At 50.3% G+C, this 70,558-nt stretch overlaps 3 protein-coding genes across 13 annotated transcripts in view; all 3 read right to left on the bottom strand.

Moving 5' to 3' along the window:
• Positions 1-13,368: 13,368 nt before the first annotated feature.
• Positions 13,369-54,897, bottom strand: BMP8A (bone morphogenetic protein 8a). The gene is made up of 7 exons (XM_065930086.1): positions 54,564-54,897; positions 39,597-39,786; positions 39,024-39,172; positions 21,721-21,921; positions 20,912-20,991; positions 20,286-20,396; positions 13,369-16,384 (listed from the first exon to the last, which is right to left on the bottom strand). Exons 1-7 carry the CDS (start codon positions 54,895-54,897, stop codon positions 16,235-16,237), a joined length of 1,215 nt encoding a protein of 404 aa, XP_065786158.1. The 3' UTR covers positions 13,369-16,234.
• LOC136164710 (succinyl-CoA:3-ketoacid coenzyme A transferase 2, mitochondrial-like) lies at positions 34,728-36,281 on the bottom strand. The gene has a single exon (XM_065930075.1). It carries the CDS (start codon positions 36,279-36,281, stop codon positions 34,728-34,730), a length of 1,554 nt encoding a protein of 517 aa, XP_065786147.1.
• Positions 54,898-60,273: 5,376 nt separating the features above from the next.
• MACF1 (microtubule actin crosslinking factor 1) overlaps positions 60,274-70,558 on the bottom strand; it is a 332,396-nt gene continuing 322,111 nt past the window's right edge. For 7 of the 11 annotated variants that reach the window (XM_065915933.1, XM_065915908.1, XM_065915904.1 and 4 more), the window contains 4 exons: positions 65,739-65,950; positions 65,089-65,199; positions 62,495-62,624; positions 60,274-61,745 (listed from right to left, as the gene is read on the bottom strand). In XM_065915933.1, the coding sequence (XP_065772005.1) occupies positions 61,489-61,745; positions 62,495-62,624; positions 65,089-65,199; positions 65,739-65,950 (710 nt within the window). In that variant the 3' untranslated portion in view covers positions 60,274-61,488. The remainder of the gene's footprint in view (positions 61,746-62,494; positions 62,625-65,088; positions 65,200-65,738; positions 65,951-70,558) is intronic. The other 4 variants (XM_065915922.1, XM_065915912.1, XM_065915949.1 and 1 more) reach the window with 1 other exon arrangement.

Genomic DNA, 70,558 nt, shown 5'->3' on the forward strand with positions numbered 1-70,558 from the left:
ATGGCTTACCTGATGAGGTGACCTAGACCTTTATCCAAGGGGATCTGAGCCTTTCCCAGGCCATGTCTGCCCATCCAGGTTGGGCAGGGGAGTACAAGAGACCCCATGGGTCCCCTAAACATATTCTGACCTGGCTTATTGTGCAGACCTGCCTCCTAAAGACCACGGTCAAGTATCCTGCCAAGATGATGACGACTCTTCTTACTGGGTTGTCTCCTGGCACAAGGAGCCTGATCATGCAGCAGTATAGTGTGATGGGATTCTACTTGTCTCCACTAGCGAAGGTGTGCCCCCTGGAAGCCAGGATTTCTAGACCCATAGAGCCCTGAGTTTCAGGGATGGAAAGTAGGAGTGATGGTAACCAGGGCCACTCCAGCTGCTGCTTCTTGGTTCCTGGACCCCCACTTGATAATGATCACTGATTTATTGCAGTCCTTGTGGGATATCATGTCTGATACCCTAACACTGTCCTGCATAGAAACCCTTCTCCCCCTGAGCCAGAATCACGCGTTGTGTCTGTTTAGTCTCATTTAATCTGGAACTGTTCCTCTGCCTTTGTCTTTTATGACACTCACACTTTTGAAGACTCCAGGGAAGTCTGTTCCCCTGAAGAACAGAAATCTGAGTTTCTTTCCTCATGATTAGATTCAGGCTATTTTTGGCATTCTTTGCAATACCCCAGAAGTGGCATGTCTGTCCCTGTGTCACTAATGTTAGTTTTTCCATTATTGGTGAGGATTACTTGGTTAAGGTTGTGTCTGACAATTTTTCCCACTCACTAGGTACTTTTAGTCCCCTTTGTAATTGATAAGTGACTTTTAGGGGGACACTGTAAGACTTTTCACCTGGTAACTTTTAGTGTCCTTTTTATGATTCTAGATTAAGTCAATTATTATCTTGATGGTAGCTTTCTAGCTATTACACTATCTATGTTTTTAAAAAATTAGCTTTTTTACATTTATTGTAGTTTGCATTCTGCTATGTGAAAGAGTTTTCTTCCTCCCCCTTTGTTCTGTATTAGCAGCTCATGTGTTATTGTGGACTCATGAGTCTTTTTATTCAGTGTGTTCTACTCCTTTACAATTGCTCACTTGTCAGTTGCTCAGACAGTCCTAAGGCTGGCCATCAGGACCCCCCTCAAGCCTGCTTCTACATCCATCTGACACTCACCATCTTTTTTGAACATTTCCTTACTTTCTGGTATTAATATAAGAAGAGGATCTGGACTTGTGCTCTCTCTGCTCTGACCCTGGAATCAGCCATTTCTCTTCAGAAGTTCCTGTTCCTTTTAGTAGGAAATAATGATTAGAAATCAGTATCTGGATCCTGGGTAGGTACATTGCTTTGGGGTGTTGCTCACTCTAGGCCCTTTCAGCAGTAGGAAGTATATATGTGTGTATCTTTAAATTATGAATTCATACCGATACTCTAATTTCTGTTTAATACTAATATATATTTGTATCTCCTTTCTCCCACAGTCAGAGCCTTGGCTCCCAATATCAGTGTAGTCACTTATCTGTTCAATACTACAGTACAAGATAGTTTCAGAATGGTTACAGCTATACCACTACCAACAAATAATTTTTTTGCAGTTCTTTTTTTTTTAATTGGACTGTAGTTGTTTTGCAATGTTAATGTGAGTTTCTACAGTACAGCAAAGTGAATCAGCTATACGTATACATATTTCCCCTCTTTTTTGAATTTCCTTCCCGTTTAGGTCACACAGCATTGAGTAAAGTTCCCTGTGTTATACAGTACAGCGGTCCTTTTTCTTAGTCTCTAAAGAGTCCAAATACTGTGCTCAAATATCCTTAGATTCCTATTTTTCCTTCTCTGTAGTTAAGTTGTCCATTTAACTTAAGTTCTCATTTGTTTCTCTTTGCATTCTATTTTAGGGGTTCCACTCCCAGTCTTATTGATTTAGCTTTATTTTTTGAATAAACACTGACAGGCTTCAAATGTCAAAACTATACCAAGAGGTACACATGGAATGTATCACTCCCTCCCCTCTCCCTCTGCCCCTGTTCCCACCCACCTCCTATGAGTAACCAATTTCATTAGTTCCTGGTTAATCCTCCTTTTGCTTCCTTTTGCAAAAGTGAACAGATACAGAAATATTTCCTTCATTCTTCTACAACATCTAGCATATTGTATATTCTCTTTTACACTTTGCTTTTTTCACTAAACAACATATCCTGGAAATCACTCCATATCAGTCCATAGAGATCTTGTGTTCTAGTTCAAGATAGGTCACAGGGTAGACATACCATAGTTTAGTCAACAAGATTCTTTTGCATGGGCATTTAGGTTGTTTGCTTTATATTGCAGTTACAAATAATGCTACACTGTGTATATTGATTTCATACTGTTGGAGGTATATCTACCTCCAACATGAATGGAGGGTCATTCATAGAAGCAGGGTAACAGGGTGACAGGATAAATGCACAGCTCATCTTGTTAGGTATTGCCAAATTCTCCTCCAAAGTGGTGTCATTTTGTATTCCCTCCAGAAATGCATGGGATTGCCTGTTTCCCTAGCTTCACTCATAGATTATGTTTTTAAGTGTTTTTCTTTTTAATTTTTTTTTTATTAGTTGGAGGCTAATTACTTCACAACATTTCAGTGGGTTTTGTCATACATTGATATGAATCAGCCATAGATTTACACGTATTCCCCATCCCGATCCCCCCTCCCACCTCCCTCTCCACCCGACTCCTCAGGGTCCTCCCAGTGCACCAGGCCCGAGCACTCGTCTCATGCTTCCCACCTGGGCTGGTGATCTGTTTCACCATAGATAATATACATGCTGTTCTTTCAAAACATCCCACCCTCACCTTCTCCCACAGAGTTCAAAAGTCTGTTCTGTACTTTTGTGTCTCTTCTTCTGCCCTGCATATAGGGCCATCATTACCATCTTTCTAAATTCCATATATATGTGTTAGTATGCTGTAATGTTCTTTATCTTTCTGGCTTACTTCACTCTGTATAATGGGCTCCAGTTTCATCCATCTCATTAGAACTGATTCAAATGAATTCTTTTTAACGGCTGAGTAATATTCCATGGTGTATATGTACCACAGCTTCCTTATCCATTCGTCTGCTGATGGGCATCTAGGTTGCTTCCATGTCCTGGCTATTGTAAACAGTGCTGCGATGAACATTGGGGTGCACGTGTCTCTTTCAGATCTGGTTTCCTCAGTGTGTATGCCCAGAAGTGGTATTGCTGGGTCATATGGCAGTTCTATTTCCAGTTTTTTAAGAAATCTCCACACTGTTTTCCATAGTGGCTGTACTAGTTTGCATTCCCACCAACACTTTAAGAGGGTTCCCTTTTCTCCACACCCTCTCCAGCATTTATTGTTTGTAGACTTTTGGATAGCAGCCATCCTGACTGGCGTGTAATGGTAACTCATTGTGGTTTTGATTTGCATTTCTCTAATAATGAGTGATGTTGAGCATCTTGTTATTAAGTTTTTGAATGTTTGCCAGTCTGGTCGGTGAGAAACGGAGTCTCACAGTATTTTTAATTTACATTTTTCTTATTATGGTTGTAGAAGAATATCTTTTAATGTATTTAATGACTTAAAAAGTCATTTTTTGAGAATGGTTCTTTGTTATATGTCTATTTTCTATTAAGTTTATCTTTTTTTTTCCTTTTTTTTTCTTGCTATTATAAGTATTGCTGAAATGAGCATCCTCTTCACATATAATTAAATATAACTTTTTTGTTATATATTCTCTCTCTATATATAATATGTAAAATTCAAAATTTTTTATATGTTTTCTTGCATTTACGCACATATTTCTATAGGCCTGATTGATTCCTAGGTAAAAGGAAATGCCCTTACTCATCTGCCTTTTTCTAGATGACAAATTTCTGATAGTTTTACTTGTTAACTAAGAAATGACTTCAGTTTCAAAATATGCCAATGTGTTCAGCTTTAGATAGCACACACTATAGATTAGGACCTGGTGAACTTGAGGACCGAAAGGGTTTCTTGGCCTGCTTGTCTGGAAAGTATAGTGATCCCTTGTAGAGCTTTTGAAACCTTTGATTATTGGCCTTGTTACAGCATACCATCTCCAGGGTACACACTGCTGCCTCAGGGTTGACAGCGCTGCACATGTACAAAGCTAGGGGACCGAATCATAGAGGCCAGGAATTCAGATATCACTCCAGACCCTGAGCCTGCTTTGAGGCGTATTTCCATTCCAGTGAGTTCGGCTGCCGCTGCTTTGAGTACATCCCGCAGCAGAAACGTATCCTCTGCAGGCTCGTACACGTCGCTAAAGCCTCTGTGGCCCGCATGCCTATGCAGCTGGTATGGGGAATCTTTCTCTTTTTCCTTCCAATTTTTTAGAGTTCTTCATATATCAGTGATACTAGATATTCTGTGATACATATTGCCAACGAATATTTGTTGTTTGTCATTCCCAGTTTGTCATTTTTTGTTGTTTTAACTTTGCTTGTGATTTTTTTTTTACCATGCAAAAAAGTTGTTGAATTTTTTTTTTGAATTGCACTTGGATTTCGAATCATACTTGGAAAGTCTTAACTTATACAGAGGTTATAGAAGAATCCAACCTATGTTGTCCTCTGGTATTGGTAATTAACTACTTTTCTTTACAGTTAGATGTCTGACTCATTTGGAGTTTATTCTTGCAGTGAGGTAAGTTGTGACCCCAAATATTTGTTTGTTTGTCCCAGCACCATTTTGGAAAATGTCCTTTTGCTCCAACAATTTTAAGACGCCAACTCTTATGACATGCTGAATTTCTGTATGCACCTTGGTCTGTTTCTGGACTATTCCCCTCCCTTGGTCTGTTTGGTCTCTTTGTGTGCTGTCCCACTTGTAAACATTTACTTCAAATGAAGGTAATATATACTTCTTTAGATTCTGAGAGCTGGAGATTTAACTATCCAGTTAGATATTTTTAATCAGGCACCTTTTCCTTTCTCGGTCCCAGAGAATTTCCGCTGCCTGTGCGCCCCCCAGAAGGGCTTTGGCTTCAAGGGCAGCGGCTTCCACCACATCATCCCCCAGTTCATGTGCCAGGGTGGTGATTTCACCAACCACAGCGGCACCGGGGGCAAGTCCATCTACCGGAAGAAGTTTGACGATGAAAACTTTATCCTCAAACACACGGGACCAGGTGGGATCTGACTGGTGGATGAAGGTTGGTGGGCTGGGCCGGGGCAGGATGACTGCGCAGGGGAGTGACAGGCTGTGGTTCTGGTCTCCTCCAGACCCTGACCCAGGGAACAGAGGAGAGGCGTTTGGCCTGGCTGGAGCTTTAGGCTTCTGATGGGTTGTTTTTTAACTTTGACACACTCATTCTTGCCTCCTTTTATGGGAAAGAGGCATATAGCCTGGTCCTGCTGCTACAGTGGTGTGTTATTGTTTTAATTTTTTATTTTATGTAATTTCAAATTTGCAGAAACTTTACAAGAACAGAACAAGGAGCCACCACCTATAAACCTTTATATGCCTTTTATCCACATTTCCCAGTTGCTTACCACTGACATTTAGCAGTTGTTTACTGGTGACCTTTGTCCCCAACCTATTCTAGTCTGGGCTTACTAGTTGTGGCCTGTGGGTCTAGTTGCTTCATAGCATGTGGGATCTTCCCCACATCCCCTGCATTGGCCGGCAGATTCTTAACCACTGGAACATCAGGGAAGTCCATACACCTACTCTTTACTTAATGGTTCTTAACCCATTAGCCTCGTGCCCAGCTTTTAGAGGACACTTTACTATGTGCTAAAATGAAAGTCACAGTTATTATAATCTGTCCTGCCAGTACATAATTTTTTTAAGAATAGTATAACAAAAAGAAAGTATTTAGAATAAAATAGTATGCATTTCAGTATTTAGATGCTTGGACACACTGCATAGATGGACTATTTAAACATGTGCACTTCTGCCTGGAGCAGGTTGACAGCATAGACTGACTTGACACTGATGTGTTACATCTCCAGAGTCATGGTGATGTGATTTTCTGAAACAGTGACAAATCTCTTGGTAAGATTCTAAATAGGGCTTCCCAGCTGGCTCAGGGGCAAATAATCAGCGTGCCAAGCAGGAGATGGGAGTTTGATCCCTAACCCAGGAAGATCCCCTGGAGAAGAAAATGGCAACTCACTTCAGTAATCTTGCCTGGGAAATCCATGGACAAAGGAGCCTGTCAGGGTACAGTCCATGGGGTTGCAAAGAGTCAGACATGACTTGACAACTAAACAATGAAGATTCTGAACAGGAAGAAATTGAATATTCTCTCAGTTTACATGGTAGGTCCCTTTCTGAAAAAAATTTGAGGCAAACAATAAATCTTTGGATTTATTAAGTTGGCCGAAAAGTAAAATGGAGTTAGCTTCTAGGCTCAGGTCATTATAAACAGATTTTTGTCATCTGCCTGAATGCTTGTCCAGGCATTGAAAATCTAAGAGGTTTAGAATAATTCTTCATTAGGTGGAACATTGCAGGGCATCCGTGCTCCCTCAGTATTCAGTTCAGTTCAGTTCAATTGCTCAGTCATGTCCAACTCTTTGCAATCCCATGGACTGCAGCATGCCAGGCTTCCCTGTCCATCACCAACTCCCAGAGTTTATTCAAACTCATGTCCATCGAGTCGGTGATGCCATCCAACCATCTCATCCTCTATTGTCCCCTTCTCCTCCTGCCCTCAATCTTTCCCAGCATCAGGGTCTTTTCAAATGAGTCAGCTCTTCGCATCAGGTGGCCAAAGTATTGGAGTTTCAGCTTCAACAGCAGTCAACCATAACCACACCCTGAACTTTCCAAATAACCTCAAGGGGGCAGCAGTACCCTATTTAGAAGCACTGCCCTGGCCAATCCCATCCTATCCCGGAGCCTTTCCATCATGCCTGCTGAATTTATCCTGCCCCCATATAAAGTGTCCACACTGCTCTCCCCGCTGTGTCTTCCCTGGACATCCCAGCAGGGTCGCAGACCTCACGTGCCCAAGCAGCTCTTGCTTCTCACCCCGAGCGCTTCCTCCCCGTCTCCCCTGTTTTCAGTCAACACCGCCGCCATCCACCGTCTGCTTGGTCAGAAGCTTAGGACTCAGCCTTGCCCCCACTCTGTCACCTGCACGGCAGGTCCATCTGTCTTCAGTTAGCTTCCAGATCCAGCCACCGCTTTTCACCTTCTTCCACCTCCACCAGCATCCCTGAGCCCGTCTGCCTCCTTCTGCCCTGGTCTCTTCCCCTTCATGGTCTAGTCTCTGCAGGATGGTCAGAGTGGTCCTTTCTAAGCATCTCTCTCATCACATTGCTCTCCTGCTGACAACCCTCCTGTGGTCACCTCTCACTCTTGTAGGATCCGTCCTGCAGGCTGGCTGACCTGGCTCGTGGACTGTGCTGCTCACCCTCTGTGCCCCCGCTTGCAGCCTGGCTGTGCCTCAGACACCCAGAGCTCATTCCCCGCAGGATGGTGGCAGACACTGGCTCCTTTTCTGGAGCCTTCTTCCTCCAGCACCCACAGGTGTCACCCCTCACCTACTCCAGGGGTCACCCACAGGTCATCTAGCCCAGAGGCCTACCTGACTTCTCTCTCTAAAATGGGCTTTCCTATTATCTTGCTCTTTTTATTTATTAAAAAAAAGTATTTATTTATCTGGCTGCGCTGTGTCTTAGTTGCGGCACAGGGGATCTTCGATCTTCATTGCAGTGTGCAGGATCTTTAGTTGCGGCATGCAAGATCTTAGTTGCAGCATGTGGGGTCTAGTTCCCTGACCAGGAATCAAGTCCAGGCCCCCCTGCATTGGGAGCTTTGAGTCTTAGCCACTGGACTACCAGGGAAGTCCCTCCCTCTTCTTTTTAATCAGCTTCTTTTTTCTTCATGCACTGATTACCTGAAATCATATTATAAATTTACTCTTTTACTTATTTATTATCTTAATTCTCCTGAGAATGTCAGCTCCATGAGGGCAGGATTTAGTCTGTCTTATTCACCATTGTACTCTGGAACAGCATCTGACACATAGTAAACCTGCAGTAAATATTTAAATAATTAAATATTTGAAACAGATATTCACCATGCCAGTTCATTATGTGTCAGACACCCTGATCAACCCTGGCCTGAAAGTAGAATGGGACGTAGTCCCCACTTGAAGGGAGCACACCTTCTAGACGCCCAGCCACAAGGGGTGGTGTTTCTTGTCCCTCAGCCCCTGTTAAACCTGGGCCTTTTAGGCTAAACTCAGATGTCAGTTCCTCCAGAAAGCCTTCCATGATACTGTCCCCAGTGTCTGTGTGTCTGTAGGAGCTGACTGCCCTTTTTGCTCTCATTTGCTGAGCAAACGTCTCTGCCACTGGGGTTCCCTATTTCAGAGCATGATCATCTTTTTTTTTTTTAAACAGTTTTATTGAGATAGAATTCACATACTATTCAGTTCACCCATTTAAAGAATGCATTTTAGGAAAATAAATAAATAAAATATACATTTCGGGACTTCCCTGGGGGTCCAGTGGTTAAGACACCATGCTCCTAGCGTAGTGGGTGCGGGTTGATCCTTGGTTGGGGAACTAAGATCTCACATGCCATATAGTATAGCCAAAAAAATAAATAAAGTATATTTCAGTGGTTTTTAATGAATTCACCGAGTTATGCAGACATCACCACATATAATTTTAGAATATTTTCATCATCCTCTCAAAAGAAGCCCGACACTCTTTAGTAGTCCTTACCCAAGTCCTTTGTACCCCAGCCCTAGGCAAACTCTAATCTACTTTCTTCCTTTCATGGATTTGCCTATCCTGGACATTTAATATAAATAGAATCATACAATATGTAAACTTTTGTGGCTGGCTTTTTTCACTTAGCATAATGTTTTTAAAAATGTTCATCTACAATATAGTGTGCATTAGTGTGTAAGTTTTTTTTATTGTCAGTTAATATTCTACTGTATAGATATACCATGTTTATTTATTCATAAGTTGATGGACTTTTGTTTCTGTTTTTTGGCTATTTATGCTGCTGTGAACATTCACATACAAGTTTTAGTGTGGACATTTGTTTTCACTTCTCCTGGGTATATACCTAGAATTGAAATTGCTGAAATATTTGATAACTCTATTTTTAATATTGTAAGGAACTGCCAGACTATCTTCCAAAGTGGCTGCACCATTTTGCATTCCCATCAGCAGTCTCTGAGGATTCCAATTTCTTGACATCCTCACCAACATTTGTAGTTTTCATGTACTAGTTGGCCATTTGTATATATTTGGGGAAAGGTCTATTCAGATCCTATTTTTAATTGGGTCATTTGTCTTTTTATTATTGAATTATAAGGGTTCTTTAAATAGTTTGGATATAGGTTCCTTATCAGATATGTGATCTGCAAATATTTTATCTCATTCTGTGGATCATCTTTTCACTTCCTTTATGGTGTTCTTTGAAGCAAAAAAGTTTTAAATTTTGAAGAAGTCCAGTTTATCTGTTTTTTTTTGCCGGGGGTGGGTGGGAGTCACTGTACTTTTGGTATTGTATCTAACCTAAGTGTGAAGATTTACTTCCATATTTTCTTCTAAGAGTATTATGGCTTTAGCAAAGACCTAGGCTGTTGATGCATTTTGTATTAATTTTGGGGTATAGTGTGAGCAGATGGGTCCATTTTCATTCTTTTGCATGTGGACATTCAGTTGTTTCAGCACTGTTTGTTGAAAAGGCTGTTCTATTCCTGTTTAATTATCTTGGCATCCTTGTTAAAAATCAGTAGACCATAAATGTAAGGACTTATTTCTGGACTTTAATTCTGTTCCCTTCATCTATATATCTATCCTGTGCCGGTACCACACTGTTTTGTCTTCTGTAGCTCCATAGTAAAAGTGGAATTCAAGAAATGTGAGTCCTCATACTTTATTTTTCTTTTTCAAGGTTATTTGGGCTATTCTGGGGCTCTAGCGTTTACATGTGAATTTTGGGATAAGCTTATTAATTTCTATAAAAAGGCCAGCTGGGATTTTGGTACAGATTACAATGAATATGCAGAACAATTTGAGAAGTGTTACCATCTTAACAATATTAAGTCTTACAATCCATGAACATATGATGTCTTTCCATTTGTCTAGGTCTTTTTTAGTTTCTTTCAGTACTGAAAGTTTGTTCAGTAGTTATCAGGGTATGCATTTTATACTTCTTTTGAATTTATTCCTAAGTATTTTATTCTTTTTGAGGCTATTGTAAGTGAAATTTTCTTAATTTCATTTTCAAGTTATTCATTGTTAGCATATAGACATACAACTGATTTTTGTATATTAATCTTATATCCTGCAACCTTGATGAATTTGTTTACTAGTTCTGTTACTTTTCTAGTGTATTCTTTAGGGTTTTCTAAGATTATGTCATGTGTAAATAGAAACAGCTTTACATTTTCCTTTCCAATAGGATTGCTTTTTCTTTTGGTTGGGGGAGCTAATTGCCCTGGCTGGAATCTTTAGTACAATGTTGAGTAGAAGTGGCAAGGGTAGACACCTTTGTCTTATTATTTATCTTAGAGAGGAAAATATCTAGTCTTTTACTGCGTGTTTTTTTTTGTAGAACCCTTATCAGATTGAGGAGGTTCCCTTTTATTCCTGGTTTGTTGAATGTTTTTATTTTGAAAAGGTATTGGATTCTTTTCTGCATCTATTAAGATTATTATATGACTTTTGTCTTTTATTCGGTTGATCTGGCTTTTGGATAGCAAACCAACCTTGCATTCCTGAGGTGAATTAATAATTTGTGAGTGACTCTTTTCTGCTAGACTGTGGGCTCCCCCCGAACTTGGGCCAGTAACCCCAGGGTTCAATAGGTGCCTGATTATGAAGTAATAAGTATTTGCTGAATGAATTAATGAAAGCACAAACCAGGGTAAAATGATTGACACAACCATGCCGAGTACTTCATTGACTGTCAGTTGACTGGAAGACAAGGCATCCAAGACTCTGTAGGTCCCGGAGGCTGAGCCTGCCTGACTGAAAGGCTGACAGTGGTGTGCACAGACACAGTGGGCGACCACCCAGGCCCCTGGCACACAGCCCTAGGAGAGAGTGGTAGCAGGAGGCCTGGAACCTGCAGACAGAGGCCATGGCGGCGGCTGCTGCTGGGACGGGGTGTGTAGGGCTCATGGCCACTTACTCTCCACCCTCCCTGCCCTGATTTCTCCCTTTTGTTCGGCCTGCAGAGGCCCAGGGCAGCAAGGACGGGAAGCCCAAGCAGAAGGTGATCATCTCCGACTGTGGGGAGTACGTGTGAGGGGAGCTGTCCACCCGGGAACCGGCGCCCGAGGTGTCCCGTTGGCAGCGGGCAGGGCTTCGTGCTTGGCCCTTCCTCGGGGTCAGCGTGGGGCAGCGCCTCTGCAGGCACAGCCTCTGCCTCCTCCGGTCGTCCTTGGGTGTGGCCTTGGGCCCTGGGCCACCCTCCCCACTGTGGACAGCTGGGCATGGCCTTTCCAGGCCTTTGCCACCAAGGCTTCTCTGGGCCCACCTAGTGTGGATCCTGGATGTATCTTCTGGGAAAAGAAATCCTAGTTCTTACACTGCTGCCATGCAGCCACGTCCCAGGTGTTTTCAGAGCTTGCCGCTGTGACTCACCTGTCCTGTTGCAACAGACGACAGACCCCCTGTGCAGCCTCCCTCTCCTCCAGGCTGCCCGAGAAGCACCTCCTGGTCTGACCTGCAGGGCGGCAGCGCCTCCAGTCTTCTCTCTCTCACCTGCTACCAGCCAGGCCAGGTAGATGAGCCAGGCTCCAGTCCTCCCCTCACACCTGCTGGCCTTGGGCTAAGAGGCACTGTAGTCAGTCTCAGTGACCTGTTCACGCACTGTGCATTCGTTGGACCAATAGAATTATATCATGGCAGAATTCAGGGCCCTTCTTTTGCCAGGCCCTGTGCTGGGTCCTGGGAAGACATAAGAAGCCAGAGGTGGTTCTTGCCCTGTCCCTGCCCCACTTGGAAATTGAACTCTGTTGCCATGGTTTGTCGCCTGCTCTAGGCTAGCCTCTCACCCTACGCCACCTGACAGCAACTCAAATGTACCAAGGCTAAGCCGCATCAGCCCATCATTGGAAACCTCCTCCAGGGCTACTGCCTGCTCCCCTACCGCCGGCTGATGGTTGTCCGGATCGAGTCTGGATGTTCAGTAACTGCTGGGCTGAGCTCTTCCCTCAGCCTGTGTTCTCATTTTGGGTGGCGATCAGGTTGAGTTGGGAGGGCGGGGTAGCCTGCTGGCCCCTGGCCCCAGTGCCCCCAGGCCAGATCCTGCAGAGGGATAGCTGCTAGCCCTCCCCACGGCACCAGTGCTAGCCTGGCTCTCTGCTTTCACGTAGGGCTTCGTCCTCTGTGGCTGGCTGGTGCCGCTCCTATGGCTGAGACCCACTGCCGCAGGAGCCCAGCCAGGACCCTCACTTCTTAACATAGGCGCCTTCTCACTGGCGGTCAGCTGTGACTGTCAGCACAGGCAGCAGTGAGGCCAGGAGAATGCCAGCCACTTGGGGCTGGTGTAATGTCCAAGCGACAAGGGGATGTGTGTGAAGCACTCAGACTCAGCACGGTTGGCCCTGGGGATGACGTGGGCGGGGAGCAGGCTGGCCTGTGGCCCCAGCAGAGAGGACTGGTCACAAAGCCTTTGAAACAAGGGAAGGGTGGGGATGGGGTGACTTGGTCACTGTGCTTTCCTGATTGCCCTGGAGAGGGGGGACCAGCAGACTGGCCAGAAATGCTGGCTTGGGAGGAACCATCAGGTGGTGATTGCTCACGCTGTCCTGTGCAAGGGCTGCCCCAGAAACTATGCCACGGTAATCACCTGTGAGCCTTGTACAGGTGGCAGCCTGAGCCTCAGACCTGGTCCAGGTCTTCTGAGCTACTGGCCAGCCTGGTGGCCACGCCCTCGCTACCTTCCTTCCTTCCCAAAGCTGCAGGTGATAGGGTTGGGGGCCCCACGCCACCCTCAGGGGAAGGAATAGTGAGCCCTGGTTTGTGAGTAACAAAACCTAAGGCAGAAATCAAAGGATGGAAGGCTACTGCAAATTATGTTCCCAGGGAGTATTTAATAACAGAAATGTTCAAAATATGTCATCGATTGAATAATTTAGATCACCAAGCAGTGCACAGAGTATGATCCTAACTGTAAGATAACCCATGTATTATGTAAAAAGACATATGTGCCACGGAAAAATGACTGGAATTATTAACAATGGTTGTCTCCATGTGGTGACATTATGTGTTTGTACTGTTTTTTATTTTCAAGAGCATCCCCGACACATGTAATGTTTTTCAAAGTGAGAAAAGAGGGCCAAATGCTTGCTCAAGGCTTCCCAGTAAGAACAAAAACCCCAGCAAGTTTCCCCTTGAGCTGCACTTGTGAGCAGGGCCATGGGACGGTTAGGGGTGCAGCGCTGCCCTGTCCTCAGGAGAGACAGGATCAAGCTGTCACTGCCAGCAGGGACCCCCTCCACAGACGGGGGTGAGTGTGCAAGTCCACATCTCACCCCAGGAGATTACCAAATTTCTATTTTTTAAGGAAAAGCCCAGTGAGTACAGTAGCACCTCCAAGGACACATTCTGGGAGGACTGGGTTTTAACAGGAAAGCATTCAGGAGAGACCCAAATTTGCAAGTTCATTTAAAATAAGGCCACTAATAATACTGTTCATTCAGCATATGTGTGCAGAATCAGTGCCAAGTGCTCCGGACAGACCTGATCCCCACGCTGGCTCTGCCAGGGCAGAACCCGTAGCCCATTCATTCTGCAGAGAGGAAGTCACTGGCTCTGAGATACACGTGTGGTCCCATCAACACGAGGCACAGCCAGGATTTGTTGCTGGCAGGTCTGCTGGCTGCCACAGTTACCTTCTCCTGTCATTGCCTCCTTTCCTATGAAATTGTAGGGAACTTTTGGAAGCATGTCACCCACTTCCCTACATGGAGACACAAGAATAGGGCTTTGTCTGATGAGCTGATGTCTGGGCCAGGCTGGCTCTATAGTCATGAGGATGTGCACGGGGTGAGGTGGACAAACAGTGCCCTCCATGGCACGGGCCCCAGGCACCACGGCCTTTGTGCCCACCCTCCCCATCATCTTTTACTTTGCTGCCAGTGGACCTGAGTTGATCGCCCTTATTTATGCTTCTCATGTGTAGCCTTAAATGTGACCTGGACTGCCAAAGGGAACCAGGTAAATGAGATGGCCCTGGTAACTAGCCACTGCCACCTCATCAGCTTTCTGTCTTTAATTACCTCCCTTCTCTGAAGCCTTTTTCTGTTGGATTTCATTCGGTGGTCACGTGGATGGTTGAGGGTGCTAGAAGTGTCAGGAAGGCCACAACCGCTGGACTTCTGACTTTACTGCACGAGAAGGTAGTTGTGTCATGATCCTTGTGTTCCTTATGTTCCGCACCTCCGATGGGCAGGGCGGTCGCATCTTCAAAACATTCACTTCATAAATTTCGCTGGTGCCTCAAACCATACCAGGTTATGTGCTTAGGCAATGAAGAAACCTAACACTGACATCTGTCAAAAGTTTCCAAGCCTCCACTGCCCATGATGTTGCAAGGGGAGAGCTCTGAATCAGGCCCTGAAACAGCAGGCTTCAAATCCCAGGGCTGCTGGGCACTTAGACCACATCTTGGCTCTGGGAGAGGAGAGGCTCAGAGTTGTAGGTGAATTCTCTGGCCGGAAGGGCCTTTGGAGATGTGACAGTCCTATGTATGTCCTATGTCAGAGACAGGAAATCGAAGCCTGAATGGAAGGGCATTTGCCCAGACATCAGGCAGGTCAGTGACTGAGCTGAAGCCAGAATACGGGTCTACTGACATTTGTGCTGGCACGTGGTCCTCTCGTTGCCAGCCTGAGCTCAAAGCCCCAGACCAAAACGGAGATCACTGTCTTCCTGTGTCCGTGGAGGGGTCTCTTCCGGTACACTGGCTCCCAGAATCCTTCCCAGGTCCAGGTGAAGGGGCTGCTGTCCTGAAGCAGGGCCCCCTCCTCCACCCCTGCTGCGCTCCCGGAGCCCCTCCAAAGGCCACGAAGTGAACTCCCAGGGTGTCATCCTGGGCTGGGCCTGTGGGTTGGGGCGGGCCCAGGATCTGCTTTTAATGGTATTCTGGGGTTCAGGCAGTTGGGTTCTGTCTGGTCCACCAGGTAAATTACAGGCTTACCAAGTCAGAAATCAAATAAACACTCCAGGTGGCTGCTCCAAGGAGAACAGTGCTTTCCGGGAACCTCCCCACCCAGCTTGGCCTAATTGCCGCCTGTCACTCCCCTGGCACGGGGGCCTTTTCTTTGGCTCACAGACCCCAAGAAACAGGACAGGACTCCAGTGCACACAGGGTGATGCAGACTTGGGTGATCAGCCTGTTGTTACCTCTGGGTGCTGGCAGATGCCCTGTGCCTGCGTGCATTGGATCGCTCCTCAGAGCTGCAGGAGAGAAAGCAGTACAGTGGACTCAGGGCTGCTGGCTACCTGGAATCACATGCTGAGGGCCTTGAGGCCCTGTTCAGGGTCCGTGGAAGATGCTGACTGATGGCCATGGGCAAGGGGCTAAGCTGTGACATCTGGCTGTCAGCCTGGACCTCCCTGCAGCTGTGCCCTTGTTTGTGCTAAGAGTTCACTTCATGCGTATAAGTGCAAAGCACCACACAGAGAGATGGAGGGACCTGGAAATCTCCAAGGTTCATTGCTTCCCTGGGGGCCACACCTGTCCCCCAGGCAAGAGAAGGGCAGGCCCAGGGAGGAGAAGACGTTCCCACCAGGTTCACACCTAAGCAGAAGGCCCATTGTTCTTTCCCAATGTGCTAAGTGCCCACAGGCCACGTTAGGGACCACTAATACACTATACCTACAGCATGTACCCCTCTGACTGTGCTGTGCTGGTAAGGGGCAGACCCTCACCCAGACCCGTGGTGAGTGGGGCAACCCCTGTCTGCTAGCCTCAGGCTCCTGGTGCTCTCAGACCATCCTGTGTCCCAGGCAGCTGGAAAGGGCTGACCAAGGACAGGTCCTAAGATGGGACTTCTGTGCTGACCGCAGCCTGCATCAGCCACGCGGGGTTGGGTTGGACAGGCTACCACACATCCCCAGGGCAGGGGGCAGGGGGCCTGGGGAGGACCAGCCCATCGGCGGATGTGGGCAGGGGAGGGGGGCCCTCACTGCCGCCCTGCCTGAGCTGTGACGGCGCTGGGGGGTCTCCTGGTCCCCGCGCCCGCGGAGGGCCGGCCGGCGCGGGCGGGGCCTCAGTGGCAGCCGCAGGCGCGGACCACCATGTTGCGGTGCTTGCGCAGGATGACGTTGTTGCTGCTGTCGTAGTAGAGCACGGAGGTGGCGCTCAGCTTGGTGGGCGCGCAGCACGCCTTGGGGACCGCGTCCGGCCTCATCAGGTGCACCTGGCGGGGAGGGGTTGGCGGGCAGAGGCGTGAGACTCGCGGGCTCCTCCCGGGACCCCAGTCCCAGCGCCCAGCTCCTGCCGCCTGGGGCTCCGCCGCTGGCCCCTTCCCAGCTCCATCGCCCCCCGCCGCCCCCACTTCCCTCTGCCCCTCCCCCTCCCCTCTGCCCCCTCCCCCTCCCCCCACCGCAGCCCGGCCGGGCAGGTGCTGGCGTCAGCTCTGCCCCGGCCCCGCCCCCTTGACCCCCGCCCTGCCCACTGCCCCCAGGCTCAGACTGAGCACCGGGGGCTCCTGCCACAGCCCCTCCCCTTAGATGGGGCGACCCTGACCCTGCGGGTTCCCCGCACCTGTGCCAGCCCCTGCCTGGCGCCGCTGCAGCACCGCCTCCCCCTCCTCCATCCCCTCTGCCCCTCTGCAGCACCGCCTCCCCGTCCCCCATCCCCTCTGCCCCTCCGTCCCTGATCGCTTCTATAACATCCCTCATCCTGTCTTGTCCGCATGAGCCGTTTCTGGTCCATCCGCCCCTCCAGGCTGGGAGCCGGTGAAGGAAGGTCCCTGTTACACCTCTTAATGCCCAGACTTCCAGGCTCACCCTTGGGGTGTCTGACACCTTTGTTTCTCAAAGCACCTCCACCTTTGTAATAACTTCCAGGCAGGGACTGTTCTGGGTGGTTGACCGCTGGGGGCACAGGGGCTGAGTCACCTGCACAGTTGCATGGCTGAGGCTGGGGAGGGGGTTACCCTGCTACCCTCCTGCAAACAGCTCTACCCCTAAAAACAGCCTGTCTGAGGGAGCTTCCGAAGCCTCCACACAAATACTTATGCAGAGACTCGGCAGGATGAGCTGCAGTTTGTACTGGACTCCTCATCAAGGTGCCACAGGGACAGGCCCTGAAGGCACCCTCTGCCCGCGCCCCCCGCCCTCCGGCCCCGTCAGTTGGGGCCTGAGAGAAAAGGGAACCTGCTTCCATCCACCAGACCTCCCAGCCTTCATGGGAGGCTGCTGAGCGGGACCTGGATGAAGCCATCTGAAGTGCGGGGTGGCTGTCAGGCACCCTGGCCCCTGGTCCCAGGAGCCCAGCTTGGATCCAGCCTGCTGCCAGGACCGTCAGCCAGGCACCAGGCTGGCCTGAGGCCCCAGGGGGAGCTGAGGCCTCTGTGGGGAGGTCCGGCCAGACTGGGCTGTGGGGGGCTGCTCCCCAACTTCCCAGTCTCCACGTGGGGTGGCTGGGCTGGGCTTTCAAAAGAAACCAGGTGATACTGCCCGCCTGCGCCAGCCGTGAGGCTCTGCGCGGCTCGAAACCCGGGAGGGCTTGTCCTAGGTTGGGACAGCACCACAGGGGCGCAGCGGTTCCGGAAGTCCATTCTGGACGGAGCTTCCTCAGGTGATGGACAGAGAGGACGGACGGCCTTTGTTCCGTCCGCACCAAGAGACTGATCTGATATGCCTTTCCATTGACGTCACTGTAGAGCCACGTGGGAGACCAAATCGGAGGCTCTGAAACTTATTGGCTGTGCATCATTCAGGAAAAGCCATGCCTCTGTGGACCTCGGTTTTCTCCTCTGCCAAATGGGTACAATGGAGCTTTTCTCGCTTCCAGCACAAATGTATTTCAGACACATGCCTTGTGCCAGCCCTGCCCAGGTGGAAAATATAGAAATGTCTCAGATGTGGTCCCCGCTCTCATCCTCGGCAGGGGAGACAGGGGAACATTCCAGCAAACACTCAGGACCCCTGAGAGAGCACAATAGTCACAGCAGCCATCCTCGCTCTGGGAGCATGAGTGCTGGAGACCGACGCTGGCCGGGAAGGACCCAGAGACAAGGCAGCAGGGTGAGCAGGAGCTGGCCTGGCCCAGGGTAAACAAGGATGCTCCAGGGCAAAAGAGGGAGGTAGGAAAGGCAGGGAGGTGAAGGCACTGGGACGTGGGCTCGGGGACGCTGGGGAGGTGGGTAGGCCAGGGAGGGGCCCTGAGTCACAGGCCAAAGGCTCAGACTTCTCCCCAGGGACAAGGGATGCCACAGGGAGTTTCCTGGCCCAGAAGGAGGTGGTCACATTTGTGCTTTAGTGCAACCCTCTAGCTGCTGCATGGGGAAAGTGGGGGGTGAGGCTGGAGGGACCCACTTCCTCCTCTTCGGCCCCAGGACACCACAACCACCATTTCACCCCTCTCCCTCCCACCCAGGCTCCTCTTCCTCCCCAGGCCTCTCCAGGGAGGAGGCCCGTCCTCGCCCACCTCTCCCACCTCCACTGTCCCCCCAGAAAATCTCTTCTGCTCTCACGACTCAGAGACTCCAGACTTACACCCACCCCCAACTTCTCACGTAGGGCCTCACACATAGAGGGGCAGAAGCAGAACCACTGATTCCCTCCAATCCTTTCTTCAACCCAGCACCTTCGCTGCCCCCTCCTCGTCCTGGGGGAGGGTCTCACCTGGAGGCCTGGGCTCCTGCCCTCCTGCCTCCACCGTCCACTTCTCACCCCACCAGGTGCCTGGTCCTCCTGTCGGGACCGCAGCAGCTCCTCACTCCTCCCTGCCTCCTCCACCCTCGACGTCACGGGCTGTCCTCCTGCAGCTGCCAGAGATGCTTCCAGAGAGTGCCCAGATGAGGCCCTGCTTCTCTGAAACCTGCTCCACCCCTCAGTTTACTTGGGATTAAATCCACCACCTGCCACCTTAGGAGGAACCCCGGGACAGGCCCTGCCCACCCCAACATCACCTGCCTCCGTCCTCCTCCCCTCCAAGCCAGGGTCCTTGAGCCCGCCCAGCTCACCCCAGTCTTCCCTTCCTCAGGGGATCCATGGTCTTGGCTGTTCCTTTCCTCTCGTGTTCACTGACAGCCTCCCCCGAGGGCAGTCACTGCCTTGACAGCACCTAGCACAGAGCTAGCCTCCCTCCTGCTGACTGACAGCTGGGGGACTGAGGGGCGGGGCTGCTGCAGAGCCAGGGGACCAGTCCTGGGGGGGCAGTGCCGTCATCACCCATGCCCCCTCACAGGGCAGAGAGAAGCCCACACACCCTCATCACCCCTGAGATTCTGCAAGGAAGGCGGCTCCTGGGGGAGGGGGTGTCCGGCAAACCCCACGTGACCACCAGGAAAGGAGGCATCACCGGGGGTCCAAGCTGCGCTCTTAACTCACTCACTCACTCTGTGGCATCACCTTGAACAGCCTCTAACTAGAGTACCCAGGTCAGCGTTCTAGAAATAAGCCTCAGCACACACACACAAAAACCACTGCAAACACTTAGCTATAAGCAGCCTCAACCATGTTCCTACTAGAAACTTCCAGCATTTAAAGTCACCCCAGACACCAGGCCATCAGAAGCCCTAAGAGCTGTAGAAACACAAAGAGCGAGAGGGACCCGGAAGGAAAAGGAGAGGGACGGGAGGGGCAGCCGAAGCCAGAGGGCACAGGGCGCCCCTGAGTCTCCTGCGGGAAGAGAGGACAGAGCGTCCACGTGCGTCCCCCAGCCAGACCCCCGGGGCGTGTGTCCCACACAGGAGGCCGCACTCGACAGTGAACACGGTGCACGTGTGTGTCCCTGGGGCCTGTCCTGAACGTGCTGGGCCTCTGACCACCAGCAGGCAGGCCCACCCAATGGGCGTGAATGTCCCCCATGTGCACGTGGAGTGCACACGTGTGTGTGTGTGCACACCAGTCAGCAAGAGCCTGCTGCACGCTGTTCAGGTGCATGGGAGGCAGGGTCTCCACACAGAGTGGCCACACAGGGGCGGTCTCCGTCGGGCTGTGGGATTTCACTGCACGTGCAGGCAGGAAGGTCTCCATGTGAAGAAGGCTCCCTGACACAGCAGTGCCACCATCACCTCCTGGCTGCACGCCCCGCTCCCCGGGGCGAACCCCTCCCCCGGGTGTCGGGCAGGAGGGCGCGGTACTGACCAGGGACTGCAGGATGGCGTGGTTGGTGGCGTTCATGCAGGAGTCCAGCGGGAAGGAGCACTCCCCTTCACAGTAATAGGCTGAGTAGCCTTGGGGGGCGATGACCCAGTCCTGGGAGGTAATGGGAGAAGGTGAGTCCCATCCACGCGCCCTCCCAGCCCTTCATCCAGCACCTGTCACAGCGCGACTCAGGGCTGCCCCCTCCCTCCCTCAGTTTCAGGACACCTCCCGGGGTCGAGTGCCGCCCCCCCCCCCCCCCCCCCCCCCCGCCAGGCCACACATCCACCAAAGTCCCTCGGTGGGCAGAGCTGGGCACGAGCTCCGTCCCCTTCACACGCCATCGGCGCTCAGCTGCGTCCTCCCCCGCCGCCCCGGTCACAGCCCCCCAGAGGTTCTGCCCACCCTGGCCTCAGCTTTCCTGCTGCAGCTCTGACATTTTACAGCTGAGGACTCGGTCTCCATATTCATGGTTTCACAAAACAGCACTTTTCACTATCAAAGCAACACATTCTCCCTTTAGAGAACTTGGAAAACAGAGGAAAATAAAGACAATCCAAGTTCTCTGGGATGCACTTGGGGTCTCCAGGTGGGGACGGTCTTTAGGAAAGAGGAGAGTCTGCACTCACCAGCCAGCCCAGGTCCTGGAAGCTCACGTACAGCTCGTGCCGACGGCACACCTGCCGGCCGTGGGAGCCGTGGACATCGTCTGCGGGGACACGAGGGGCAAGGACTTTGCTAGGCTGCTGCTCCCAGGGCAGGGACGCCATGACGCGCACATTGGTTGAATAACAAATGGTGGGAAACTAACCCATTTGGTCTCGTGAAGCCCATGTCTGCAGCTCTGCTGGTGCCATGACCCAGTTCAAGAACTTTCGATGGCTCTCTATGGTTGCGGTCACCCCACACTCAGCCCAGCCTCCCCTGACTTTCAGCCTGTGGGGTCCTGATAATCCAGTAAAAGCCCCGGGGGCCCTCGGCCGTCCAGGGGCCCCTCCTCCTCTCCCTGGAGTCACCCCGACCTCCTCCACCTGTCCTGCCATGCCCATTCCACAGGACAAGTGGCTCCCACTGAGGCCAGGCAAAGGTTGGCTCCCGTGGAGGAAGGGCCCCTGGTGGCCTTGACCCGGCGGGGCTCGGCCTGGTGGGGTGACCTCACACACACACCTGGAGCCTGCGGGGCGCCCGGGGCAGCACAGAGGCCCATAGGGGCCCCTGGTTCTGACAGAGACCAGGGCGAGGCCTGCTGAGCCCCCGAGGCAGAGAAGGGACTCGGGCGGTGTGGGCAGCAAGGGTGGATGCTCAGAGCCCCGGAGACTGTGGGGCGTCGCTCCGCAGGGGCAGGGCAGAGGGTGTCAGGAAAGACGGCGGGGTGACCGTCGGCCTGACCGCGCTGAGGCCAGAGGGGCTCCGTCCCCGCCTCCGTCCCCAGGCTCACCGAAGATCCCCGGCAGTTTGTTCGGGGGCGGCAGCTCGTTGGTTCTTTTCGGCGGCCTCCTCTTCAGGGGCCTGACCGCTCGAGGGGCTCGGGCGGGGCCCGGGCCGGGGCTCGCCCTGAAAAAGGTGACCACGAAAGGCTGTTTGGAGCGCGGAGCCTGTCGCCCCAGCAGACCGGCCAGGCCAGGATCCACGCTGCGCCCTGAGATGGAGAGAGCAGAGAGGGGTCACTCGGGGCGGGCGCTGCGCGGGGACACAGCGGGGACCTCTCTGGGGGCGGGCCGGCAGCTCCAGGCTGAGACCTCGGGGGACCCACTGGGCCTGGGTTTCCGCCTCTGAAGCCCCGGGTCCCCAGTCCAGCCCCAGCCCTCAACCTCTCTGCAGGGGCGGCGCGGCCACGGGGTCAGGGAGGGGCCTCGCGAGCGCAGGGTCGGGATTAGTGATGACTGAGGGCGTCTCTGGTGCTAACAGCGCTTTACAGACTCCAGTCAGTTCATGTGAGGCTCTCAGCCGGTCTTCACGGTGACCCCGGACCCATCATCTCACTGAGAAACAGCTGCTCAGTGACTCCCAGAGCCCCACTGCTGGGGACTCTCAGAACCAAGGTTCCCACCTCTGTCCTGGGGCTCGAGCTCCCACTCCATCGTTTCTGGGCATCAGCGTAGGATTTACAGCCCTCACTGGGGAAGGGGCGGACTCAGTGCTTGCTCTGCTGATACCGCCCTAGAGCAGGCTGTTCCGTCCCCTGAAGCCCCCGAAGGAGACCCCAGGCTCAGCAGGTAGAGACATTTACCGGAAGTCCCAGAGTCCGGTTTCAACATGTGCATTTAATCCCAGAGCCCAAGTTCTTATCCATGTGTGTTCTTAGCCACCAGGTTTGTGGTTTAAAAAGGAGGAAAGAGAGAAAAGGCTGCGGGTAGAGACATGCTTGGGGCCTCAGTCTCAGAGCAGTGACGCTTGTAAAAGTAGAATTTTATTCCTATCAGCTTAAAGCCTGAGGATGCAGGAAAAACACACTGGTTATCCCTGGAAAAGTCGACTCCACCAATAAAACTATATTCCTATACTTCTTTGTATTCCCAATGACCTCTTGTTTTTTGTCAAAGTAAGGTAATGACTATACAAAAACTTAGAAAAAATATCACCCATAAATCCGTCCTCTACTCCAACACAACATTTTCATTTTCCTGGGATATTTTTATATGTTAATTTAAATCGTGAGCATAACAAAAGAATTCTGTATTTACTCCCAACTTTTCCAGATCAACTTTTTCTCCATTGTTAAGTCTTAACTATGAACATTTCAAATGTCTTCCCTTGTGACTCAGCTGGTAAAGAATCCACCTGCAATGCCAGAGACCCGGATTTGATGTCTGGGTTGGGAGGATCCCTTGGAGAAGGGAAAAGCTACTCACTCCAGGATTCTTGCCTGGAGAATTCCATGGGCTGTGTAGTCCATGGGGTTGCAAAGAGTCAGACACGACTGAGAGACTTTCACTACTTTCACTTTCTTGAGAAGATATAGCTTAATATTTAGATATTAGTTCATCTTTAGACATTTAGGTTATTTACTGGTTTCATCATAAAGATGAGAATATGATAGAATGTCTTCATTTCCTTTCCTTGTGGGATTTTTTAAGGAAATATAACATAGTCATGTTAAAAACAGGGACGTGACTACAGGTTATGTTTCCTAAAATACAGGACCTAGCATCTCACTTCCATGTACATTTCACCCCAGTGTTGAAATAGTGATGCATATGCAAGTATATGTATGTGTACACATGTGCACATTGATACAGCAAGCGTACACATATACACATACATAAAAATATGTGTTCCATTAGCGAATCTCATGATCCTCTACTGTATACTATAAGTCAAGGACATTGACTGCCCCAAGCACAGCCTGGCTCAAAGGTTAGTCCTTAAACATCTGTGGTTTAGCCCCAAGTCCAGGGGCCAGAGTTGACTGAACAACTAATCAACCAGAGACTAACTTTGCCCTATGACATCACCCGCCACTACATGCACTGGGATCATCATCGGAGCTGCCACTCAGGGATGACCCTGCTGAGACAGGAGCTGACACTGAAGGGGCCCAGGGAGAAGCCGTTCGGGGAGTTTGGATCACGGCAAGTGAGGGATGCAGGAGGAGCCGGCCCACGAGGAGGCGAAGCCACAAGACACACAGCAGCCCCTGTGCAGAGGGAAAGGGCCCGAGGCACCAGGAGGTGGCCAAGGAGTGACACAGGTAGGCGGACAGCTGTCGGCCACGCGGCACTGGAGTGGAGCTCCACGTCCAGCGGACATGTGGGGTGGCCTTGGCCCAGCAGCCCTCCGGGTCTGTGCATGCAGCTCCGGGCCTGTGAGTCCCTGGAGAGCCCTGTCCACGGACGGGCCAGGGAGACCTTCAGTGCCCCGAGGCTGGGCCCACTGTAGGCTTTTCTTTGTGCAACTGTCTGATATTGGGGTCTCCTGGGCGCAGAGAGGTGGGGTCACAGGGCAGGCCTGGGCTGTCCAGGTGGTGGCCCCCAGACTGCCTGACTCTGGCAGGACCCATTCGAGAAAGCAGAGTGGGAACTCCAGGAGCCTCTGGGGCTCAGAGTCCCCACTCTAGACCTGAGCTGTGAGGGTGCCGGCAGGCACGCTGTCCCTCTGCAGGGGACGAGGGTGTGTGGCCACGCCTGGAGATGGGGGCCACTGTGGCCTTCCCTCCCCCACTGCAGGCACAGATGAAGATGCTGCTCTTCTGGGCCAGGCGGGCCCCCGACACGTCCAGCCTCCTCCCATGTCTGAGTCCTCCCCATCAGAGCCCGGGTGTCATGGCAGCTCCCCTGCCCGTCCCATCCCCGGGGACTCAGCCTCCTCCGCCTGGGCCAGGCCAAGGTCGCTCCCATCCGTCCCCAAGGCCTCTTTCTGCCCTGGGTGCTACCTGACGCTCCCTGTAGCCCCTGCCCCCTTCTCAGCCTGCAGTCATGGGTGTCCACGTTGAAGGACAGTCAGGACGCCTGGGGACCCTTGGAGGGAAACCAGCTGTGACCAGGCGTGTTTTGTCCCACAGGTTGTTTCCTCACCAGGAGAACTAGGAACGCAGTGCTTTTCCTTCTTTCTACTGTTGACCAGCCCTCTCACTGCTCTGCTTCTGGAAACCTCTGCCTGTTCTGGCTGCTGCTGGAAGACCTCTCCCGACACCCAGGGCACGTCAGGTCCTCGTCTCCAGAAGCCCCGGAAGGTGCTGCACCTCCCACCCGGTGACGCCCATCCCTTGCCTGCCTGGTGACGGTCCCCTGACACCCCGTGGCTGTCCCTTCAGGGGCAGTGTCTCCATTTCAGGATCTGGGCCTCCCGCCAGGGTGAGGCTCCAGGGAGGCCTCTCCAAAAGGCCTTCCTTGACCAGCTGGAGCTTCGTGTTCTTACCCACGAGCTCCTGTGCAGCCCTGGGGCCTCACTGAGAAAACCTGAGTTCCACGGCAGGCCTGAGTTTGAACCCTAGACATACACACACACACATTTTTTTTTTCTGTTTAGTCTGTGAGACTGTGGATTCAGGATGAAGTACCTCTCCGCCCCTCTTGGGTTTCAAGGGAGTATGAACAAGAGGCTGGTTTAGGCTCCCTGACAGAGCGGAAGGGTCTAGTGTCTGATCTGGATAACACAGGAACACTATGATTTGCGATGAGAAAACCCACTGAAGTCCATCAGTCAGGTTTCGAGAACTCCTCCTACCTAAGTCACAGCCTTTGGCCACACACAGGCAGACTGTTTATTCAGAGGAGAGTTCCCTGAGGAATGTTAGCACCCACAGTCTCTCCCCCTTCAATTGCCCCTGTGACTGGTTTACTGGCCGCCTAGATGGTCTTTTTCCCTTCTAGAGACATTCATTTAGCTACAAGAAGGAGAAATGTGGGAGACAGAGGAGGTGAGGCTACAAGTGAAAGAGTGACAAAATGAAAGGCCCTAGAAAGAAAGTCAGAGGGCCAAAGGAAAAACATCTTTTATTCAGACGGCATTTCTCCTGATCACAAAAAATTCACATTTATGCAGATTTTCATGATTCTAGTAAAAGAGTGCCTTACTGTAGACTCTGGATGTTGTTCTATAACAGGGGTAGGGCAGGCACAACCTAATCAGCCCTGCTCAGCCATTGGTCGGCACTGCAGTGGGCCCCGCCCACTCCCCTTCCTCTGTATAAAAGGAGCCCAAATTCGGACTGGGAAAGATAGTCTTTTTTTCTAAAACACTAGCTTGCCATCTTCTTGGTCTGCTAGCTTTCTGATTAAAGTCGTTCTTCCTTGTCCCAACAACTTGCCTCCCAATTTATTGGCTTGACATTTGGTGAGCAGAACTAGCTTGGGCTCAGTAAAAAATTTTGGTGAGCCAGCCAGAGCCTTGATGCTTGTGGCTAGCTGGCCCCAGGTGGGGAATTTTCCAGGAAGGCCTTAAGGAGCTGCTGGGACCACTTGTCCTGAGGATCTTCCCTTCAAAATTCCCTGAAGTGGCCCTGGCTGCCCCAGTGCATGGCAATTGGAGCAAGGAACTGACATTCGGGAGCCAACAGTTTCCCTATACCGTATAAAACCATGAAGGTTTTCTCCTCTCAGCTAAGGCTTTTTCCTTTAAGGGAAAAGCCGATTTGTTCATTTGATTGGGATATCTTGTTGGAGAGGGAAATTGCTGGACTCTTCCAGTTGTGAACCAGTTCATTGGGTTTTGTTTGGCATTCATTCAGGATGGAATCTCTTTATGCTTTTGGTATTGGAATTTGCTTGTGCTTTTTTGTGTTTTGTTGTGTTTTTTTTAAATTTATTTTTTAACGTTTATTTTTAAAAGTTATTATTAACTGATTTATTTTTATTTCTGGCTGCACTGGGTCTTTGCTGCTGCACGTGGGCTTTCTCTGGTTGTGGCGGGTGGGGGTTACTCCTCGTTGTGGTACATGAGCTTCTCATTGCAATGGCTTCTCCAGTCACAGAGCACAGGCTCTAGGTGCACAGGACCCATGCCCCCTGCATTGCCAGGCTGATTCTTAGCCATTGGACCACCAAGGAAGTCCATGTTTTGTTATTCTGTAACTTATAAATATGGGAAATACAGCTGTCCCTAAGGAAAGCCCTTTGGAGTGTATCTTAAATAAATAGGTAAAAATATAGCTGTGGGCCCATGACTAAGGAAGAGATGATATTCTTCTGGAATAGGGTGTGGTCCTGGGACTTCCTTGGTGATCCAGTGGTTGGGAATCTGCCTGCCAATGCAGGGGACACAGGTTTGATCCCTGTCCAGGAAGATCCCACATGCTTTGGAGCAATGTTCATGAGCCTGCACCACAACTACTGAAGCCTGTGTGCCCTAGGGCCTGTGCCTGCAACAAAGAATAGCCCCTGCTGGCCACAACTAGAGACAGTCCATGTGCAGCAATGAAGACCCAGTGCAGCCAAAAAATAAATAAGTAAAATAAAAAAAATAGTATGCGGTCCCAGTATACATTGGGATCAGGAGAGCAATGGCCCTTGAACAGCTCACCTAATTATTATACAGCCTTGCACTAGAATTGTTCTGTGAAAAAGCATGGAGAAATGATGAGATCCTGAGGTAGAAGCATTTATGCTACTGTATCAAGAGAAGGAGAAGGCAGAGACTGCTGTATCATGGTACAGCGTCTAAAGGGAAAACCTGTTCTACAAGAGGGAGGGAAGAAAGCGAGAGTGAGGACATGTTATTTCAAAACTTTAAACCCCTCTCTGGCCAACCTAGCTCTCCCACTAGCTGAGCAGACTGCACTAGCAGTTGTTCGAGCCACCCTGCACCCACCATGCTACCAACGTGTTTACTGCCTCCTATTTCCCCTACTTATGGGGATCAATTAGAAGTTCTGTGTTAACCCCCAGTTTCCCTGATAGCTCAGTTGGTAAAGAATCCTCCTGCAATGCAGGAGACCCCGGTTCAATTCCTGGGTTGGGAAGATTCACTGGAGAAGGGATAGGCTACCCACTTCAGTATTCTAGGGCTTCCCTTGTGGCTCAGCTGGTAAAGAATCTGCCTGCAATGCAGGAGACCTGGGTTTGATCCCTGGGTTGGGAAGATCCCCTGGAGAAGGGAAAGGCTACCCATTCTGAGAAAGGCTATGCACTCCAGTATTTTGGCCTGGAGAATTCCATGGACTGTATAGTCCATGGGGTCACAAAGAGCTGGACACAACTGAGCAACTTTCACTTCACTTCATGTTAACTCCCAGGCACAGGGACCTGGTTTGGTGTAACCATTTAAGACCCAATAGGGTACCCAGTTTGGACGGGGAGCCACTTCTGAAATGGCAATTTTCCTTGTGCTGATATCCTGTAGGAGGCTTTAATGCAGATGGCCAGCCGGCTGGGTTTCTATGGATACATAAGCCATTCTCAACTTCAGATCTGTTTCACTGGAAAACCCAATAACCCTATATACTGAGACCCCTTCTATATGACTGAACTTTTCACTGCTAGCTTTGCCACTCATCATTCCTCCTGGGCAGGCATTCATACTCTTATGAATATGATGCTTGCTGGGGATGAAAGAAGGATAGTCATTGACAAGGTTAGAGAGGGAGCAAACCAGCTTCATCTAGCAGATCCAGATGGAATTCCAGAAGCAGATCTGGCAGTCCCTATTGTTGAGACCAACTGGGATCCTAATAATGGAGACATGCTGCTCCTAAAGCATTATAGGAAGTGCATCATAGTGGGTCTTTGAAAGATCAGGCAAAAGACTTAAACAAAATTCAAGAGATACACCAAAAACTCAATAAGGATCCATCAGAGTCTCTAGAAAGAATTTATCGAGCTTATAGGCACAATACTGGTACAGATCCTGAGGCCCCTGAAAATATGAGAATGGTAAATATGACCTTCATTGGGCAAAGCATCCAGATATAAGAAGAAAACTACAAAAGTCAGATGGAATCTTTGGAATGAGCCCTTCTCAACTGGTAGATATTGCTTTTAAGGTGTTCAACAACAGGGAACAAGGTCAGAGGAAGAGGATGCAAGACAGAACACAACTTTTCTGGCCACAGCGTTGGATTCCTGGAAAGCAAGTAACCGGAAGAGAAGTAAGCCAACATGGGGAGGAAACAGTGTGCTTACTGTAAGGAGGAAGGGCATAGAAGAAGGAGTGCCCTAGGCTAAAGAATAAAAAAGTAAAACGATAAAAGAAAGACAGGAGCCTTTCATATGGTAGAAAGAGAGGAACACTCTGATGATGAATGAAGAGGACTGGGGGCTCCCTTAGACGTAAGTTCCAATTTCCCTGCAGGGTCCCAGGTAACTTTGACAGTGAGGGACAAGTTGACTGACTTTCTGATTGGTAAATACCAAGATGACAGAAAACATCTCAGTCCATCCTGGTCACAAGAGTTTCTGGAAAAGTACAAAATTATTCTTTCTTACAAACTTCTAGAATGCCAGTTAGGTGACCTCATCCTGGAATACAGTTTCCTATATATGCCAGCATGTCCAATCTTTCTGGTTGAGATCTTGTTTGTAACTTAAATGCTCAAGTAAATTTTTTGTCAAAGTAGCTTGACATCAGGATCCCACCAGAGCATGCTGTAAGCTACAGATGGCGCTCATGGACACCCCAGAAAAGGTGACAGAGCTCTTCCCCACCGCTTCTGCCCTTGAGGTCTGAAAAAAGGTAAGGCTGGAAGTATGGGCTGATGGCACCCCAGGAAAGGCCAAAAATGCATGGCTAATACAAGTCCCACTAAAAAGGGACACTGGGGCACCTAATCTAAAGCAATACCCTCTGAGGCAAGAGACCCAAAAGGGAATTCAGCCAATTCTTGAAAAAATTCTTAAAACAGGACTGACTAAACATTGCAGGTTCCCGAATAACACCCCATCCTCCCAATCAAAAAGCCAAACTTGGACTTTCTGGGTGGTGCAGTGGATAAGAATCTGCTTGCCAATGCAGGGGACACGGGTTCAATCCCTGGTCCTGGAAGATTCCACATGCCGAGGAGCACCTAAGCCCGTGAGCCACAATTACTGAGCCTGAGTGCTGAAACTACTGAAGCCCATGAGCCTAGAGCCTGTGCTCCACAACAAGAGAAGTCATGGCAATGAGAAGCCCTTGCATCGCAACAAAAGAGTAGCTCCTGAGAGCTGCAACTAGAGAAAAAAGTGCAATAAGGAAGACCCAGCACAGCCAAAAATAAAGATAAATAATGCCAAACTCAACAGAGTATCACTTTGTCCAAGACTCAAGGGCTATTAATGAAATAGTTCAAGATTTGCACTCTGTGGTACCTAATCCATTGTTTTGTTTATTTGCTAGGTCATGTCCAGCTCCTTTGTAACCCCATGGACTGTAGACCACCAGGCCCCTTTGTGCATGACATTTCCTAGGCAAGAAGACTGGAGTGGGTTGCCATTTCCTTCTCCGGGGGATCTTCCTGACCCAGGGATTGAACCCATATCTCCTGTATTGGTAGGTGGATTCTTTACCACTGATCAACCTGGGAAGCCCAACCTAATCCACACACTCTGGTTAGAACTCTTCTGGGAGAAAATAACTTGTTCTCAGTTTTGGACTTGAAAGATGCCTTTTTCTGCATTCTTACTGCAGAAGAATCACAGTAGCTATTTGCTTTTGAATGGCAGGACCCAGAAACACAGAGAGTCCAATAGTATTGCCTGCCTCGAGGACTTAAGAATTCCTCACCTTGTTTGGAGATATGTTAGTGAGGGACCTGAGAAACTTAATATTGGATGAAAGACTCTTATTCCAATCTACGGGCAATATGCTTTTAGCAAGACTTACACATGATAAGTGTCTACAAAACACTATAAGAATCCTGAATTATTTGGCCCATTGTGGATACAAGCTCTCCCAGAAAAAGGCCCAAGTACATAAGCAGTAAGTCACATGTCTGAGTTTTGTTCTTTCCCATGGACAGTGAAGTATTTTGCCTGCAGGTAATCACAGGCTTGGGAACACCCAAGATTCACAGACAACTGAGGGGGTTTCTGGGAATGGCAGTGTTCTGTTGGATTTGGATCCTGAACTATGGGCTCATGGTGAAGCCCCTTTATGAAGCTTTAAAGGGACATGGTTTTGAGCCCTTTACTTCGACTACCGAGTGCAAAAGTACATAAATGGGGCCTAACGTACAAAGGACCATCCAGCGAGTCACTCAAAATTGCATGATTTGTGTGAAAAATAGCCCCAGGACTGCTGTCAGACCTCCTCAGATAGGGACTCAACACAGAGGAGCCTGCCCCTCTGAGGACTGGCAAACAGACTACTCAAATGCTTTGAGTCACAGGAAATTTCAGATGCCCACTAGCATTTGTGCACACTCTTCCAGGGTAAGCGGAGGCATATCCCACCAGGAAAGAAAAAGCCTCAGAAATGCTTAAGGTTCTCCTTAAGGAAAGTGAAAGTGTAAATTGCTCAGTTGTGTCCAACTCTGTGTGAGCCCATGGACTGTAGCCTGCCAGGCTCCTCTGTCCATGGAATTCTCCAGGCCAGAATCCTGGAGTGGGTAGCTGTTCCCTTCTCCAGGGGAATCTTCCCAACCCAGGGATCAAACCCAAGTCTCCTGCATTGCAGGCAGATTCTTTACTGTCTGAGCCACAAGGGAAGCCCTCTTTCAGGAAATAATCTCCCAATTCAGACTGCTTCACTCCCTTCCAAGTGATGATAGGCCTGCTTTTGTCTCTAGCAAAACCCAACAAGTGTCTAAGGCACTGCAAATTACTTGGAATCTACATTTATCCTGGAGAACACAATCAGCAGAAAAAACCAAGAAAATGAACCAAACATTAAAAAGGAGCATTGCTAAAATATGTGAAGAGACTAACTTAATTTGGGATACAGCCTTGCCAGTTGCCCTGCTACTAGTCAGAGTGGTTCCCAGAAGTAGGCTTAAATTAAGCCCCTCTGAAATATTGTATCATTGTGGTCATTCCAGATGTCTGCCTGGGCAGGAGAATCTATAAGTGCTCTGAAAGATCTAGCAGTTGCCAATTCTGTGAAAACTCTGGGCACTATACTAACCTCTGTTCATGAGTTTGCTTCCAGCAGGTCTGACTATCCAACTGAGGTAGCCTCGTATCCTTTCGCATCTGGAGACCAAGAGAGTTTTCTCTCCTTAAAACCCAGAGAGAATAAGGGCCTGAGCATCAGCTGATCGCAAGTGGACAGGACCACATGTGGTCCTTATCATGCACTCATCTGTCAGTTTAATTGGAGTAAAGCCATGGATTCATCTCACTTGGGTTAAGATAGCCCCATTGTCATCAGAAAATTACCCAGCTCTTGGGACTTCCCTTCTGGTCCTGTGGCTAAGACTCTATGCTCCCATTGCAGGGGGCCTGGGTTCCATCCCTGGTCAGGGAACTGGGTCCTATGTACTGCCAAATAAATATTTTCAAAAGGGAGAAAATGACCCAACTCCTGAGAGACCTAGAGAGCAACGGGTTTGTAAACCCTTAGGAGATTTAAGGTTACTCTTTGAAAAGGGTAAGTACTGAGATTAAAATTTCATGGTAGGTACTTCCCTGGTGGTCCAGTGGTTAAGAATCTGCCTTCCAATACAGGGGATGTGGGGTTGATCCTTGGGAACCTCGATCTCACATGCTGTGGGGCAAATAAGCCTGGCACGCCACAACTACTGAGCCCATGTACCATAACTAGGGAGAAACCTGTGAACCTGTGTGCCACAAGGGAAGATTCTGCAGGTCACGACAAAGATCCTACGTGCCGCCACTAAGACCCGATGCAGCCCCAAATAAATAAATATTTTCACTTTCATAGAAGGATTTCATTATGTTCAAATAGTTGTAGATAAAGAATTGTAGTGCTTACTAAAATTTTAACGAATATTCTCAAGATAAAGAATTGTAGTGCTTATTAAAATTTTAAGGAATATTCTCAACCCAAAGCTGATCAATTCCATTTTAGAATCATCCCCTCATTGCCCCTATTCAACAGGAAGTAGTCAGAAAGATCCTTACCCCTTTTTACCACAAGACTGTGAAATGGACATGGGCAGTGGGGAACAGGGGCGGGACCTCTCCCAAGACCCTCCCCTAAATGAACTACTGTCAACAAGCAACTGTTAGTGGTCCCAGTAAGTTGGCGCTGCAGTAGTCCCTTCCCCCTCCTCTGCCTAAAAGGGGCGCAAATGGGGACTGGCACAAGATGGGTTTTTTGAGACGCTGGTCTGCCACCTTTTCGGCCTGCTAGCTTTCTTATTAGAGTCATTCTTCCTTGCCCCTAAAACTTGTCTCCGGATTGGTTGATCCGTCAAGCGGTGAGCAGAGAACTTGTGCTCCGTAACGGTTTCTCCTCCATTACTTTCCCTTACATTTCAGGATCCATTTATGACAGCAGACACTTCAATGAAACCCTTACTGTGGGATCATCTCAAGCTGCAAAGAACTTAAGGTAAATATTGTAACAGAGCAGTGAGGGCAGCCCCTAACCTGCAGCCATTGCTGCTTCTCATTACTCCGCACCCTGTTACCAAGCAACGGGTCCTGCTCAGCCATTGGTCGGTGCCTCGCTCCCCCATAAGCAACCAACTGTCAGTGAGTGACCATTACTGGTCCTGTTCAGTCATTGGTCGGTGCTGTAATGGGCCCCGCCTGCTGCTGCTGCTGCTAAGTCGCTTCAGGCCGTGTCCTACTCTCTGCGACCCCATAGACGGCAGCCCACCAGGCTCCTCCGTCCCTGGGGTTCTCCAGGCAAGAACACTGGGGTGGATTGCCATTTCCTTCTCCAATGCATGCATGCATGCTAAGTCGCTTCAGTCCTGTCCGACTCTATGCAAACCCTATGGACAGCAGTCCACCAGGCTCCTCTGTCCACAGGATTCTCTAGGCAAGAATACTGGAGTGGGTTGCCATTTCCTTCTCCAATGGGCCCCGCCTACAAGCCACCAATTGTCAAGAAAGGACAGTTAGTGAGGGGATTCAGAAAACAGTGGAGTGATGGTCATGAGGTGGAGAGTGGGTAACAGGTGGATCCTGGCTTTCTCCCAGAAGCCCTCCAGCTCACCCAGGCTTGGGCCAGCAGGTGAGCTGGGGTGCCCAGGGAACAGACTGAGGGCTGTATCCTGCAGGGCTCCAGAGCCCTCACCAAAGCCATCAACTAGCCTTGGCCCAGGCCTTGAGGCAGCAGTGAACCTCTCCCCAATCCTTGTCTCTGTGGCCAGATAGCAGTGGCAGTCTGCCTGGGTCGCAGTTTGTGGGACCTGATCTCCCCCCTCTTCAGGCGGCCTGAGGAGCCTAAGAGCTGGTTGGGTTGGGTGCCTGGCTCCTTCAGTGATGATAGCTGGGCAGAGTCTGGGAACCTGGCCCTGAGGGAGCTGCCAACTGAGATCTGCCTCCTCTTAGCTAGGACTGAGACCCTGGAGGGTGAAAGTTGTGTCTTGGGACCTTTCCCTTTATTGTCAGGGCAGAGAATAACATTCATTTGGTAGAGATTTACAGGAACATCCTTACCTGACAATGACCTGACTTTAAGAGCGAAGAATCTGTCACCAAGAAATCTGCAACAACTAACCATGTACCTTCCTCACCTTGCCTATAAAAGGGCTTTGCTGAAAGTTTTCAGGGTTCTTAGGGCATAAGCCATGCATCTCTTTGCATGGCCCTGTAATAAACCTTTCTTTGTTCCAAACTCCAATGTTTTCGTACTGTTTGGCCTCACTGTGCATCAGGCGCAAGGACTTGCATTTTCAGTAACAATATCACAGACAGGGAGGAGGGTGAGGGAAACAGAGCTTTCCCAGAACTCACAGGACATACAAAGAAAAGCAGTGTCTGTTTTCCTTTCATTTTTAATTAAAGGCACATCTCTCCTGAGAGAACAAAGCCTATTCAGGGGCAGCCAGCCTGGGATGGCAGGACAAAGCCGCCAGATGCTGGTGAAATGTACAATTGTGACTGTGGCTTCCTTGGAATGCAGTCCTGGGAGGTGAAGGCAGAAGCACACACTCTGGGACCGAGGTTCACTCTTGGGCTACATTTTGACCTGCTGCATGGGTCTGAGGTTCGGGGAGACAGCAAAGGGGCTCCCCGTGCTCTTTTTGATGTCCTCCACGGTCAGGCCGTCCCAGAGCTCAATCAGGGTCAGTCCTGTCTTCTTATGCACGTCAAACACGGCTTTCTCGGTGATGATTCGGTCCACACACCGCTTCCCAGTCAGCGGCATGGTGCACTTCTCCACGATCTTGGGTTCGTTGGCCTTGTTGCAGTGCTCCATGGTGACCACCACGCGCGTCTTGGAACTGGACACCAGATCCATCGCACCCCCCATGCCTTTCACCTTCCTGCCGGGTATCATCCAGTTAGCCAGGTCACCATATTTGGAAACCTGCATGGCTCCCAGCAAGGTCAGGTTGATGTGTCCCCCCCGAATCATGGCAAATGACTCATCACTGGAGAAAAAAGAACCCCCAGGAAGAAGGGTGACTGTCTGCTTGCCCGCGTTGATGAGGTCCGCGTCCACCTCCTCTTTTAGTGGAAAGGGACCCAAGCCCAAGATCCCGTTCTCACTGTGAAGGTGCACGGTGATGTTGGGGCTGATGTAGTTGGGGGCCAGGAGAGGGATGCCGATGCCCAGATTGGCGTACATGCCGTCCTCAAATTCAAGAGCTGCCCGCTTGATGATCCGTGTCCTAATGTTATCTGAAGACTTGCATATTTCATCATCCTCTTTCCGGACAGTTAAACGCTCAATTCTTTTCTCATATTTTTCCCCCTGTATAATGCGATCCACATAAATGTTAGGAACATGGATGTCTTCTGGGGCAAAGGACCCCACGTCCACAATTTCTTCAACCTCCACCACGGAGGTTCTGGCAGCTTTGCACATGGGCACGTTGAAGTTCCTGGCGCTGGCCCTGAAGATGACATTTCCTGCCCAGTCGGCCTTCCAGCCTTTCACCAAAGCAAAATCGGCGGTGATGGCATGCTCCAACAGGTAGTGCTGCCCATGAAACTCCCTCACCTCCCTGGGCTGGCTGAGGATGGCGATGTGGCCGTCCGGTAAGTACCTGATGGGTGCGCCTCCCTCCTGGACCAAGGTCCCATAGGCCGTGGGGGTGTAGAAGGCGGGCACACCGGCGCCCCCCGCGCGGATGCGCTCGGCCAGGGTGCCCTGGGGCGTGATCTCCAGCTCCAGCTCACCTGCCAGGTACTGGTGCTCACAGAGCGAGTTCTCCCCCAGGTAGGAGCAGATGATGCGGGTGATCTGCTTGGTCCCCAGTAAAAGGCCGAGACCGAAGTTCTCCACCCCCACGTTGCTGCTGACCACGGTCAAGTCCTTCACGCGGGTCTTCAGCAGCGCCCCTATCAGGTTCTCCGGGATCCCGCAGAGCCCGAAGCCTCCGATCATGATCCTCGAGCCGTCAGTGATGTCTCCCACGGCCTTCACCGGGTCCGTGTAGAACCTGGCGCGCGCGCGGGCGCTGCAGGAGAAGCCGCACGCGCCACCTTTGGTCAACGCGCGCCCCGAGCGGCCGGCGGGGACCCCGCGCCCGAGCACCGACGCCAGGAGCCGCAGAGCCGCCATCGTCCGCTCCGCTCCAGCTCGGGCTCCGGGCCCAGCGGGGACAGGCGGGGACAGGAGGCAACCGTGCGTCCCCGCCCGCGCGTCACAGAGCAGGGGGTGCCCAGCCGTGATGCTCCCGCCAGGCTGGTTCCCGCCGCTCGGCCCGTCTCCGCGCTCCGAGGGCCCAAGGGGCAGAGCTTCCCGGGCCGCCGGGCGGGAGGCGGGACCGCCTGGATCGTCTAGAGGACCAGAGGGATCTGGGGCCTGACGCTCGGAGACCCCGAGACGACGTCCCTCCCGGGAAGCCTGGGCGCCGGCCTCCTGCCCTCGCCATCGTCTCCCTTCCTCCCAGGTGCGCTACAGCTGTCAACTCGCCCCCCCCCCCCGCCCAAAAAAAAATCCACTTCTGGGTAACGGGATTGGAATGAAAACTGATCTTTTCCAGTCCTGTGGCCACTGCTGAGTTTTCCAAATTTGCTGGCATATTGAATGCAGCACTTTCACAGGATTTCACTTTCAGGATTTGAAATAGCTCAATTGGAATTCCATCACCTCCACGAGATTTGTTCATAGTGATGCTTTCTAATGCCCACTTGACTTCGCATTCCAGGATGTCTGGCTCTAGGTGAGTGATCACACCATCGTGATTATCTGGGTCATGAAGATCTTTTTTGTACGGTTCTTCTGTGTATTCTTGCCACCTCATCTTAATACCTTCTGCTTCTGTTAGGTCCGTACCATTTCTGTCCTTTATCGAGCCCATTTTTGCATGAAATGTTCCCTTGCTATCTCTAATTTTCTTGAAGAGATCTCTAGTCTTTCCTATTCTGTTGTTTTCCTCTTCCAACCAGTCCATCCTAAAGGAGATTAGTCCTGGGTGTTCATTGGAAGGACTGATGCTGAAGCTGAAACTCCAATACTTTGGCCACCTCATGCGAAGAGTTGACTCATTGGAAAAGACCCTGATGCTGGGAGGGATTGGGGGCAGGAGGAGAAGGGGACGACAGAGGATGAGATGGTTGGATAGCATCACTGACTCTATGGACATGAGTTTGAGTGAACTCCAGGAGTTGGTGATGGACAGGGAGGCCTGGCGTGCTACGATTCATGGGGTTGCGAAGAGTCGGACACAACTGAGTGACTGAACTGAGCTGAACTGGGTCACGGGCTCCAACACCTCTGTCCCCAGCACTTCTGGTCCAGGAACGACATTTCCATGGATAGTCTAGCCAGGCCTCAACGACACCCCTGCCGAAGGAGACCTCTTGCCTTCCTGTATCAAACCTGCTCCTCCTCTGTTTTTCCCCACCTTGGGCAAAAACAAAACCAAACCTGTTAAAAAGAGCCACTGACTCAGTCCTGTCACCAACACCTCCTCCAAGCACCCTCCTCCGTTTCGCCCCTGGACAAGCACCCCCATCCCCAGCTCCCACCTCGACCCTGTGAGGCTCTGGGGCCTCTCTGACTTCGCTCTTGTCCCCCACAGTCTACTCTCCCCACTGAAGTCAGGGGACCTTTATTTTGTACATAAGATAAATGAACTTTTCATTTTATAATAGTTGGGATTCAGAGAAAATACTCTAAGATTATATAGAGTTCTCATATGCTCAGGCCCAGTTTCACCTGGCAAGTGTTAACATTTAAATGACTATGGTACCTTTTTTACAACTAATGAACCAATATTGGTTTCTTATTATTTACTAAACACCATGACTGACTCGGATTTCATTAGTTCTCCATCAGTGTCTTTTTTCTGTAGAATGTGCTTCAGTTCAGGTTGTCTGGTGGTTTTCTCATGGTGAGACTGGGGTTCTGGGTTCCGAGGATAAAGACCACGGAGGTGAAGTGTTCTCATCTTGTCAGATCAAGGGTGTCTGGGAGCTACATGAGGTGTTCATGGGAGCCCAGGTACCTGGCTGAGGGAGTGCCGCTCAGGGTCCTCCCTAAAGTTACTGCCTCAGCCTGTGCACACTTTGGAAGCAAGTCACCAAGTGTAGCCCACCCTGAAGGAGGGGAAGAGGCTACACCTCCGTGAGGGGGAGTGTCTCAGAGGGTGGTTTTATACACAGCTGAATCAGATCCTGCCATCCTCCACTGCTCTTAAAAAAATAACACTGATTTCATACTTGATATTTTGGCCACTTCTCTCAACCTCCTCACAATCACTCCCTGTCCCTCTGTGCTCCAGCCACGGCAGCCCCTTGCTGTAACTCAGACACACCAACATGGGCCCACCTTCAGCATTTCTAGTCCCATTGCCGGGATAAAAGAGGCTCTCCCCCAAACACCTGCTGAATGAATGCATGAAGGCACGAATCCTTACTTAACAGATAAGGAAACTGAGACTTGGAAAGGCAAGCAACTTGCCAAGTTGCTTAGAAGACTGCAGAGTCCAGATTCATACCCGGGCCTCTGCCTAAGAGTCTAAGGGTGTGAGCACATCCCCTCACTCTGCCCGTGACGGAAACTCCTGGGGCACAAGATAGCTCTGTAGAGTAGAAAGACTCACCCATTTCTCGGGGAGGGAAACCATGAGCTCACTCTTAGCAGCTCTAGTCTTGGTCCTGCAGGAGGAGAGGATCTCTGCCAGTAGGGGGCTTCCTGCTGTGCCACATGTGGGACCCTTCTACCTACCCACTGGGTCCCCTCGCCTGAGAAAGGCCAGCCCTCGGGGCCAAATGAGGGGGCTCCAGCTGTGACTGCTGCCAGCAGCTTCCTTGGAGGAGCCCCCAGGGGAAGGTTCGATGCTGACCCCAGTCTTACCATCATCTGTCTCCACGTAGAGGCGGAGTCCCAGGTCCTTGTTATGGTTCAAGAGCCAGCGGTCACTGGCTGCTGTCACGTCCAACACCAGCCAGCCCTCGTCCCCAGATCGGAGCGTCTGAAGATCCAAAAAGAACAAGTCAGACTCCCTGTGGACACGAAAGAACAATTAACCGAGGGCCGGCACAGCTGCCTTTGTGTTTCCAGTGCCCGCCGGGGGACCATGAGCGGGGCATCTACCCGCCTGGCTCTGGCCTGGGTGCCTTCCAGGCCTTATTTCACTGTCTACTCTACAAAGGTGTTACAGAGCCCATGCACAGATGGGGAAACTGAGGCTCAGGAGTTCAGTGACCCATCCATGGCCCCACAGCCAAGACAGCGAGGCGGGGACTTGAATCCAGGGCTGATGCTGGCCTGTCCCCATGGTGACACGAGGCCTTGGGCCAAACATCTTCTCTGAGGGTGGGCTGCCCAGGAAGCTCCCCTTCTGTCTTCTGGGAAATGCACCCCAGGCCTGGACCAGACGCTCCGACAGAGGCTTGAGCGGGTGTGTGGGGGGTGTGGGGCAGGCACCTGTTGGGCTGCTCCGGGACCACCTCGAACATGCTGACGTGGAGCGTCTGGTTGAGCGGGTGGGTGCTGGGCAGCTTGTAGATCCGGAACTCCGCGGCCGTGACGGCCTCCCCGGCCGGGATCTGAGTCAGGTCAAAGCGGAACTCCTTCCAGTGGGGCTCCTGGTGGCCCAGGGCGGGGTCGCGCTCCACTGCAAGGCAGAGCGGGGCTGGCGGTCACTCGTGGTTCGGGCTCGGGCTCCAGGGTGGGAGCCGGGGGCCTGGGCAGTCTGGGCGGGCCTGACTGCCTCCTCGAGAACAGGCTTGTCCCAGCTCTGCCTCCTGGGTGCTCAGAGGGCCCCGAGAGCCGTGTGGTGAGATGCCTGGCTCAGCGCCCGGCACGCGCGGTGCCGCAGGGCAGCGACCACGGCTGGCCCCCGAGCCCCAAACCCGGCCTGCCCCGCTCAGCATCCTGCTGGACCCACAGATGGGGTACAGGACAGGTCCCTCCTCTGGGGAGACAGATGAGACCCAAGGCTGAAAAGAGACACAGCTGAGTGCACTTGAGTGGGACGAGGGCTCCCACAGCCTGCTGGTGTCTGCATGGCAGGGGAGGGGAGATTGGTCGTGTAGCTGACTTCGGAGCTGGGCCTTGGGGGTGAGAGTGGATGTGCCGTGATGTCAAGGGAGAGGAAACCATAGCGCCAGGGACCAGCATGAGCAATGGCCGAGAGCTGAGGGACAATGGCACCAGCAGAGAAAACAGCAGCCGTGACACCCAGCAAAGGGTGAGAGGAACAAGCGGGAGAAGGAGGGGGACCTGAGGGAGATGTGGAAAGGACCAGAAGGCGGGGTAGGATGACAGCGCCCAAAGATGCTGTGTCAAGCATGGGGGAAGTTCAAGGGTCCCATGGCGTGATCTGAAGGGGCTTCCTGGAGGAGGCGACACCTGAACTGGCCTTGAAGGACAGGAAGCAGTCTTGGGAGGGCAGGCTTTCTAGGCAGAGGGGACCTCTACGCACAGGTGTGCAGAGCTGGGGCTCGGGGTGTGAGTCTGGCTGTGGCCTAAACGCGAGGGCTGGAATCCTGGCCTCGGAGCGTGGGCTGGGCTCTGCCCATGGAGGGCCAGGGTTCTGGGCAGCAGGGATTGTGGTCTGAGGGTGGAGTGGAAGCTGTGTGTGGAGGCGAGGGTAAAGCCCAGACTGCAGGGGCCCGAGGCGAGCTGGTGGCGCGGCTGCTCTCACAGTCTGGGCGGGAGACCGCAGGAGTGGAGTAAACTCCACATTTCCCCAGCTGCCGGAAATGCCCAGGACAGTATATTTAGGGCATCTCACTTTAGCCTCCTGTCACTTTCAAACACTAAAAATCTGTGTTTCCACAAAGCAGGGGCGGGAGCCGCCCTAAGCCTTCCCCTAAAACCAACACTGAGATTTTAATTACATGTTTGTGAGTCTTTTTAAAAATTCTCTCTGTGGCTACTGGACTCAGCGACCACAAGTCACCAGGCTGGTGGTGGAGGAGGATGTGGGAGCACTTCCTGTCCTCGCGGTGGGGACCTGGTCCAGGGATGGGCAAACAGCGGTGCTGGGTGGGGCCGGTGGACACACGTGTTTGGGAAGGAGATGGGCTTTTCATCCCCAGACCAGGGAGGAGGGAACAGAACCTCCATCGTCTGTCGGGGGCTGGACCCGCTGCAAATGCCCACCCATGGGCCAGGCTGTTTCGTGGGCAGCATGACACAGGTGGATTCAGGTCCTCCCACACAGGCAGGATGTGGAGGGCAGGGTTCTGGACCCTCGCCAAGTGATGCTCACCATGAAGATCACCACATGAGTCCCCTCCTCCCTACAGACACACACACACAGCTTTGGGGACAATTTCCATGGAGTAGGTAACTGCAGAGACCACCTCTGTTACGTGGCTATGGAAGCAGCCCTGATCTGCAGGATGAAATAGGTCCAGGCTGTTGGCTCTTCCAGGGAGTGACCCCAAGAATGAAAAGGGGTCGCCCAGCCATGCCCTGTGCTGGACCCCTCTCAAAGCATCCTTGAGTGTATCTGCCCCCAAGGCACAGAGGGGGCTGACAGGTGGGTCCCTGGGAACCTGTCTGCAGGCCTGACACTGGCTCACGTTGGATCCAGGACTGAGGGAACCACCACGAACCGGCCAGCTCCATGGACACCAAGCTCTGCGGTCTCCACATCCTTTGCTGACCTGGGGGCCCACATGTGCTGGGTCCAGAGAGCTCTGTTCCCCTGGAGTGACCTCAGCTCCCAGCTTCTGTGCTGTGGTTTGTGAAAGTGATGCCCACCCAACCCCCACCCCATAGTTCCCGCACAGGAAACTGCCTGCCCCAGCTATCCCAGGCAAGCATTAGCGGTGGGACATTTTTAGGAAACTGATTTTCATCAGAAATGGATAAAACTTCTGAGATGAGGCAATAAACTAAACATTACTGTCACTAGCCAAAGGAGAGCCCTCCCCCGCCCTCCACCCTGCCCCGCTTTCTTTGCTGGAACCTGTGCATGTATGGCTTTTCAGCAGTTGCTTCTGCAGATTAGGGAAGATGGTTCTCAGATGCCGGTGTTAAGGAGCAGCATTTATTGAGACTTGCATGTTCCCTATGGTAGTTCCCGGGTTGACTGCCCCTGCTCTAGCCACTAAAACGGCACTGAGGGGCGGAGATGCTCTGATCTCCAACTGGGGCTTCTGGTCCTAGCCCTGACTCTGTCAGCAACCAGGTCCTTCCTGTGGCTGGCCTCAGTGTGCGCATCTGGGAAGTGGGGGGGGAGGTCCTAGGGTCCTTTCCACACAGGGCTGTGAAAGGGCTTTGTAAAGCGCAGGGATCATGGGATGGGAGCAAAGGCCATTCCTTAGGAGGTGGGAGGGGGGTTAACCCCTAATTTCCTCACCTAACAGACATAACAAAGAACATCTTGCCAGCACCAATGGGGGTTTCATGTGTGACTCAAGAGCCATAGAAGATGAAAGATAGACATTCAGCTTTATTTTTCTAAATAAATTATGGGATGAAAGATTGTATCACATAAAAATATATCAGTGCAGTTGAAAGGCATTTGGATAGCTTCAAAGAACCTCCTTTCCACCTGCCTGACCTTTATGAAGACACTTGATCCTCTGGTTCTCAGAATCCACATCTACAAAATGACCATTTGATACAGAAATGAAATGAAAGTGTCCAAAGCCCTGTCTGCTCCTGTGGCCGCAGTTGGTTGTGGCCCGGCACATGCTTCTATCCAATTATTCAGGAGCATTTCCTTATCAGTGCACACTCATGCCCAGCCTCCACTTTCCCCTTTAACCAAGGTCTGGAATCTCCCAAAGATGCCCAGGCCAGGAGAGGCAGTCCCTCTGCCACACCAGTAGGGCCGTCCACTGCGTTCTGGCTCTGGCGTAAAGCAACACCTGGCCTTTTCTTTATGAACGTGCTGACGATTCCAGAACATCAGATCTCAAGGAAGAAAGATCACTGCACACAGTCTTCTCCCACTGTTATGCACGTGTGGAGACAGAACCCAGGAGTTCTGGCTCTCCTCTGGGCTCCTTCCACTGCAGTGGCCCTCCACCATCCAGTGCTGCAAAAACGGCATAACCTCCCCACCTCGGCGTTGACCTGGCCCTGCTTCCATCCTGCTGCAGCTGTGGGATGCTCTGTAGAAGGAATTCAGGGGAAAGGCCAAGGTCTGTATAATATGATTTCTTGGGTTTTCCCGGTAAAATTTGCTGCTGGTTGTGGAGTTGGGAAGTTCATCCCCGGGTCCCCTGGCAGATTCAGATAGGCAGCGAGGGGGACGGGTGGGGGTACTGCAGGGCAGGAGGTGGTCCCTGCTTGACCTATGTTCTGGCTTCTGGCCATCTGAGATAAGTCCTGCCAGGAATCCTGTTTCTGTGAATGTCCTGGGGTGGGACTGCTGATGTTTGAAGCAAGGTTTCTGGGTAGTAAATTATTCTTTCCATCTGCAGAATCTGGGGTAGGAATTCCTAATTTTGCATGGGGGTGGAGTGTCCCATAATTTTGCCTTTGGGCACGTGGGAGAAGACCCCTGCCTATGCTGTCTTCTCACACTCTGGAGGTTTTCTAAGAACACTCATTTTCCATAATTTTTCCCTGGGCATATCTGGGAACATTAAGTAATTCATTTACGCAACACATTTGAAAGCCGTGCTTATTGTATGCAAGTCCGTACTTTGGCACTGGGGAAACTGCAGTCAATGAGACAGGCCAGCCCCTGTGCCTGACGAGTTTACGCGCAGTGGGGAAGTCAGGTAGAAAACAGACAATCATTGTAAGCGAGGAGCCCTGTGACGGACAGCAAGAGCCAGTGAAAAGAGGGCATGTGGGGTCACTTTATGCTTTTAACTTTTATTTTGTAGTGATTTTTGATTTTGAGATTAAGAGAAAAATTGTTGCAAGAACAGTAAGAGACTTTCCATATTTTTTACCCAGCTTTCCCTAATTATAACATTTTACATAACCAAATCACAGCACCGTGTTCAAAACCAGGAAACTGATATTGGTACAATACTATTAAGTACATTATAGACTTTTCTAGAATTTTGCCAGTTTCCCACATATGTCCTTTTTCTGTTCCAGGATTCCATCCCGGATCCCACATCACACTTCCTTGTTAGGGCTCCCTGATCTGCTCTGACCTGTAACAAGTGCTAAGCCATTCTTCGTCTTTCATGCCCTTGGCATCATGAAGGTCATCGGTCAGGTATGTGGTCGACTGTCCCTCAGTTTGGGTTTATCTGATGTGTTCTTGCATTCTCATTATTAAATTGAAGTTACAGATTTTGGAGAAGAACACCATCGATATAATGTCCCCTTCTAAGCACATCAATAGAATGACATAATGTCAACATGTATTATTACTAGTGATTACAAATTCTTTGGTCAAGGTGGTATCTGTCAGGAATCTTCACTGTAAGCCATTATTTTTCTTTTGGAAATGATGAATATCTTGAGGGAGAAACACTGAGATTTGTGCTTATATCCTGTTTTTCCTCACACTTTTGCCCACTAATTTTAGTACTCACAGTGGCTCTTGCCTGTAGCAATTATTACTGTATTATCTGCAATACTGATTTTCTGTTTCCTTCTTTCCCTCTGCATTTCTTAATTGGAATTCCTTTGAAAAGAAGACTTGTCCTTCATCCCATAATTATCCATTTATTTATTTCTATCATTATGGGTTCATGCACATTTAATTTACTCTATGGGTTAGCAACTGAACCACAACAACAAATCCTAACCCATGCATAAACATATGTCTGTATTTATTTCTATTTTTCTGGATATATCTATTTTAAAAATTGAAGTTACAGTTCCGGTTCAGTGTGGGCTTACTTTAGATGTGGTATTTTGGAGAAATCTTTCAATTAAGACATTCTAAGATGAGACCAAGCACTCATGTTGCTGGCAGGCAGGCAAAATGGCATAATCCCCATGGAGGGGAATCTGGCAGCATTTAGCAAAATGATATATGTTTTGACTTAGACATCTCACTTCTTAAAAATTGTCCCAAAGGTACGATACAAAAAGATGTACATACAAGACTATTTGTTACAGCCCAATTTTGTAATGTGTAACAGAAGAACACTGGAAACAATCAAATGTTTATCAGTAGGAGATGGAATAACCGAACCATGGTACCACTTCATGATGGGGTGCTAAAGAGCTGAAAATTAGAACAAAGAGATCATCTAAATTCTGCAAGAAAGTGATCTCCAGAGGATAGTTCTATTTTAAAAAGAAATAAGGGGAACAGTACAGATAAGATGCCTTTTATCTAAGAACGTGTCAAAATACAAATATTAGGGGCTGCCCTGGTGGCACAGAGGTTAAGAAGCTGCCTGCCAAAGCAGGAGACAGGGTGAGACCCCTGATCTGGGAAGACCCCAATCCCACAGGCTGCGGAGCAACTTAGCCCGCGTGCTGTAACTATTAAGCCTGTGCTCCAGGGCCCAGGAGCCGCAGCTGCTGAGCCCACGTACCACAACTGCTGAAGCCCGTGTGCCCTAGAGCCTGTACTCCGCAACAAGAGAAGCCAGTGGCAATCAGAGGCTTGCAAACCGCAACTAGTGAGCGGCCCACACTCGCTGAAACTAGAGAAAAGCCCATGCAACAATGAAGACCCAGGGCAACCAAAAATAAATTAATAAATACATTAAAAAATGTAAATATTATAAAAATGCATACATGTCATATGTACATATATATGCAATTTTATTCTTTAAATAGAGAGATAAACTACAAACTAGTAAGTTTATTAAAAATAGTGGGAGTGGGTGAAATAGATGAAGGGGACTAAGAGGTACAATCTGCAGTTATAATAAATAAGTCATGGGGTATAATATATAGCATAAAGAATATGGTCAGTAATTTTATAATAAATTTGTATGCAGACAAAAGGTTACTAGACTTATGGTGATCACTTCATATGTATACAAATGTCAAATTTCTATTAGCATGCTTGAAACTAACACACTATTGTATGTCAACTATATTTCAATTAGGAAAAAATAAGCAGTTGGACTTCCCTGGTAGTCCAGTGCTAAAGAATCCGCTTGCCAATGCAGAGGACATGGGTTTGATCCCTGTCCAGGAAGATTCCACATCCTGAAGGGCAACTAAGGCTGTGTGCCACAGCTACTAAGCCCAGGTGCCCCAGGGCCCGTGCTCCACAAGAGAAGCCACCGCAATGTGAAGTCCCGGCACTGCAGCTAGAGAGGCGCCCCTGCTGGCTGCAGCTACAGAAAGCCGGCCAGCAGCAGTGAAGACCCAGCAGAATCAAAATTAAATAAATTAATTCATTTTTAAAAATGTAGTTACCTTTTGTGGGAGGAAGAGAACAGAGACACAGTGTACAAGGCAGGCATGGAAGCTAGGTCTCTCCACATGTCCCTTGCTTTGTAAATTTTGTAACTATTTCACATAAGTATAAAACAAAAATAATTCAAAATATAAAACCAAAAAGTAATACCCAACACTAAAATGCAAAATAGTAAACCAATGGTGGGTGTATTGAGTTGGTGGCTTAACCACACAGTGAGGAATTATTTCAAGTAATTTTCAAACAGAGTAACTTGACTGTATATCCCTAGTAGAACACCTTAAGGACAAAATTTAAAATAAATCTTAATTTTTCAGTAAGCATATTGCTATGACAATGATGTTATTCTATACCTGTTATAGAGTCGGACATGAATTAGTGACTAAACAACAGCAACAATCGTATTAATGTTGACAGGACCAACCAAATTATTCAGTGCAAGAGAAAATAGAAAAATAAAATATGAAAAAAGCATTTAAGTAAACGTCTATAATCCTAAGCTTGAATTGGAAATACTAGTTTGAGGGATAGACTGAGAGCTGGAGATTGACATGTACATGCTACTATATTTAAAATAGATAACCGGGAACTTCCCTGGTGGTCCAGTGGTTAAGACTCTGAGCTACCAATGCAGGCGGCCTGGGTTCGATCCCTGGTCAGGCAACTAGATCCCACATGCTGCAACCAGGAGCCGGTATAGCCAAGTAAATAAATATATTTAAAAAATAAATAAATAAATAAAATAGATAACCAACAATGACCTATTGTACAGCCCAGCCAATTCTGCTCAATATTCTGTAATAACCTAAAGGGGAAAAGAACTTGAAAAAGACACATGTATATATATAACTAAATCAGGTTGCTGTATAGCAGAAATTAACACATTATAAATCAATTATACTTTGATAAATTTTTTTTTTTTTTTTTTTTTATTTTTTATTTTTTTATTTTTTTTTTTTTTAATATTATTTTATTAGTTGGAGGCCAATCACTTTACAACATTTCAGTGGGTTTTGTCATACATTGACATGAATCAGCCATATAGTTACATGTATTCCCCATCCCGATCCCCCCTCCCACCTCCCTCCCCACCCGACTCCTCAGGGTCCTCCCAGTGCACCAGGCCCGAGCACCTGACTCATGTATCCCACCTGGGCTGGTGGTCCGTTTCACCATAGATAATATACATGCTGTTCTTTCAAAACATCCCACCCTCACGTTCTCCCCCAGAGTTCAAAAGTCTGTTCTGTATTTCTGTGTCTCTTTTTCTGTTTTGCATATAGGGTTATCACCACCATCTATCTAAATTCCGTATATATGTGTTAGTATACTGTAATGTTCTTTATCTTTCTGGCTTACTTCACTCTGTATAATGGGCTCCAGTTTCATCCATCTCATTAGAACTGATTCAAATGAATTCTTTTTAACGATAAATTTTTTAAAAAAGAAAATGCAATCTTCTGCCCTGTCTGACACTCTTTCCTGCCCTCAAGCCCTCCCCCAGCCCCTCAGGGCCCACGGGAGGGTCTTAAGCTTGGCTCTGCTTCGAGGCCTCCCGAGCTGGCCCGGCCCATCCTCATGGTCTCCTGGGCCTCCTTGAAGCCCTCTCCGGGGGCTGCCCCATCCCACCAAGCGTGAAGGCCATTTTCCCCTCGGTCCAGCTGTAACAGCCCCCCGCCCTCGCCTGACCCCACACCCCAGCCTGCCAGTCTCTCCCTTCCCCTGTCCCGGGGTCCCCACCCCTGGCTCATCTCTCCTCTGGGCGGTGACCCGTTTGAGGACAGAGACTGAACAGTGGGGTGGAAACGGGAGGCCTCTGCGGTCTGCTCCTCCAGCCCCCCGTGTCCCCGGGGCCCAGAGAGGGCATGTCCGGCCCCTCTCCCCAAGGGCTCCTGGTTCCCAGGACAGCGACTCAGTGTCCAGCAGTGGAGCCCCTGAACTGGGGCGTCCTGCTGGCCTGGGAGTGGCTTCCAGGTCACCTCGGGCCTCCGTCTGAAGCCACCCATGTTCTCACTTTCCTGCGGGACTCACCTCTGTTCACAGTCCGACAAGGAGGACAGGCTCCCTCGGGGCCCTGGAGGCGGACGGGCTGGGCCTGTCTGGCTGGTCCCACGGGTAACGAGGCCAAGGGGCCCTTCAGACCTAAGACAAGACCCAGTCTCTGCGGCCCCAGGTCCCGGGGGAGCCGCAGACTCCATCACCTCCTGGTTCAGGCCCCTGAAGGGCTCCCTTCCACCCAGGAATCTCAGCGCTGCCAAGAGCAGGCCCCCGCTTCATTCTGGGGCATTTTTAGTCAGTTCTCATTACTGACTTTTTCAGGACCTGTTTCCATAAATGGCTCCGTGCTCATAATTACCATCCAGACCTCAGCCGGCTTCAGAGTCCAAATTAAAAGGGGCACCCGCCCGCTGCACCACATCAAGACTGTCACGGCCAAAAATAGATCCCAGGAGATGTGAGCAAGGAGGATGTGGCTCCTCCAGGTCAACGTGGGAAAGACCCGAACTGTGGGGCTTTCCAGAAGGATGTGGTCATGGTGACACATGCCCTCTGTCCCGCGGGGAGCACGTGCCCATGAGGACTGGCCATGTGCTCCCTCCCCGAGCCTGCCTCACCCCGGGGTGGGGGTGGGGGGGCATCAGCGGGCGGGGAGGGCAGGGGGCACGTTCTTTGGTGGGAGCTGGAAAGGCCTTCGGGGCCACCCTGCATAGATGAGGAAACTGAGGCCCAGGGGGGCAGAGGATCGCTGGGCGTCAGGTTAGGGGCCCTTCAGGTTAGTGGAACTGCGGACTTGGAGCCCATGTGATATAAGTGGCCCCAGATGTGCTCTGGTGGTGATACTGGGATGGGGGGGTCACCTGTTCACAAGGTTCTTCCATCAACAGGTGCCTGAGAGCGACCTCCTGAGGCCACGGTCCTCCAGGCAGGGCCCTGCAGAGACTTGGGTCCCACGGGAGGGGAGGGTGATCCGCACAGACGGGGAGGCTGGCCCTGCTCTGTGCTCCTTCTCCTGGCTCTTGGTGCTCCCTGACCCCGGCTGCTGCTTCCCCTCAGGGTCACCAGTCTGCCCTGAGAGCTGGCCTCGGGGCGGGGGAGGGGGGAGCGGGGAGATTTGGTTGGGGGGTGGTTTGCCATGAGACTCATGTTTGGTCCCTCTTCTCAGGTTATTCATAGCTTCCTGGGGGGAGGTGGCAAAAAGACAGGTTAGAAGTGCCCCCAGATCATACAGGCAGAATCCTAAGAAATACAAGTGATCAAGGGTGAGGGTTCTGATCATGGAAGCAGTCTGTCTCCTTGGGAGGAGCGGGGTAGGAAGAGTCAGATTTATGTAAACCCCTGTCCATTCCTTTTTAGAAGAAATGGAGGTGAGTGTCCTCTATGCAGAGGGTACAATGTGAGCAAGGGCTCAGAAATGGGATGTGATACTTCAGTTCCCACATATTATTCTCCTACTGTGTAGCAGGCGTGCATCTGACCTGAGTGCATGTATCACCAATCCTACACAACCCGGGAGGTAGTCCTTATGAACCTTGTTTTAAAGGGAAGGAAATGAGGTGCAGAGACTTTAAAAGGAAGTTGTGTGATGTCTCACAGGCTCCCAAGTGGCGCTGTCAGGATGAAAATCCAGGTTTAGTATACCTGTGTACAAGGATATGTACAAGGATATTTAGACAGTTCTATGTACAACCCCAAACTGGAAACAACCCAAATGTCCCAAATAAGAATGGTTTACAATGCAAGACAACTCATTTATATTGAATAATATATACAACAGAAACATGGATGAATCTCAATAAAAATTTGTTGTGTAAAAGACCCAGAGTATGTACTATGGTTCCATTGACATGAAGTTCAAGAACAGACCAAAGGACTGGTTGGTGATAGAAATCAGAGAGTGGCTCTGCCTGAGGGGATGGGCTGGTAGGAGTAGTGTTCCCAGGGGCACTCATGCTACATGTTCCTCTGTAAACTGAATTTTGTACAGTGCGCATGCTTTATCTGTAAATCCCAAAACAATAAAGACACTTTAAAAATAGGATTCTCAGTTTACAACATACATTCAACACAGTCCAATTCAGCAGCATGCACTGTACCCTAATGACGGTCCCTGGGCCAGGGGGAGAGGCCACTTCTGTGCAGGACAAGAGCAGAAGATACACAGGCTGGAAGATGACCAGCTGTGTGGCCTCAGGAAAACTGCCTAACTTCTCTGAGCCTTTGAAAACAAAGATGTGACAGTACTTGTGAGATGAGATGAAAGGACAGACACGGAGGGTCTCGGCATGTGCTCGTCACTGGGTGTCAGCACACACAATCCCTGAGCAGCCTCCAGGGAGGGTACCGTGAGTATCTCCGTTTACAGCGGAGGAGACTGAGGTTCCGAGAGGCGGACTGGAGAGTCCAGATCACGCTGAGAGTAGGAGGCCGAGTCAAGATGCAAATTCCGAGCCCAGGTCAGAGCCCCCAGCCCAGTCCTGCCTGTCCTCACGCTGCCCGTCCCCTCCGGACGCCCAGAGGGGGTCCTTGTAGCCAGGTGACCGCCACCTTGCGGCCGATGCCCGGGTGTGCGTCTCTCCCACCAGAAGGTCAGCTCCACGAGAGGCTCTTTGCTTCGTTCCCTCTTATGTCCCAGGAGCTAGGATGGAGCCCGGCACAGAGCAAGCACCACACGACTGTTTGTTGAGTGAATTCAGGAAAATATCAAAGAATTCCGTAGTAAGGACCCAAAGTAAGTGACCCCGGGGCTCATGGGGGTGAAGGGTCACCCCTCAAGGTCAGGGGGCTGAACAGGCCCCGGGCAGGCCCCTCACCCCCACGGAGCCCTGCCTCTCCCGCATCCAAGAGCCTCAGCTCCTTCCCACCCCTCTCCTCAGCTGCCCGGGCCCACGGGAAGGAGTGAGTCCAGCTCAGGGAAGGGTCAGGACAAAGGAGAAGACGGTCCCGTCCAGTTCTGACTACACGTCAGCCTGCAGAGCCGTTTGTGCCTCAGTTTCTCAGTCTGGAGCATGGGCCCCCGCGCTCTGCAGACAGGAGGTGGGGAAGGATTCAGGAGGCACATGAGAGGTGTCTGTTCCGCCTCATTCCTCTCTCCGGAACGGCCGGGCCGGCCTGAGACACTCGGGGGCCAGCCAGTCACACCTGAGCTGGGCGGGGGGTGGGCGGTGTGCTGAGAAGGGACCAGATGAGCGGGGACGTGCAGGAACCCACGGCGGGCCCAGGAGGGCCGAGACCCTGGGTGCTGCCTCCCAGCTCAGGGTCTCCTCCCTGGAGCTCAGGCGACACCAGGGACCAGCTCTGTCCGCCCCTCGAGGTCCCCGCCCCATCTCTGTGTCCTGGCCAAGGGGAGCCAAGAGTCCCCGGGCGGGGACCGACAGGCAGGCCAGGCGGGGCCGGCTCTGACCGCAGCCCTGGCCCCCAGCACAGGCCCTGGGAGTCACAACTCGGCCCCTGAAGTGTCCGCTCGGACGGAGGCCCGACCCTGGACGGGAGCCTTTGAGAGGCCCAGGCCCCCGGGTCCTACGGGCGCTGCTGAGGGTCAAGGCCCAGCAAGCCCCGGGCCTGGCCTCTCAGGAGCCATGAGGCCGGCGAAGGGAGCTGGAGGCCACACGTGTGGGAGCCTCGGTGTGGGCGCTGACGCCACAGCGACTCTGCTGTTGGACTCCACGGTGGTTCAGGGCCCGCCGACCTTCAGGGGCCCGGGGCCGGGGCCTCCAAAGCAGGAAACAACGCTGGTAGGTGCCTAATCCCCACATCAGCCCACGTAATTACCAGTTAAACTGCTCCCACTGAAGGAGTTTTACTAGTGCAATTAGTACATCAGAATAAAGAAGGCCCTCTGACAGCTGGCTGGACCTGCCCACACACCAGGCTTCCCCTGAACAAAGATCGGCTTGTTAATCCACAGCGTCACAGGCCTTAGATCTCCATGAAACATGCAGAGGTGGCGTGGGAAGAAACTGGAATTTGGAATCCTTAGCCTCAGTGATGTCATGGATGTGCTGTGTGACCCTGGGTTGGTTATTTAACCTCTCTGAGCCCACAGAATGAGGTTGGTAAAACAGCTTCACAAGTTGCTACATTTATAGGCCTATGGTACTTCAAGTCTTCCTTTTTATGAAAAAACTGGTAGGAACACCTTTGGCTGGCTTTAAAAATCTTGTTTCTGGGTCTCGTGTGTCTATAGACGGGTGGGATATTTCCATATATCTACACCAAGGCTGAGCAGCAGCTGGGAGAGACCGCGGTCAGCACTCACCAGGGCTGGTTTCCCCTAAAAGGGGGCTGATTTTCTGTCCCTCCCCCTCTATCAACCTATCTCACAACAACTCAGAGGACAGACCACGAGGAGCCCCATTTTACAAGGGGAGATCTGAGGCTCAGAGAGGGCAGGGGCTTCCCCAGGACCACAGCAGAGGCAGGAGGGGAGCCGGGTCCTCCTGAGCTCGGGGTGCTGCTCACTCACGGCAGCAGCGCCCACCAGGGCCGTGTACCCCTTGCCCCGGGGGTGCTGGGGAAGAGGGACCTGGCTAGGAGGTGACTCACGCAGATGGAGGGCTCCCGTGGGGGCATTCTCAGGGGGACTGTATCCACAGCTCTTCTTGGTCCTGTGCCCGGAGTCAGCCTGTCCCCAGCACAGAGCTCCAGCCTCAGTTCCACATATGGATGCCTCTGTCCCCAGCTCCCCACCCTGTCCATCTCTAACCACGAAGGTGGCATCTAGAATCCACCAGCCCAAGTCCTGAGCCTGGCACAGGGCTCTCAGCAGAGGTTAACGGCTGCCTCCTGCAGCTCGCTCTCCCACCTGAACCCATCACTAGGTCTGGTTTGAGGTGACAGGCCTCCCAGATTGTCCCCTCTTCTTGCCCTACCATAGGAAGCAAATGGCTGAAGACGCACAAAATCTGCTGTCACTCTGAGCCCTGGTTCCCTCTGCCGAAACCCCTCTGACAGCTCTTTCCACCATGAAAGCCTGCCCTCCTCACACAGAACTGTCACCTCCTTGAGCCCGGGATGGAGACCAAACAACACGGGGCTTTCTGGCTCGGCCACACAGAGGTCACGTTGTCCTGAGCAAGACGGCGCCTCTCTGAGCCTCACTGTCCTCATCCAGGAGATGGGGATGAATATCATGTCTGCCGACAGGGTTGCTGGGAGGGTTACAAGGTGAAGGGAGGCTGGTGTTCCTGGCCAGGGGCCTGTCCCCGCTCTGGGTCCCACGGCTCTTCCCACCTGGGCCTGATCTACGGTCCTTGGTCCCCAGGTCTAACCTGGTGTCTGCCGCAGCCCAGACCACCGCCCCTCACTGGCCTCAGGGAACAAAGCAGATGGGAGACCTATGTTCATGAATGTAGATTAAAGAGCGTTTAGTTATGGAAAAGGTGATCTTTGAGAACTCCAAGGGTAAATGGTTTCACGATTTGGAGTATAATTTCTGCAGAGAGGAAAAGCTGAGCTTTGCCTGGGAGAACAAAGGGAGTCCAAACTGCCCAAGGGGTCATTCACTGGGCCTGGACACTCAGTCCTGACGAGTCAAGTCCCAGACGTGGGCCAGGGTGACAAGCCCACAGTCTCTGCCCCACTGAGCTCAGTCCATGCCTCCTCTCCCCTGCCCCCACCCCTAGGTGGCCCAGGGAAGAGGCTGCTCAGTGAGGACTCAGGACATCTGGGTCCTCACCTCAACCCTGTGCTTTGATGCCGTGACAGGGTTTTCACGGTGACCTTTATCCTGCTCTTCACACCGCCCTTATCACAGGGACAGCATCACGGCCTCTGCTTACTCATCCGTCTCGCCAGGACCAGACTGTCTTCCTGGCACTACCCGGGTCCACCCGACACTACACGCTCTTACGTCGGGGTGTCTGGGGGCGGGTGAAGGTACACGCCTCTGGGACTCACATTCCTCGTCCGTCCCTGTCGGTCCAGCAGGTCACCGACCCCCACATCCCTGAGCCGGGCAGGTTTTCCTCCCGCAGGTCCTTGTCCACGACAAGGTGACTGCCCGCCCCCAGCAGGCGCTCCCCCTGCGCGAGGTGGCGCACACGCCCCAGCCGCTCGCGCGCAGCCCCCGTGGGGCCATTCAGCTCGCTGCCTTCTCCCGGGGTCGCCGCCGCCCGCCCGGGACCCGCGCTCACCCATGTTGACGAAGCTCATGACCAGGTCTGCGCGGCCCAGGCGCCGCTCGGGGACCCCGCCGTCCTCGTCGTCGTCGCTGGCCACGGCGCGGTACAGGTCGAGCATGAAGAGCGGCGCGGACGCCGGCAGCAGGGCGGCGGGGGGCGCGCGGGGCCGGGGCCGGCCGGGCAGCCCGAGCACCGCCAGGATCTCGCGCTGCAGGTCGCGGCGCTCGCGCGGGCCCAGGCGGCGCTGCGGGCAGCCGAGAGGGGGGCGCGGACCGGGGACGCCGCCGCCGCTCAGCGCGCAGAGCGCCAGGCCCAGCAGCCAGAGCGGCCCGGGGCGCGCGGCCATGGCGGGACGCGGCGGCCTCACCGCGCGCGCATCCGCTCCCAGCGGGGCCCGGGTCGGGGCCGCCCCGACGGCGAGCGGCGGGCCTGGCTTGGGGCCGGCGGGACGGGGCGTGGGTCGCCCGCGAACGCGGCGCGGTCCCTAGAGCTCCCGGACCGTCGGCTGCGGCCGCACCGCCTCGGGCAGGGGCTCCTCCGGGAACCAGGGACGGTCGGCTAGTCTGTCCGTTCCGCTGCGCCCGACAGTCCGGTTGCTGCCAAGGCCGCTCAGCTTAGAGGCGCAGGGAGAGCGGCCGTCGGGTTCGGGGAGGTGCGGGCAGCGTCTGTACCTCTCCAAGGGGCCCCGGCCGCCTCTCTCGGTCCAGCTGGGAGCCGTCGGGTCCCGCCCCTCGGACCCGACCAATGGGGGTGCGGGGGCGGGGACAAGGCTCTGGAAAGGGGCTCTGTATGGCTGGTGGTGGGGACTTGAGATACAACTGGGTGTAGATGATCCGGCGAGAAATTCGCAGTGGTGCTGTCGGGGACCCAGCTGTCGTCCTGGACTCCCCTCCCTCGCTGGTTGCGCTGTCGGGCGGGCGCGGGGCCTGGGCCTGGGAACCCAGGGTAGAATCGCGGTCGGGGAGATCAGACCCTGCGCTCCCGCGGAGGCGTGTCCTTCCTTGATCGCTCTGCCGGAGCCGGATCCCAGCTCTTCGTCTGGCCCGCGAAGTGACCCGGCAGCCCTGCCTGGTGCGTTGGGGTGTCGCCGTAGGACCCGAAACGTCTCAGTCGGGTCTAGAAGTGAAGGGGGTTCGCGGGTACCAGCCAAGTCTAGAGAGTGGGTCGCATCCCTCTAGCAGCAGCATCCAGGCCCGAGTTTCCCGTCACTGTAGCTGCTGACCTGCCTCCCGGCGTCTTCCCCTCAGTCCCCTTGCGTGAGCCTTTGGGAGCTCCTTCCCAGACATCTGACACCCGTTGGATCACTGCTCCTGGCGCGCCCACCCACCTGGCTCCGGCGCGCTCTCGGTCGGCGCCTCCGACCGGCCGCCCCAGCAGCTCCAGCAGCCGCGCTGTTATCGCCAGGTTTGCTGTGAGCCCTTTGGACCCCGGTGCGGGTCCAGCCGCGCGCGGGATATGCCTCCGCGGGTTAAGGAGCTCTGACGTCCTTCCTGCTATTTTGCGCATCTTTATTGTCATGGCCCTCAGCGGTTTGAGACAGGGCTCCTCATGAAACTCCTCGATTGACTAGCTCCGCATAGTTCAGTCGGTAAAGAATCTTCCTGCAATGCAGGAGACCTGGGTTTGATACCTGGGTCGGGAAGATACCCTGCAGAAGGAAATGGCAACGCACTCCAGTATTCTTGCCTGGAGAATCCCATGGACAGAGCAGCCTGGCAGGCTACAGTCCATGGGGTCCCAAGAGTTGTACACCACATAGAGACTAAACCACCACCACCATTCTGCCGAGACCCTTCCCTAGGTGCTAATCCCACCTCGTTTATTCATTTATGGTTAAGAAGCTGCGCTGGGAGGAAAGTGAAGTCAGTCATGTCTGACTCTGCGACCCCACGAACTGTATAGCTCGCCAGTCTCCTCCGTCCATGGGATTTTCCAGACAAGAGTGCTGGAGTGGATTGCCATTTCCTTCTCCAGAGGATCTTCTCGACGCAGGGATCAAACCCGGGTCTCCCGCATTACAGGCAGACGCTTTACCGTCTGAGCCACCAGGGACGAAGAGACATGTAAATTGAGCTTCGAAGACCGGAATGAATTGGTTAGGAGTGCAGTGTTTCAAGGTAGAAGCAAAAGCTTGTGTGAAGGCCATGACTCCAAAGAGCATAACGATAGCAGATGAGTTAGCATTGTTCGTGTACCAGCCATGTTCTGTGTCATTTCTTTCCTGATCATACCTTGTTATAGGGGAGTTGCACCCCCCATTCCCCACCTCTCTTAACAGATGAGGAGAGAGAGGCACCCAGGGGCTAAGGGACTTCCCTCAAGTCACACAGCAGTGGAGCTGGGGTGGGGTAGGTGAGCACGTGAGTGAGCTGTTCAGAGAAGCCTGGAGAGCCTGGGGGGCAAGTGGGCAGGTGAGGACTCTGGATAGCAGATGGTTATGGCGCCCCAATGTGGGTTCAAGATAAAACTTCAAAATATATGTATGATTTATTTTATCCAATGAAATTCAGATTTCCCCACGATCACTGCAAACTTAAAAATATATCAAATCTTAAATCCAGTCACTTGCTGGTGTCTTAAGTCCATGCCTAGTTTTCCTTTTACCCAACATGTAAATCTCTACAAGACTGCTAAACCCGGTAAGAATGCTTCAGACTAGCCATTCAAAGTGCCCAGGACCTGACCAGAGGCTGGATGCAGAGGGGACTACGGATTGGAGGGAGCATGGAGTCAGGACCTACAGCTGAAGACAGGTACAGTAATGCGAGGGGTCAAGACAACAATGATCCTTTAATAGAGATGGGATGGAGGGCTATTAGGGTGAATCCATTGGTGACTCCGCATGCAGAGGCAGGGGACAGAGTTGAGGGTATCCCTTTGTCAGACTTAGTCAGGGTCTATGAAATCTGCCCTCTTCCTTGTCCCTATGTTCCTGGGCTTCCCTCTGCATTTCCTCTTTGAGTCCATACGTCACTGGGGGCCTCAGATCTAGCCTGTAATTCTCCCATTGTGTACTGTATAATACTGGCCTCCCAGCAAGACTGCAAGCAGCCCCAGTGCTGGTCTGATTCTTGTAATAGAAATTATCTCCATTTAGGATGAGTGGAGATGGCTGTGCTCTTGAAACGGTGGCCTCACATTCCCATAAACCACTGGGTGCTGATCTGTGCCCTGAGCCAGAGATGAAGATGCCCAGCTTCTGGCCCTCCAGTGGCCCTCAGGGCTCACGAGTGAAGTCTTTTTGAAGGCAGAATGGAGGCTGTTCTCTGACAGAGGGGCCAGCAAAGTGTCTGGAAGGGCAGAAAAACTGGGGACAGGTGATCTGTGAGTGGCATCTTGGAACTCCTGAACTTGAGGGGAACTGACATGGGGAAGGTTTCTTGGAGAGTTCAGTTCAGTTCAACTCAGTTGTGTCCAACTCTCTGTGACCCCATGGACTGTAGCATGCCAGGCCTCCTTGTCTATCACCAACTCTCAGAGTCTACTCAAACTCATGTCCATTGAGTCGGTGATGCCATCCAACCATCTCATCCTCTGTCGTCCCCTTTTCTTCCCGCCTTCAATCTTCCCCAGCATCAGGGTCTTTTCCAATGAGTCAGTTCTTCACATCGGGTGGCCAAAGTATTGGAGTTTCAGCTTTAGCATCAGTCCTCCCAATGAATATTCAGGACTGATTTCATTTAGGATGGACTGGTTGGATCTCCTTGCAGTCCAAGGGACTCTCAAGAGTCTTCTCCAACACCACAGTTCAAAAGCATCAATTCCTCGGTGCTCAGATTTCTTTATGGCCAACTCTCAAATCCATACATGACCACTGGAAAAACCGTAGCCTTGACTAGATGGACCTTTGTTGTCAAAGTAATGTCTCTGCTTTTTAATATGCTGTCTAGGTTGGTCACAACTTTTTTTTCCAGGGAGCAACTGTCTTAATTTCATGGCTGTGGTCACCATCTGCAGTGATTTTGGAGCCCCCCAAAATAAAGTCTTTCACTGTTTCCATTGTTTCCCCATCTATCTGCCATGAAGTGATGGGACCGAATGCCATGATCTTAGTTTTCTGAATGTTGAGTTTTAAGCCAAGCTTTTCACTCTTTCACTTTCATCAAAAGGCTCTTTCGTTCTTCTTCACTTTCTGCCATAAGGGTCATCTGCCTATTTGAGGTTATTGATATTTCTCCCGGCAATCTTGATTCCAGCTTGTGCTTCATCCAGTCCAACATTTCTCGTGATGTACTCTGCATATAAGTTAAATAAGCAGGGTGACAATACTCATTTTCTGATTTGGAACCAGCCTGTTGTTCCATGTCGAGTCGGGTCAAACAAGGGCCTCCCTAGCCACTTGGCAACTTTGTGATCTTGCGCAAGTCACTGAACCTCTCTCAGGCTGTCCCTCATCTAAAAGTGAGGCTCATGATTGCAGGATTATGATGTGAATTATGTAAGAATGTACATAGAGCCTTAGCAGAGCTGGCACACAGCAAGCACTCAATACATGTTAGCTATTGTTATTCAAGGCTCTAGAACCTGCCCTCTATCTTAGCAGACACCAAGTCTGCATTACTTGTTCAGCACTTGTGTCACAGAACTGCAGATTTAACCCCTTTCCTGTCATCCCTAAATTTCCCACATGGTCTTGCACACAGGTGTTTATTGAATGGAAATGCACTTTCTGCAGATTGCACCCTGGCTGAACTTTGTTGCAAAGACTGAGGGAAACCCTGAACTCCTTGGTAAGAAAAACAGTGACTGTGGTCCAGATTCTGAGAAAATGGAGATCAAGCTTCTTCCAGTATGCTTCTGCAGCTAGGAAGTCTAGAGGGGTAAGCAGATTTTGAGTGAAAAGACCTTCTTACAAAATTCCAACAGCCTGAAGTTAAACTCGATTCCAAAGAGAACAGAGTAAGTAAGCTCTTGCTTCAGAATCCGTCAGGCTGCACATCCCTTTTAATTTGGATGTTTGGCCTCAAACAGTTCCGGCAATCATGTGTCCTTCTTATCGAATTCCCGTATCACAAGGGGAGTGTGACCCAATGAGCAAGGATGCAGTTGGCTGAGGATGAATCCCTCTTACCTCTCAAGTTCTCTAGTTATTTCCTAGTCTAATTCCTGTGTCAGAATTATGTAATATTTGGCTGTTCTAATTATTATAAAGCCAACCAGGGGCTGAAGGGAAAAGAACTGGCAGGCTTGGATAGGGAGCCAGGACTAGATTCAAGGTCCAATTCCGCTGTTTATCTATTATGTGATCTCGGGAAAATTACTTTCTTCTCATTTACTTTCCCATTTGTTTCTCTGTCTATACAACAAAGGAGCTAGATTTGATGATCACTTTTGTTTCTACCTCTGAAATCCTATTTATTCTACCATTTAACCAGAAATTTCAGCATACTGTGGGAAACTGGCCCATATTCTGAAACTCTAAGGCCTATGATTTCTACAACAGAAATCTTACATACTGGTTATTTGTTTAATGATCTAAGTGGGGTAGATAGCCCTACAGATTTACATTAACAACTGTCTGAGTATTTCTTTGTCCCCTTGTTAAATGAAATTAATGAGAATAAGATATACAAGAAAAAAATTATTAACGAGCTCCATAATTTATCCAAGATATCTGGATTTGAATAATACACTGAAGTAGCCAAAACACAATCATTCCCCAGAGTAATATGTTATATATAAGGTAATGGTTGAGAAAAAAAAAGGCAGGAAATACAAAATATTTGTTACTGCAAGCAATTTTAATACAAAAGTGTGTCTTGTTTTTAAACAGTTCATTGGTAGAGCTTCAGTTTCTGCCTCAATTAAAACCAATTGAGATAATCACACAGCAACATGGTCGGAGCTGAAGAGGAACAGCAGCTAAAAATCAGGAGCTCCAGACAGCCCCTCTTCATGGTCACTTGGTCAGTTGACTTTATTACGCACAAAAAAAAGACGGAGGAAGCAAACGGGACTTGTTAACAAGTGTGCTGGTGAACTCCTTTAAAGGACGAGCGAGTGTTTGTTTTACGTCCACATTTTCAGAATAGGCTCGTGGAATTCATTCCTCAGTTTGTGGGAAGTTGATTGGCCATTTTAAATAAATAGCAAAAAATGCAGATAAACAAAGTGTAATTCACGATGCCACCAGGGAGTCTCCCTTTGCTGACAGCCTGGGTCCCAGTGAGCACAGGAGTTATTAGTGGCCAGGTTGGATTGGAAGTTATGAACCAGGACTCTTAAAAACCCCAATGTTCTGACGTTTTCTGAACAGTTACGTTTACCCCTGAATTCTAGCAGCTATTTGTCCTTTAAACACCCAGTACTGAAACAGTATTCAAAGACAGTATTGCAATGAACTCCTTTTGCTGTATCATGTGCAAACATTACCTAGATGAGGTTCCCTCTCTTCAGCTAAAATCACACAACATTAAAAACAATGGAAAAAGCAATCAGAAGTGCCCTCCCCTCAGTTCTCACTAATTGAGGTGTCTGTGATTTACAAAAAAAAGAGTTCCTAAACACTGCAGGATTCTTATTTTTTTAATATAATTTATCTTGCTGAGACAGCAAGTCAAGTTTATAAAGAAGATGCATTTAGGAATAATCCTAAAAGATAAAGCAGGTTTACAACCCTGCACCGCGCAGAAACCCTATTTAGAGGCTTTTTTTTTTTTTTTAATACACATTTGCATCTTGACCTTTTTGCTTGTTCTCAAATATTTCATTTCTGGGCCCCATCCATTACAGGGTTACCAGGAGGCAAATTTTATCTACATAAATATTCACATGAAAATAGTAACTTACAAAAAGAAAAAAAAAATAAGGCAGCTTCATAACACAATTATTCTTTTACACTTTTAACAATATAACTTCTCCCATTCAGAATAAATATACACCCAATGCATGGAGCAGGATTCAAAGTGGAGAGAGGCTTGGGGGTGCTTGTACAGTGTTATCGCTTGGGGCCCGGAGTCCTGGGGGAGGCAGTGGTGGTCTTCTTGGACATGGTGGGGATTTTAGAAGGCTTGTTGAGCCCCCTCCTGGAGCTGCCCTGGCCCCCTGCGGCACTGCTCTCCGAAGTGTCTGAACACGCAGACTGTGTCTCTAAAAGGTCGAAGTCAGAAGCATCGCTTCCTCGACGGCTGCTGGCTCGACTCCCGGCCCGACTCCCAGCTCGACTCCCAGGGCGACTGGCTGACTTTTTAGGGTCTGGAATTTAAGAATAAAGTGGCAGATTTAATAAAGACAGCACTGGTGGGTGGGCGGAGGGCATGGTGGTGGTGGTGTGGAAAACAAGAGAACCAGAGGCCAGGGTTCTGACCCTAATACCACCTGATGTGCTGAGTGACCTTGGGCAAACCAGAGTCTTTCTGAACCTCGGTTCTCTCACCTACACAGAAGCTGCCGAAGCCTTTTCTGACTTTGTGCTTCTACCTGAGAAGCGTCCTGAGGACCAGAAAGTAGCTTCTCTCAGCAGCACTGTTGCGTCACACGCCCCCATGGCGGAGTGGAGCGGGTCTGCCCTGGGGCCTCGGCTCGGAGGAGAGAGCCACACGGACTAAGAACCGGGGGAGGAGGGCCGGCAAAGAGAGCAGCAAGTGGAAGCCAAAGCCCTGGGTTCCCAGGAGGAACGTCCACAGGTGAGCAGACGTGATCCTCCCCTGACTCTCAGCTCCCAGCAGACATAAATACGGTGTGTTAGGGAAGCCCTTGCCCCTCTTCCATTCTCCCCCGTACAATCGTTTCTGATGACGAACGGGTGCTGTGGCTTTGGCTGTGGGAGCGCCTGCTCCTGCGAGGCAAGGTTTGAGCCAGCTGTCCTCTGGGCACAGCACCTGTGTTTCTCTCCTTCTCTGCTCCTCAGAGAGGAGGTTAGCGCTGCGGAGAGGCTGCTGTTGCTCCTGGCCATGCCCCCTTGCCCTTATCCCCAGTGGAGAAGTGCTGGGGCAGGTCCTTACCTGCCCGATTGGTTTTGGCACCCGTGGACGCTGGGGAAGAACTATTGCTAGTATCGCCAGCAAGCGATGTTCGACTTGAATGAAAGGCGGGTGTGGGTCGTTTCAACTTGCTGCCTGTTGATGGAATAACCTTAAAAAAACAAAAAGGTCATATTTACTTGGTGAAATCGTTGACAGAAATTCCACTTTACAAGGTTTACTCAAGCCCTCCTCATTTCTAAAAAACTGAAAAGCTAGTTAAAAGTCCAGGAAAACAATGATTTATTTTGAAAGTATGCTAGGTCATGAATTTTGAGCATTTCCAAAATAAAGCCTTCATGTGCCAACTAAAGGTTTTAAAATGTCTTCCAATGCCTTTTATCTTACTGATAAATTTCTACTAGGAAAAAAAATCCTCAAATGCTAAGATTACAGTAGTCAAAACAAACAGAAATATGACAAATGAGTAAAGGTAAGAAATCCAAACACTCCAAAGTATCAAAGTTTTGGGGTTAGAACTGTGACATATGAGTTCTAACCCCAAACTCTTAACATGGAGATCCAAATATTACTCTAGTTCCTATTACGAAGATGCAGTAAACTCAGTGAAGTAGATCTATTTCTTCGCTGGTAGAATGAAGATTAAATTACTTGACCTGAGCAAATGAACAATTAGGAGAAGCACGTGAGAGTGGGGCTGTGATACGAGGAACAAGGCTCTGAGCGGCCTGGGACCAGAAGGGCCTGGGTCTGGACTTGACATAAACTGGCACGTGTGCCTTCCCTTCTCGCCCTGGAAACCAGGGAAGGAGCCTGCCTCTCCAAACCCCATGGCTACACACTGCCTTTTGTTCAGTCCACTGCAGCCACTGGCCTGCTGCTGTCCCTTCAACAGCCCAGCAAGGCTCCCTGTTTGCTGCCTGAAACCTCCCAGGTTAAAGCAGAAACTCCAGAAAAGCAGGGACTCTGTTTGCTCCGTCTCACACCCTAGGCACCTAATACTACATCTGGCACAGACAAGGGGCCCGATATAAACTTGCTGAGCGAATAAGTCACATGCAGAAGCACTTCCTAAACTGGCAGAGAGCTGGCTAGATGTATGTTATCATTACTGATGCTGGTAGGAGCTCCATTTCCCATCTGAGTGGATATATTTTTTAAAAAGAATTTGGAGAGAAAATATTTTAAATCTGAGTATCACTCATGCCACAGCATGCTCTTCTAATTTTTCTTTGAAATCAATCATGTAAATTGTTTTCCAGGACTTTTAAGATGTTTATACAAAGAAAAGAGTAAAGCAACCCATTTCGTTGTGTTTCTTCTTTATAAAGAAAGAGCAAAAGCGACAGAGGGATTCACATTCCAGCACAAACCCTCCTGGCCCACACAGGAGGAAGAGCACCAGTTTCAGAAGCTACTGCTGCTGGGCAGACGTGGCCCCAGAGATGTTGGGCTGGGAGTCTGCGCCAGGACAGTGTGCAGAATACCAGTACTTAAGAGAAGGTGAAACCTTGAAATGAAATGAAACCAAAGGTAAAACCTTAAGACAGAAAGGCTGATGTATCAGAATCCTATGAGAATTGGCACTTCATAATTAAAACATTAAAAATTCTAGAACTTTTGAGACTTTCATGAAACTGGAGCCATTGAAGAAGAAAAAGCAGGACAGGCAGGTTGAATCATGGGGTTTTAGTGTCAGTGGGTCCCCAGATCACGTTCTAAGCCAGATGTATTTCTGAACTGAAGCAGGATGAAACCCAGAAAAGTGAGTCCATTTGTGGACACTGGCTTCTTGTACCTCCTGTTTACACTGGTTGAAGCTTTACACGACTAAACGCAGTGCCATGTTTTGAGGCACAAGAACCCAATGTTTTCCGGCAGCTAGAGTGCCAATTGTACCGCTATCAGACAAGCTGCTAGTCCACATTTTATTTCTGAAACACTGCTCTTCCAAAAGCATTTGGGCATTTTAATGACTGCACTTGAACATGCTGAATTGCTGGCATGTGTATTCAAATCAAGGCTATAGAAACCCAAGTGCCTGGGCCAAGGAATTCAGAACTGAAACCTGAGCCTCAGAGCGGTGTTCACAAATGCTGTGCTTGGCTGAAGGAGGCAGCACCCAAGCCTCGGACCAGCGTGGCAATACAACCACCCCCGGAACGGGACTCCGGGCGGGAGGGTGCCAGCCACTCTTCTGTCCGAAGCAAAGACAGAACACTGTTGAACATGCACCGTTGTTGAATTTCAAGTGTTCATAACTCGTTTGTGTCAGATATGACGTCTGGAGACTCCAAGTGGCTTGATTATAAACAATATTGATAAATCACCACGAATGACCACTGTTTACCACTCTGAACAAATATCATTCTAAGGACTGTTGGGAAGTTGTTACACAATACAGTCTCAGGCATCACTTATTTATCTCCAGTTTTGGTGAATCCGAGTTAGAAACCCCTGAAAGACAATGGACGGGATGAATCAGCTGTGAAAGCAAACACCACAAAGATGGAAAAGACCACGGGCTCGTGTCAGGAGGGAGAGCTGGTCAGGTTCTCGGCATGAGCGAGGGCCTGGTCTTGCCTGTGTCCTTAGTCAGCAAAGCCATACTCTACCTCGGGGCTGGGCAGCTGGAGGTCAGGATAGTGGCTGTCCCTGACAGGGGTGCCAGCTCTACTGTTTACCAACCAGGGTTTGTCATAACAGCGAGAGAACTGAAGCGGAGTCTGTGAAACGGAAATCCAAAGGGAAGGACGGGAACAATTGAAAGTGGAACAGAAAAGGAGCAAATTGGGAACATAAAATAAATAATAAATAAATAAATAATAAATAGAAGACACTAAATTTTAAAGAAACAGAAAACAAAATAAAATGTGTATCAGTCCAATGGGATGAAAGGGGCCAAGGCAGAAAGGCAGTAGCATTCTTCATCTACAACCCATCATCACAACGAACTTCTCTCTTACTTAGCTCCAGCTGCACAGATAGTGCCTGGATTTTCAAGATCAGTAACCCCGGATGGGTTCAAACTCAAAATGGGAATACGTGGAAAGAAGCTCTTTGGACCAAGTGACTCAATTCCTATTTAAACGTCCTTTGCGGCCATGTTAAAGGTCCAGATCTGTGTACCACTAGGGCCTGGCCAGCCTGGTCTATATGTCTTCAAGTTCCTCTCCTCACTGGAGTCTTTCAGAGGCTACACTGAACAACGGCCACGTGCAGAGCTGGGAGCGGGGCAGGAGGTCATGCCCGAGGCTGTACGTACCTTGGTGCCGCTGGCTGGGGTGGCTGGAGAAGACGGCATGGACGTGCAGCTGTGGTTACTCTGACTAGCACTTGAGCTGGAGCGGGTAGGGGAGGCTGCGCGGGAAGACGGTTTGGACCTTCGACCCCGGGACCGGAAAGGCGTCATGCCCTGCGATGCCCCCTCAGGGAGGATGAATTTCTCTCTAAGTTCGATGTTAGTTCTACCTCGTGCTAGAAAAGCGAATAAATACACACACATACAGTGACAGTTAACCTTGAAAAAATATATCTTTGATGGTCACACAGCTGCTTGACCCCACGAAAACAGTTATATAATTTATAGGTTTAGTACTATCTGCGGCTTCTTTTGAAATAGAGATATATTCCTGATTTATCAGCCTTGTCATGATTCTTACCCACAGCAGACACATTAGCGAAAAACCCCTTGGTTTGTTGTAATAAAGAACTGTGTACCAAGCACCGTCCCATGCTGCGGTCATGATCTTGCCTTGGCACTGTCCCCTGGGTCAAGAGAAAGCAGATGCAGCAGTCCACAAACCTCCGAGGTTAAATCAAAACCTCTCTTTTCTCTCTCACAGGACATGTGTACTTTTTGCTCAACTCTTATAGGACACATGGTACTGAAACAGTATAGAAAAACAGATCACTGAAATTGAAATCATCTAGACAAGGGTCCCAACCTCTGGGCCACAGATCGGTACCTCCTATCAGACCAGGAGTGGCATCAGAAATCAAGGGCACAGTGAATGTTATGCACTTGAATCATCCAGAAACTACCCCCTCCCCTGGTTCCGTGGAAAAACTGTCTCCCATGAAATTGGTCCCTGGGGTCAAAAAGGTTGGGGACCACTGACCTAGACCCTTCTACTTGAATTCAGTTGATAATAATCCTAAAGAAAGGGGTCCAGGGACTCAGGACAGTAAAAAGATCTGGGTTGAACTGTTAAGAAGTAAACATGTGGGAGGAGAGAGAGATCAAGACCATGCACAAAACTTGCCAGTGAGAAACCATTAAGTCAAAAGCTGAAAGCCACGAGAAGCTGAAGGCAGACCTGCGGTGGGAGAGGGGTGTCAGCTGGAGAGTCTGGGAAGAGCACTGACGGCCAGAGTGCTGTCCCGGGGCTTCCTGGAGCCACCAGACCAGAGCCCCACGTTTGGATTCGGTCAGAAGACAGCAAATACGGCCAACACACACATTAACTGTGAAAGACGTTACGAATTTAAAAGAAACAATTCCCCTGCAACGTGTTCTTAGGTCACTCCTCACTGAAAGGTGTTAATTCTGTGATCACCTTCTGTCTCCTTATTCACCAACCCCCCCAAGCTGCTCCCTGTTTAGGACAGGTCTAAACAAACTGGACTGTTAGTAAAGCCTGGTAAAGGGGAACCACCATAAACAAACTATTTGCCATTCTTCCCTATATTAGATGTTTTACTTTGGCCAGAAACTGCAAGTTTAGAAGATTTCAGGTAATGGTACACACTCCTCTCTCCTGCCCAGTCCCACAAGTCCTCAAGAAATTTGAGGAATCTTGGTAGAATTAGACTTTAAATCAGGTTGCACGAGGCTTCATAAGCAGAGTGGTTTAAATTCCTAAGTCAAATCCAAATTCATTTCAATACGTGAAGTTGACATAACATATCAGAGTATCAGCTTAAAAGGGCTAACCTGGATATCAAAACCTCTGAGTTATAGTCCAGGCTCTTCCCAGCTGTGATCCCTCCTGCCTGGGGCTCTGTTTCCTCAGCCTCCCTAGAGGTGATCAGTCAGGCCGACTGATGTCTAAGGGTCCTTCTTGTCGGGCGGTGCAGCATTCCTGGAATGCTAACCTGTTTCCTTCCTTCTCAGGCCCCAAAGGACAGGCCCTCCCAGGTTCATTCCTGGGCCCTCTGGTTCCCTCCCGATCCTTCTCCCAAACTCCAGCACTTCCCTCAGTATCTAAACTCATGATTCTTAGAGAATCTCCTTCAGCACTAACCTGGATACTTAATAACATTCTGTATTGCTAAACACTTATTTTTATCTTTAATGTTTGTTAACATGCCCAGCACAGCGGCAGATGCACAGCAAGTGCTGAAGTAACAGTGACAAATGGAAATCATTACTCAACTGAGGACCAACCACGACGCCTCAGAGTTGTTTATGACCCTAGGCCAGAAAGAACTTCAGACATGTGGTTTAAACCGATGAGACTTAACAGTTCACTGAGCTCACTCTCCAGAAAGCAACACAGTGACACAAGAGGAAGACTTTGAAATGGCATCACTGATGAGGGCAATTACATGTTAAATGCAGTAATATAACGATAAGAAGATGTTCCCCATGCACTCTGCAGTTTACAGCACGTGATCACGTGTAAATACTAGGCTTGGCTGTTCTCGGGAGCCAGTCAGCATCCCCACGTCACGGAAAACTGCAGCACTCAGAGGCTGAGGGCAGGGAAAACTATGCAAGAACTGGGACCAGAATCCTTATCTTCCACCCGAGCTGCCCTCTAGCCACTCCCAGCTCCATGCATCACCAGCTACACGAGCTCATCCCACTCTCGGCTGTACACTGCTCTAACCGCCCCCCTCCCCGGGGCAGTCACAGGCAAGGGTCACAGACCACTACTGCCTCAGGGGATGCTTTTAAATTGTAGAAAGGAAGAAAAAAATTGTAGAAAGGTTGAAATCTACAGAAAACCAGAAAGAATTAAAACTGCTTAACCTTAGGGGACAGTACTATTAAACTGTTAGTATCTTTATTCCTCTGCACAACTTTGTGTATGTGTATGTCCATATATAAAAAATGCAAAAACATCAGAAACATTCCTCCATGTTTGATGTATCTGACATAACTTCAGCTAGCTACAAAGTATTATTTCATCATATTGAGATCAGTTTATTTCACCAACCCTGTGCTGTATTTGTTCATAATTTTTAACACGCTGTGTACAATGCTGTGACAGACTACTTGAAAAAAGTTCTTGTGCCCATCCATGACGACTTCCTTAAGGTAAGTCTCTACAAGTGGATTTGCTGGGGAGAAAGGATGCACACTTAAGGTTTTTGGTATTTGTCAACTGATCTACAGCTTCCCAGGTGGCCCAGTGGTGAAGAATTTGCCTGCCAAGCAGGAAATGTGGGTTTGATCCCTGGGATGGGAAGATTCCCTGGAGAAGGAAATGGCAACCCACTCCAGTATTCTTGCCTGGGAAATTCTATGGACAGAGGACCCCTATATATAGTCCATGGGGTCACAAAGAATCAGACATGACTTAGCGACTAAATAGCACCTGCTCTACAAAATTTTACACCAATGTACACTCTCAAAAATAATGCTATGAATATATTCCATTTACTTCACTCTGGCCAGCGCTTTCTGAATTGAGACAGTATGTGTGTACTCATGTGTATCACCTGTACACAGGTAAAAACCAGATAAATCTGACAGGTAAAAACACTTCTCTGCTGTTGTCATTTGCAAGTGGGGGAGTTACTCTTTTCTTCTTGAAACACCCTCCCTTAGCTTCTAGGGCCCTGCTTGTCTCCTCCTGTGGACTACCCCAGCCCACTCACTTCTTCAGTGCTGACGTCCCCCTGCTTCTGTCTGCAGTCCTGTTCTCCCTCTTAGACTTTCAACCTGGTGATGAGCTCATGCACCTGAGACTTTAGCACCATCATCCGGCCCTGTCTGCCTCTCAGGTACATTCTCAGTGCAGCCTTCTCCTGGATGCCAGAACCTTACATCCAGTACTGATTAGACATGACTGAAGCAGAAACCTGGTTGTTGATGTAGGCCCCTCCCTCACGATGGCAGTTCAGTCTACTATTGACTCCACCTTCTAATACTTCTTGAATCCCCTCAGACTTCTGGCACACCTCAAACTTTTATGGTTCATGGAACATCTCCCCAACCCTGGACCACTGTAACAGGCTTCCAAATGGTCTCTGTGTTTCTCATCTCAACACCATCCCTCCCTCACTCCTCATTCCCCACACTGAATTTCTAAATAGAAATCTGATCTCTCTAAACAGTTTAAAACCTTTCCATGGTCTTTCATTGCTTACAGCAGCATTTCCCAAACTGAGGCTTCTGAGGGGTTTCCTACGAAGAGAAGTTTAGTAAACACTGGATTCTACATTTTTTTTCCTCTCTCTAGGAGAGCCCTAATGCAATCAGCATTTTATAAACTCTGAGAAGTCCTGCAGTAAAGAAACCTGCTTACTTTTAACTCTGTGTCTTACAAATGCATTTGACCATGACTTTTTTGGGTTTTTTTTTAAAGGTCATATCTTGGGGCCCAGACCCCAAAGGCAGTCATTTCAAATTCAATTTTTCAACCACTAGAGAGATCATCATTTTTCTAAGAGACTACTGCTAGCCACTGATTTTGGCTGCAACAGGCCTGCCTGTAGTTAAAATTCACTTCCATTGTTTAATGGGGAGAGCTTTAGTATACCAAGATGAGGAGTTCTGTGGATGGGAGACTGTGATGGTAGCGCAACAGTGTGAACGTGATACTGACCTGCACACCTAAAAATGGTCAGGACGGTAAGTTACATGTATTTTACCATGTAATAAAAAAATCAGTTCTAAGCCAAACTTTGTCTTTTAAATCTTCACAGTAAAGTTTTTCTAGATCGTCAGTAAAATTTCAGGGAACTAATCTGTCTAATGCTCAGAAACATTCATTGGACCCCTAGGGTAAATGTGCACGTATTATCTCCATCCAAACATGATTTCCTTTGCCATGGCTCAATTCAGAAAGTGAAATCTCCAATTCTGGCAGTACCAGGAACCTACTGAGTTGACTACTTTAACCTTTACATTTG

Source organism: Muntiacus reevesi, chromosome 1 (genome assembly GCF_963930625.1).
Source record: "Muntiacus reevesi chromosome 1, mMunRee1.1, whole genome shotgun sequence".
Lineage (NCBI taxonomy): Eukaryota > Metazoa > Chordata > Mammalia > Artiodactyla > Cervidae > Muntiacus > Muntiacus reevesi.

Bases quoted from the DNA above. Each gene is read 5' to 3' on its own strand.
- BMP8A (XM_065930086.1), bottom strand. From the start codon at position 54,897: ATGGCCGCGCGCCCCGGGCCGCTCTGGCTGCTGGGCCTGGCGCTCTGC. The intron at 21,922-39,023 runs GTAAGACTGGGG...TCTCCATCTCAG, and splicing joins CTACGTGGAGACAGATGATG to GGCGCAGCGTGGATCCTGGC. The intron at 20,992-21,720 runs GTGAGCCTGGGG...GTGTCCCCGCAG, and splicing joins CAAACTGCCGGGGATCTTCG to ACGATGTCCACGGCTCCCAC.
- LOC136164710 (XM_065930075.1), bottom strand. From the start codon at position 36,281: ATGGCGGCTCTGCGGCTCCTGGCGTCGGTGCTCGGGCGCGGGGTCCCC.